This window comes from Corylus avellana, chromosome 8, assembly GCF_965113065.1.
Source record: "Corylus avellana chromosome 8, dhCorAvel1.hap1.2, whole genome shotgun sequence".
Classification (NCBI taxonomy): domain Eukaryota; kingdom Viridiplantae; phylum Streptophyta; class Magnoliopsida; order Fagales; family Betulaceae; genus Corylus; species Corylus avellana.
Window position 1 is genome coordinate 17046094 of NC_142497.1, and position 65396 is coordinate 17111489.

General features: G+C 35.0%; 4 protein-coding genes across 5 annotated transcripts in view; 3 read left to right on the forward strand and 1 right to left on the reverse strand.

Annotated features, from left to right (window-relative positions):
• The first annotated feature begins 1193 nt into the window (after positions 1–1193).
• On the forward strand, positions 1194–10180 carry MLO3 (Seven transmembrane MLO family protein). The gene is made up of 15 exons (XM_059574462.2): positions 1194–1501; positions 1646–1703; positions 1835–2022; positions 2112–2228; positions 3110–3170; positions 6487–6575; positions 6699–6773; positions 7365–7453; positions 8226–8275; positions 8392–8432; positions 8522–8698; positions 8903–8938; positions 9025–9092; positions 9474–9534; positions 9718–10180. Exons 1-15 carry the CDS (start codon positions 1367–1369, stop codon positions 10036–10038), a joined length of 1566 nt encoding a protein of 521 aa, XP_059430445.2. The 5' UTR covers positions 1194–1366; the 3' UTR covers positions 10039–10180.
• Positions 10181–33441: 23261 nt separating this feature from the next.
• Positions 33442–44130, forward strand: LOC148584204 (uncharacterized). The gene is made up of 2 exons (XM_088518794.1): positions 33442–33463; positions 43595–44130. The coding sequence occupies exons 1-2, from the start codon at positions 33442–33444 to the stop codon at positions 44128–44130; spliced, it is 558 nt and encodes a 185-aa protein (XP_088374920.1).
• Positions 44131–51159: 7029 nt separating this feature from the next.
• On the forward strand, positions 51160–60641 carry ARF4 (auxin response factor 4). 2 transcript variants are annotated; one of them, XM_059573857.2, is made up of 12 exons: positions 51164–52086; positions 52203–52259; positions 52474–52659; positions 52755–52839; positions 55554–55644; positions 55878–56042; positions 57573–57692; positions 57792–57867; positions 58394–58559; positions 58652–59388; positions 59469–59659; positions 60156–60641. In XM_059573857.2, the coding sequence occupies exons 1-12, from the start codon at positions 51745–51747 to the stop codon at positions 60337–60339; spliced, it is 2400 nt and encodes a 799-aa protein (XP_059429840.2). In that variant the 5' UTR covers positions 51164–51744; the 3' UTR covers positions 60340–60641. The 2 variants fall into 2 exon arrangements, with proteins under 2 accessions (XP_059429841.2, XP_059429840.2); XM_059573858.2 differs by lacking the exon at positions 60156–60641 and having other exon boundaries at positions 51160–52086; positions 58652–59368; positions 59469–59604.
• Positions 60642–62301: 1660 nt separating this feature from the next.
• Positions 62302–65396, reverse strand: part of IVD (isovaleryl-CoA-dehydrogenase) — a 7691-nt gene continuing 4596 nt past the window's right edge. The window contains exons 8-15 of the mRNA XM_059574629.2: positions 65193–65269; positions 64611–64661; positions 64448–64512; positions 64186–64340; positions 64044–64084; positions 63905–63959; positions 62928–62984; positions 62302–62771 (exon numbers count right to left, since the gene is read on the reverse strand). Of these exons, the coding sequence (XP_059430612.2) occupies positions 62625–62771; positions 62928–62984; positions 63905–63959; positions 64044–64084; positions 64186–64340; positions 64448–64512; positions 64611–64661; positions 65193–65269 (648 nt within the window). The 3' untranslated portion in view covers positions 62302–62624. The remainder of the gene's footprint in view (positions 62772–62927; positions 62985–63904; positions 63960–64043; positions 64085–64185; positions 64341–64447; positions 64513–64610; positions 64662–65192; positions 65270–65396) is intronic.

Here is a 65396-nt window from a genome sequence, read left to right on the forward strand (position 1 = left end):
CTCAAAATTATCGGCCAGAATTACTAGGAATTCGGACAGAAAATTATTAAGAATTTGAATCGCATTTCTTAACATGCAATTTGAACAAACAATTACTAGGAATTTGAATATGTTTGTGTCTAACAATGGCGACCAAAAAAATTAGCAAACATTATTGTGTTTACTGTCATCGAAAGGGACATCAGAAAAGTGCCCTTCTTCTATATATGTACGTAATAACAAATCACAAAGGTAAATTCACGATCAAAGCTTATAAATGTTACATAGCGTGATGACGGAAATGGACATATATATAAATACACGACTAATTAACCTAAATGCACCTTGAATCCTCAAGGATGAGATTGCCTACTAGATGTGAGAGAGAAATAAATATCGTGAAATTTTGGACAGCCAAATAAGCCTAATTAAAGATTACATATATATTTATAGAAGTTAAAAATAAATAAATAAAGATGTTTTAGTTGGAAAATGACTGACTTTGAGTTTGAAAACAAGAAATCCCACAGTATCCCAACCCCTACCGCCTGTGTTATTGACATTCTATTACAATTACTAGAAAATAACATAAGCACAAGTTAAGGGAATGTGAACTGTTAAAGTAATAGTTAAGTAATTACATCTTCCTATTAGCTTAAGCTTTTAGAATAACTGGTAATTTAACATGGTATCAGAGTCAAAATTCTGAGATCGAACCTTGACTCCGTCAATTCACCTTAATTTAAATTAAATATTTCACGTGTTGAGTATCTCTTATTAAAAGAGAGTTTGAACTTCCATTTAGGCTTATCGTTGCCAAAAAAACACTCTTTTCTTTCTCCATCACTAACTTAGGTATTGAAGTGACTCTTGTCTCTCTTAATCTGTTCTTTATCTTATAGGCACGGTAGATTCAAAGCTCGGTGTGCAATCAACTGACATTTTCGCAAACCGACCCGTGACCCATTGGAAAATCTCATAGGACACCTTAAAAGTTTGATACTGGTAACTAGGTCACAAGATCTGTAGCGTATATATGTTGACTCAAAGTTATGGTCATTAAGATTTTGTCAAAGCAAATTGATTCCTGGAATGAAATTTGCTTCAAGGATGCAATAAAGCGGCCGGGTCCCCCACTCCCCGTATATATATATATATATATATATATAATCCCTTCCCCGGCCAGTGAATTACTCACGTACACCTCGAAGAAAGTAGCCAATTAAAGTCAAAGGCTCAAACAGCATTGAAGAGCTAAACGCTTCTTTTCAACTCTTTCTTTCTTCTTCTTCTTCTTCATTTGTTGTTGGGTTAATTTATTCACAACCCACATACCCCTTTCCTCCCGATGCTGATCCAGCTGATCACGAAGAAATTGCTCTAGAAAATGGCTGCTGAGGGAGGAGGAAGCACTTTTGCTCACTCTCTCCAAGACACACCGGTCTGGGCTCTCGCCACCGTTTGCTTTTTCTTCATCTTTGTCTCTCTCTTGCTGGAGCACTTGATCCATCTCCTTTCCAACGTAAGTAAATTAATCTATAAAAGGACACAAAAACAAACACAAACTTTTCTTGCTTTTTACAACATCATTGGAACTAAGAAAAAAAAACACTACCCCACGAATGCTAATTGCAAATGATGAATTTCTAATTGGTGCTGTATTCAGTGGCTCAAAAGACACCGAAAAACTGCCTTGTTTGAGGCAGTGGAGAGGCTTAAATCAGGTAATTTAACAATTGAATTTGTCTATATATTTGCTATAGTATTTGCTTATTTTGATTGGGTGATCTGTTTGCTATTAAAGTAATAATTAATTGATTAAATTTATCTCTTTCCGGTAATTTAACATTTGCAGTATTGATACTGTTGGGGTTCATCTCGCTGATGTTAGCAGTAACTCAAAGACCCATTTCCAAAATCTGCATATCCACAAAAGTTGCATACACCATGCTTCCTTGCCACAAAAGTGCAGCAACGTTAACATCTGAAAGAAGATTGGCAGCAGCTGAGACAACTAACGCTTCTGATCATTGTGCTTCCCAGGTATTTAATTATAGTATTAATCTTAATTATCATATACTAGAAAACGAGGAAGTTTTTTTTATTGGTCTTTAATTGTGATGGATTTGCAGGGAAAGACCTCTTTTATATCACAAGATGGGATCCTGCAGCTCAACAACTTTATATTTGTGTTAGCTGTTATGCAGATTATTTATAGTGTTCTCACCATGGCTTTAGGAAGGGCCAAGGTATGCCTTGTTTTAATTTGCAGCTTGATTGTGAGCCAAATTACACCTTTGCTAGCTTTTTCAACCTTTTGTGAGTTTTGTAAATGTGATATATATGATAGGCTAGCTCATTAAAGTCTAGCCAAACCAAGAGGATGGGGGTGGCCGGAGTGGTCACCCCATTGGCTGCAGGCCACCCCTAGCCAATGGCAATGGGGGTGGCTGTTTCCAGCCCATGAGGCTAGGGTGGCCGGGTATTTTATTATTTTGGTCTAGGCTAAGTCTTGTTCATGATATTGATTATTTTTACCCTTTTTTTTTTTTTTTTTTAACAAAATAAAATAGAGAATCGATCGGTTACTTGTTCAATTTTTGCCAAAGAAAAATTCTAACATCTAAGTGAGTTATTTTTTTCGCTCAACTTGTGCATGCACATATTTCTATCAACTTACAAGAAGAATAAGTTATATCAGTTGTATTTAATATGAAAAAAATAATATTATTTTAGCCATTGTTAACTACCAAACCAAAATCAGGGGTTAAAATGAAAAAATAACTTTCATTTTTTTATTGTCTTCAAAGGTTAGCTCAATCGACTGTAGACCACGCCTAATGAAGCGGAGGTTACTAGTTCAAATCTCCTATCCCTCTTCCATTATGTGGACATGTAAAAAAAAAAAAAATCATTTCTTTATTGATCATTAATATCTCATTTAATTATTAGAAAAAAAAAAAAAAATCTCATTAAATTATCTCATTATAAGAACCTTCCTCTCTTCTTGCTTCTGATAACTAATTAAGAACTTTTTAATTAGTAAGAACCTAGCTAGCTAGGTGTTGATAGTTTTCTTTTTTCTTTTTTTAATTTTTTTTTTCATCTCCAATCGGATGCATGTCAACAGATGAGAAGGTGGGAAGCTTGGGAAAAAGAAACTCAGACAGTTGAATACCAAGTGGCTAATGGTGAGAAGTATTTCCTTTTTCCCACTTTTTTATTTATTGCCCTTCAATTTAAGCATCATGGAAATTACTTTTTGGTCATGCATGATGCAACTAGCTATTACTTCTTAGCTTTCGCATTAACTTATTAATACTTTTGGTCGCCAGTTCACACTTGTAGTCTTTGCTTTTATTTCTTTTATTTCTTTTTTTTTTCATTAAAATATCAAGTTTACACTTTCAAATAATGCATATTTTCTAATGTGACAGGAACAATGATTACCATTAGATTCAAAATTAATGATAATTCATTCAAAATTTAATAGTGCTAGAACAATTTGTAGTATGGCGTGAACAAGTTCTTCAAGGTAATTTAATCTAGAATTCCTGCAAAATAATAAGAAAACTCACCGGGGGGGTGTTTCAGTGAATCTCCCCTCCAATGTCTAAGTCAATTCCCTTGTGTATAGTGTATGCCCAATATCAATAATTGACTAGAGTTTGTACATGGTGTAAAGGCCTATTTATAGGCTAAACGGTTGAGCCCGATATGGTGAAGTTTCCATTTGACCCAGGATCTAGGATTTGATATGTGTGCATGATTTGCACAAGATCCGAGCATTTAATGCCATCCTATTTAGGAAGATACTATAATCCCAATCTTCCACCATTTTTGCACATCCTGCAATTCGGGGGATCGTAACTCAAAGATATTTGTCCATAAATATATTTCTTGGAGAGAACGCATGCACCTTTCCCAGGACACCATTGTCTCGGGCCTTTAATCTCTGAAACCACCCAGAAATCTTTTTATCCGCTAGCTAGCCGTTTTGTTTCAAGACATATGATCCGCAAATACTCACGACCCTTCGGTTCTGCGGAATGAGCCCATGGGCCTGCATTAGCGGTTTTATTCTTTTTACTCTTAGGTAGTCTTCTTTCTTTTTTTCTTTTTTCTTTTTTTCTGTGCTAGAAATACAACTTTTACGATAAAGCTATTGATAAATTGTTGGGGCAGTTCATATATAATTAATAAAAAAATTGACATATTAATTTCTTTTAATTAATTATTTCGTTAATTCTCTCGCATGCAGCAGGAATTTATTGATAACTTTGTAATAAAAATTGTAATGAGTTGCCTCCTTAATTTCTTTGAGTGGACGGTGGGGTAGATCACTACTAGATTGTATAATTAATAATGAATCTTTCAAACAAAATATTTTTTTTTATTATTTATTTTCAAACAAAAGATCCTAATTACAAACTGCTCCGGTTGTCTTATGCTAAACGTTGGTGTTGTTTTATTCTTCAATATATCTCCCATCGGAGGGGCTGGAAAGTTGGTAACTGCTATTTTTCCAACATTCATCAATTAGGTCAACTCTTCGCATTCATCAAAAGTCATCCATAACAGGATTTTTGGGATAGACTCCTCTCTAATCCTGTTGGACTGGAGAGGTCTCCAGTTATGGGTCAAGATGGTCCCAAGAAATATCCTAGGGCCATCATGTTACCACGTGTCTCACTTCAAAAATATTATTATTTTATTATTTAATGTTTTAAAAATAAATATAAAATAATAATAAAATAATGTAAGGTTTTTCTTCTTTTTTTTTTTTTTTTTTTGATTTTTGATATGGCCCTTGGGGTGGCCGGACCACCCCAAGGGCTGTATATCTCCCATTGGAAGGGCTGGAAAGTTAGTAACTACTCTTTTTCCGACATTCATTAATTAGGTCATGCAACTCATCACATTCATCAAAGTCATCTGTAACGATGATGCATGACTTTTGGTCATAAACATAAATGCTTCAAATTAAATATGCCTGTTCAAAAACGGAACCAGTATTTTTTATTTAGAAGGATAAAAGTATAAATAAAGAGTTAAACCTAATTTTAATGGGGTCGAGTTTAGTTTTTAAGCCTATATATATATATAACTTAATAAAAAAAAATCAAGATAAAAAAAAAAAAAAAAAATCAAGAGAAAGAGATTAGAACTATATCTTCTGATCATCTAATTTATTGGTGCATTTTATTTTATTTTCTAAAACCTCCTTTGGAACATTTTCATCAACCACACCCACCCATGGTGCACAAATTTATCATTGGTTCTCATTATAAACATTTTGTATAGGCACCTTAAAGTCAAATTCCTAAATGATAAAAAAGGCCTAGCTAGCTAAAACTATGAATTGCATAAATTAAGCAAAAATAAATAAATTGAAAAATCCAGATTTGTATGCTCCTGTGAACAATAACCATGTTAAAGCTAAATAACTTAGAAATTATAAAACCAAGAAGAAACTACCCAATTACATCTGGTCGTATGATGGTAATCTCCCTCCCAATTACTATGATCTCTTACTAATAAATAAAATGTTGGATCATTTACTAAGTTAAGAAAATATCTAATGTTTTTGTAATCACCTCCTCTATTATCTCCTCACATTCAAAACTAATTATTTTCAACTCTCTCACCATTCAATTACATTTTTTTTCACCAAATTTGTTAATTTAATATATAGTAATATTGTTACATACCACACGAACATCTCACAAATATCATATAAAGCTGACATGGTAAGGTTTAATAACTCGTGGATTAGCTTATATATATATATATATATATCCAATAATTACTAGACCTGATCACCACATCAGTTTTGTAAGATATTTGGGAATGTATATGAAGTATATAGCATTACTCTTTAATATATTCGTAGTAAATAATAATATGGAAGGTGCATCATAGCTAACAACATAAGAAGAATAACGAGGGGCGAGTCTACGGTCTAGGGCTTTGTTTTTATTATTATTATTATTATTTATTTTCTAATCCAAAAAAAAAAAAAAAAAAAATAGATGAACTCTCTAATAGCAAACCCAAAATGAAAATAACATTGCAAAAGTACAAACAAATTAATAATAGGAAATAAGCAAAACAAGTGATTCGGTCATTTCTGTAAGGCTGCATAAAACGGTTACTGAAGTAATAGAAACACAGATAGGGGCAAACCTATCTGAACCCCCTCTAGGACTTTGTTTGTTAGTGTGTTATTTGTTTGTTTTTAGTTTGAAAAAAAAAAAAAAAAAAAAAAAGTGTTTTAATGTGACTTAAAGAAAACAAAATACCAAAAACTTGTCTGTATTTTTCTTTTATGTCATGCCACTCCTCCCAGCATAAGACTAGCTATATATAAATCATTGTGTCCATTATTTTAGGGTTATTTGATCACTATGGGAAATAAAATTGGATTTAATGGGTCCAATATTGTTTATATAATTATATATTAGTAGAAGCTGATTAATTATACGCTATATATTGTCCTGTTTACAGATCCTAATCGATTTAGATATACAAGACAAACAACATTCGGGCGTCGGCATATGAATTCTTTTACAACAACAACTCTTCATCTTTGGATCGTGAGTTCATCTTCTTTCTTTCTTCTCATTATTATTGTGATGTATTAACATTTTTCTTCTTTAAATATTCCTCAAAGAATTAAGTCTATGTATTTTGCTTATAAATTTGAATTATTGGAGCAGAAATGCTTCTTCCGTCAATTCTTTCGGTCAGTGGCCAAGGTTGACTACCTCACTCTACGCCACGGTTTTATCTCGGTTAGTTTCTCTCATTTCTTTTTGGACGAAGTTTTTTTTTTAAACTGCGTTGAAATAATTTCCTTTAACCTAGTCTATAAAAGTGACATGTACCTATTTTTTTTAATAATAATGAGTTTTTAATAAAATTTATTTCAACTTTGTCGCTGTTATTGAAAAACATGTGCATCTCACATGTTTCAGGGACATATGTTACTTTTATAGATTAGGTTGAAGAAAATTCCTCCAATCCAGTTTGGAATAATTTCAATTTCTCATAATTATCATACCATATGATTCTTAAAATCCAGAGAATATATATAATTGGCAATATAGTGATGCATAATTGGAGAGAATAAAAATTTATATTTTCTTTTGGGCCATAGGCTCTCTTGAGGCCCACTTGGGCCTTGTTAGAAGTAGGCCTTATTCTATCTTGGGTCTTAGGCTCCTTTTCTATATAGTATTTTGTTTGGAGGGATGAGAGCAATTATCTATACACATGAATTTTTTGTAAAACGATAATAAATTAAAAAATGTTTGGAGATCTTAATTAAGCCATTAATCTTTTTTGGGATGAACAAGTGATGATCTCTTTCATTGATTGTGTAGGCCCATTTGTCAACAAATACCTCTTTCAATTTCCAGAAGTACATACAACGATCACTGGAGGATGATTTCAAAGCTGTTGTCGGCATCAGGTTCTGAATTTATTTGTACTCTCACTATAACTATATATATTCTGTGTTTATTTTGTTTGGTAATTTTGATTAAATATTTCACGTGTTGGGTTTTATTTAATTAAGCAAGAGTTTGAGTCGATACATGAAGGAGAAGAGTATTAGAATATTAATTAAATGAATAAATTTATTATTTCCGTTCAACTTAAGCTTTTGAAACAACTAATAATTTAATATGTTATCATAATAGAGATGCCGAGTTGCCAATTTCTATAATTCACCTCTCATTTCAGTTAACTATATCACGTGTTTGGTTTCACATATTAAAGGAGAATTTGAGTCAATTAAATTATTATATTCATAATTTTCTATCCGTTTAAACTTTTGAGACAATTAATAATTTAACATAATATCGATGCAAAAATCTTTAATTTGAATCTTGTTTCTATAATCACCTTTCGTTTCAGCAAAATCTTTTAATTATTGGGTCTCACATATTAATTATATCACTTTGCTTGGAACTAGCATATGTCCTTCACGAGCTATCTTTGCCAAAGTAATGCTAGTTACTATATATTTATCTTTCAATTGTCTAACAATGTTGACGTGGCACTTCAAATCTGCTATTAGATTTTCTTCTTTTTTAATTTACCAAGGATTAATCAAATAATTTGTTACAAATATTACGTGGCACTTAAAACACATCACCCAATGCAAATGAGTGTGGTAGCTTTCACAATATGATTTCCATCTTATCAAACTCAATCTATTTTTTTTCATCCTACGTGGACAGCCCTCTCATGTGGTTTCTCGTCGTCATTTTCTTGCTTGTCGATGTGCATGGTGAGCAAGAAGCCTTTATATCACTTCATGTTTCTTAATTATATTCAGTTCCTTCTAATTAAATTATCAACTTGTTAATAAAATAATATTAATTATGAACTTAATTAATTACACAGGTTGGCACGTGTACTTTTGGGTATCATTTCTCCCGCTAATGGTATGTATTCAAAATCTATAAAAGAGTTTAATTACATTCTACTACTTTGATTTTCTTTAATTTCCAATTTTGACATGCCTGCCTTGTAGATAGTTCTAGCTCTTGGAACCAAATTGGAAGTGATAGTAGCAACAATGGCCCTTCAAGTTCAAGATCAGAATAGTACTGTAATCAAAGGAGCACCTGTGGTGCAACCCAATGATGATCTCTTCTGGTTCAATCACCCCAAATTTGTCTTGACCTTATTACATTATACTTTGTTCATGGTACGTAAATCATAAAATTGTTGTCACTTTGGGCATGGAGTTGGTAGATAAGGATTCACTGCAATTATTTTTTCAAATCGCTAGTAATTTGAACAAGTAACGTGAGATACTTCATATAAAACCCGTATGTTCAAATAAATGCAATCTCTCACATTACTTATCAAAATTATGTTAACTGACTATTTAATTTATGATTTGTCCCAGAATGCTTTTGAGCTCTCTTTCTTTGTTTGGGTCACGGTATGACTTCTTTTCAATTTTCTCCTGTTCATACTATATTAAATTGTTTACTTATTTAACAAGTTTTTCTTTCTTTTACTTTTCAGTGGCAATATGGGATAAAGTCTTGCTACCATCAAAGTGTTGGATTTATCATTATCCGGGTGGTATTAGCGTATGTGAATACTCTTTCTTTCTCTTCTTACTTGGAACATGTTTGGGATTGTATTTGAAAAATAAAATTTTTAAGTAAAAAAAAAAAAAAAACTTTTTGGCAAATTCCAAAAGTGCGTTTTGGTCATTTTTAGGCTTTTTTGACCCTTAAAAATGCTTTTAATTGTTTTCATCAAACGGGTACTTTTTTTTTCAAACAGATTTTTTCTGAGTGTTAAACGCACTTTTAGGCCCCTCAAACGCACACTCAAAGAGGCTCCTACTCTTCCAATTTTCCCACCCCTTCCTTCTAAATTTATTTTCAAAATACCATGTCCTTTCAAGATTTTGAATTAATTTAGTTCACTTAATTCTAAATATTTTGAATAATTAATGTCTCCAGGGTGACAGTTCAAGTCTTATGCAGTTACATTACTCTTCCCCTCTATGCTCTTGTGACCCAGGTATATACGCATCTCCGTGTCTACATCAAGAAACGCTATACATATTCCTCTTATATGTACTTTTAATATTTGTTATTTCATAAAATAGTAATTTTTCCTGCCACGTCGAGGATTATGTTTAACACTTCTCGTGTTCGCGAACTTTTGGCGTAAAATATAAAATGGGATATTGTTTGTTCACAGATGGGATCACAATTCAAAAGCGCAGCACTAGAAGAGCAAACGGTGCATGTTGTAAAGCAATGGTATGCTGAAACGAGGGACAAGAGGAAAAAGAAGCAAGACCAATCGTCTACTGTCTCAAGCAGTAACAGGACCATGGGCTCGTCGGATTTTTCTTCTCATCACCGGATACTAACATTTTCTCAAGAGATGACTCATCCTTCCAGCGAAATCGGAAATGTCGAAGAAGGTGATCAAGAAATTCACCAAGATGAACTTGAGTTGGGCATGGTTTCATCTAATATTGCACACATAGAACTCTCAGAAGTCACTAAAATTTGAAGATAGTTTTGGAGAAGGAAGCCAGCTTGATCAAGAGGATTGGAGCTGGCTGCTCATTCAATATTCTTGTATACTTATAATTTCAAAGTTTTTATCTTATGTACATATTTTCTGTTAATCTTTCAAATTATAAAAACCAAAAACGGACAACAAGATTTACGTAAAACCAAGAAATAATTTCATGGCTATTCTAAAACAATATGCATGTCAAAAGCTCCAAAGCTGATAGAACGTAGAAAGTTACTGATGCAACATGGTGTTGTGAGAAGTAGAATCAGCAATCACAATAACTTAATTACAACTCTTTTATAAATTCTAAAAATATATATATAATAAATAAACTCTAAAAATTATAGGGAATGAGGGCAAAATTCTCTCAAGAGTGTTTCTTATTTATAAGACCAGGGAAAAACCCCAATTGACCGACCAAGCCGATCTTATTGTGCTTAAATAGAAGTTAGGAACGCAGCCCTCAAAAGAAAATTACAAAAATAGCTTTTATTACAAAGTCACTTGAGTGAACCTCTTATCACAAATTTGCTTGAACGAACCATTAAGCGAACTCTCAGTTTCTCTCCCAAAGAATCTTGCCCGAGCAACCATCGAGTGAGACACAACCAAAAACTTTATCGCAGTTTCAATCAAACGACCTTCATGCACGAGTCGAGTGAACTTTCAAGGTACTTGCCAAACCGCAAGTACCCTTTCCACATTCTTCCTCCATTCAAACATATCCATGAAGTTGTTGGCGATTTGGTCTACATCATTCTCCCGGATCAGTTGGAGTTGGAGAGAAATCGCCCTCGAAATTGCATTGTCATCTAAAAAATCACCATTGAAAACTCCAAGTAAGTTTTTTTCTTGTTGTCACAATCTGAGACATTCATTTTAGACAAATAACTCTAGCAACCAGTACAATACCTACTTAGATCTCAATCCGAAATGACCTCATTAACAATTCTGTAAATTCCAATCACATAACAATTCCTATAAGTGGAACTCATCAACATAAACCACAACAAAAGTTATTGTTTATTTTGATATATGTAAAGCCCTTTTGAATTAACTGAAAGAATTTAGAATGTGAAAATATAAAGCGAAATAATAAATAAAGAGACACAAGATTAAGGTGGTTCGGCAATATGCCTACATCCACACACTAAAGCCCTATAGGCTACATCTTGCTTTTATTGAGTGATTTTATTGTACGTAAGAGCTTCATTATATAGAAGCTAAAGGGGAGAGGGACTCTCATACTTAACCAACGTGGGACAAGCCTAAGGTGACACTTATTTATATGAGCCCATGACAAGGCATTGTTGAAAATTGGAAACAATACTCACTAAGAGATAACACAAAATACGAAGATGAATATTCAACTTGATAAAATAACTTGCTTACATGGGTATTTATAGGATACACATAATCCTTCTAACTTCTTTACAATAACTTCATTAATTTACATCTCATATAACTCCCATCTAACTCTTATGAAAAATAACTCATGAAAAAACTAAAAAACACAACCTCTGCAAGTTACTTAGCAACATATGAGAATATGAAATGAAAAGTCACTTAGTAACATATGAGAATATGAAATGAAAAGACTCAACTAAATGTTATTAAAATTAAGTTCATTATTCAACACCCCTTTTAAAATTAATTTCTTTTAGCCTCCTTGAAATGAGTTATGGTAGGTGACTCCATATAGCGACTAATAAGCCCACCTCCATAGAGAATATCCATTCTTATACATGTCAAGTATCTCAAACTTCCAACTAAACTCTTGAAGATTGTTGGATCTGTTAACCAAGATATTGAAGATCATGCCTTGATGCAAAATCATCAAGGCATTCAATAGCTTGCACGTGATTTGTGTGGACAGCAAGAATTTTATATTTAAGGAATTCTATATTAAGGAACCTTTATATTTGCTTTATAATTATTGACAGCAAAATCATCAAGCAAGATTGGAAAGCTTCCATCGTGCACAACAAGTCTGGTTGAATAGCTGTAGATTTTTACCTTGTACTCTCATAGCTTTTCTTTCTTTTCTTTATATTCAATAGCTGTAAATCGTAGGATATAATTTACCATTTATGTTACTCTGTACAGCACTATAAAAGTGAATAAACTCTCTGTTTTGGAATCAAGCCTTCCAAAACAATTCTCAACTCTTGTACTTTTTCTTGGTATCAGAGCCACCAAAGGCTGACCCCATTTCACGATCCTTTCTACAATGGCCGCCTCAAATACTGCACCGTTTCTTTTTGTCAAACTAGATGAGACAAATTATCTTGGCTAGACTTCTACACCCAAGCCTATCCTTCGTACTCGTGATTTGCTAAGCATTGTTGATGGCTTAGAGAGCTGTCCTTCTCAATTTGTTCCTGATGCAGAAGGTAACCCCACTTCCACATTGAATCCAGAGTATCATATCTGGCAAAAGAAAGACCAATTCACTTTAGCTTGGTTAAATACCACATTAACTGATAAGGTGCTGTCCACTGTTTATGGACTGCACACCTCACGTTAGGTTTGGTCTCATTTGGCAAATCGTTTTGCTCCTCAATCTAAATCTCATATCTCTCATTTGAAGAGACAGTTGCAAACATTGCATCAAAGTTCTAAGAGTTGTTCTGATTATTTATTGACTACCAAGAATTGGGCAGATCAATTGGTTGTTGTTGGCAAGCCAGTTGATGATGAAGATCTGATTTCATATGTAGTAGGAGGTCTTAATTCCTCTTACCAATCGTTTATCACCTCACTGAGTTTTGCTACCCGTGATGCGGCAATTTCTTTTCATGATTTTCAATCTGAACTGCTCAATTTTGAGCACCTACTTGATACCCATCAGAAGACGGTGCCACTTGAAGCAACCCAAGTTGCCTTCTTCACTCAAAAATCACGGGCCCCGCAGCACTATAAGAAGAACAAATTTATGCGTAAGAATCGTGTCTATACCAGACCATTTGTGCCCAACAACAAAGCTACTACATCAAACATGAATCAGCATGCACAAGTTAAGTCCAATTCAAATAATTCTTAGTTTTTTACCACTAATAGATCTCTCTGTCAGATATGTGGTAAATCAAGTCATCAAGCGTTGGATTGCTACCATCGCATGGACTTTGCTTATCAAGGAAGGCATCCACCTTCTCAATTGGCTGCAATGGCAACCCATACTCATGTTGCAGATGAAGAAGAACAACCTTGGTACCTTGACAATGCTGCTAATCGTCATGTAACTGCTAACCTTGAGAACCTAACTGAGAAACAACCATATCAAGGCAATGAGAGTGTCACTGTCGGCAATGGTAATGGTTTGCAGATCTCTAATACTGGATCCTCTCTTCTTATTGCTCCTCATTCTAAATTATCACTCAAAGATATTTTACATTGTCCTAATGCATCTTCTAACCTTCTTTCCATTCAAAAATTTTGCAAGGACAATAACTGTTATTTTATTCTTACATCATCTTCTTTTATGATCAAGGACATGCTAACCAAGGAGGTACTCCTGCAAGGGCCGAGTAGAGCTGGGCTATATCCTATTTTTCAGCAACAATTTTGTTCCAATAAAACTTCTTGCAAAGCTACTTCATCATTTACTGCTTTCATAGGTGTCACTGCACCAATAAATGTCTAGCATTTATAGTTAGGTCATCCCTCAACACCTGTTCTTCAACAACTCCTACAGAAATCATTTCTCACTGTCACGGGTCCTACAAAAATTCAAACTCTATGTGAACCATGTAATCTCTCAAAAAGCCAAAAATTGCCTTTCCTTGCTTCTAGTCATGTCTCACATAGTCCCCTTGAATTAATCCATTCAGATGTATGGACCTCTTCGGTTATGTCTATTGGAGGTTGTAAATTCTATGTCGTGTTTATTGATGATCATTCTCGTTTTGCCTGGATGTATCCATTAAAACAGAAATCTGATGTATTACTGTGTTTTATGAAATTTAAAGTTTTGGTTGAGAATTTATTTTCTTGCAAAATTAAACGATTTCAAACTGATAATGGTGGTGAATATGTTTCACGTGCATTTCAAAATTTTCTTGAAACACATTGTATATTACACCGATTAACCTGTCCATATACATATGAGCCAAGTGGAATTGCAGAACGTAAACATAGACATATAGCTAAAATTGGTCTATCTCTCCTTGCCCAATCAAATCTTTCAAATAAATATTGGGTTGATGCTTTCTTGACATCAGTTTATTTAATCAACCGTATGCCTACTTCAATTTTAAATCACAATTCTTCATATTTTACTCTATTTCACAAACAACCAGATTATTCTTTCCTTCGTTCTTTTGGGTGTACATGCTTCCCTTTACTTAGGCCTTATGCTTCACATAAATTGTCTTTTCGTAGCAAGAAATGCATCTTTTTGGGTTATAGTTCTAATCGAAAAGGATATAGGTGTCTTGATCCTCTTACCAACCGTGTCTACATTTCGCGCCATGTGGTTTTTGACGAAACTCAATTTCCAGGAATGGATATAGTTCCTGCTTCTACTCCCCAAGTCAATACCTCACCTGGCAGCAGTTCTCGACACTCAGGTAACTCACTCCCTTTTATCCTCTTTTGATTTTACGTTACCTAATCCTGTATTAGATATGGATACATCACCTCCTCCCAATAATTCTGATTTGTCTTTATCTACTACGGATTTTGAGAACTCACCCACTATTTCTCCAAAAGCTACCACTAGTCCAACCAATGCCTCACCATGTGTAGGTAGTCCCATCAATGACCCACCAGCTCCTTTCTCACCCAATAGTGCTCAAGTCCCATCTAGGTCCCATACTTTGACTTCTACTTCTATACCCATACCTGCTATAGATCACGCCCATGTTGCTTCTAGTTCCCATGATTTGGTGTCTCCTTCTATGCCCATGCCCACTACAGACCACGCATCTGTTGGTCTTGCCAGTGAGCCATCTGAACCCAATTCTACCCACATGGTTACTAGGTCCCAAACTCACTCTCTAAAGCCGAAACAGTTCCCAAACTTTCAGCTTTATTATTCTACCAAACACCCATTGGTTGCTCTATCCTCTATATCCCTTCCACCTGACCCTCACACATATAAGCAAGCAGTAGGTAATCCGCATTGGAAATCTGCCATGCAAGCCGAATTTGATGCTCTTATTGCTAATGATACATGGACTCTCTGTCCACGACCTGCTCATAATCGGATTATTAGAAACAAATGGGTCTTCAAACTCAAGCAGAAATTCGATGGCTCCATTGACAGGTATAAAGCACGACTGGTAGCAAAGGGTTTTGATCAAGTTGATGGGCTTGATTTTATTGAGACATTCAGTCCCGTTATAAAACCTGCCACAGTTCGCCTCCTTCTTGCTATGGTTGTTCACTACAACTGGCCAATTCGTCAATTAGATGTGTCCAATGCATTCTTGCATGGGTACTTGGAAGAAGAGGTATTTATGGAACAACCTAAGGGTTTCGAAGATTGTGCTCATCCTGACTATGTTTGTAAGCTTTATAAGTCTTTGTATGATTTAAAGCAAGCTCCTCGGGCTTGGTTTCTTCGTCTCTCTCAAGCCTTGTTGGAGTAGGGATTTTTGGGATCTAGTATGGATACTTCTCTATTTTTCTTTCACAGAGACTCAATTAGTCTTTTTGTATTGGTATACGTCGATGATATCATTATTACCAGTAATAATTTTGCTGCCATCTCAGGATTGATCACTCGTTTGCAAGCTGAATTTGCTTTGAAGGATGTAGGTGATCTCTCATTTTTCTTGGGCATTCATGCTCAACTAGATTCCCAGGGACTACATCTTCACTAAGGTAAATATGTGACAGACCTTCTTCATAGGGTTAAGATGGTTGGAGTCAAGCCATCTTCCACTCCTTGTGTCTCTGGTGGGAAGTTATCTAAGTTTGATGGTGAGCCTCTTTCAGATCCTACTGAATACTGTCATATTGTTGGAGCCCTTCAATATTGCACGTTGACACGTCCTGATATTTCTTATAGTGTTAATCAACTATGCCAATTTCTTCACTCCCCTACCTCTGTTCATATGACGGCTGCAAAAAGGGTTCTTCGATATTTGAAAGGCACTTTATCCTTTGGGCTCTACTAGACTTCAGGCTCTTTGAAATTAAATGGTTATTGTGATTTTGATTGGGCTGGTAGTCCTGATGACAGGAAATCTACCACAGGTTATGCCATTTATTTAGGACCTTGTCTCATTTCTTGGGCTGCCAAGAAGCAACCTACAGTTGCTAGGTCGAGTACTGAAGCGGAGTATCGTTCCATGGCTCTCACTGTGGCTGCGTTGTGTTGGATTCACATGTTATTAAAAGAGATTCGCATCACTATTTTCACAACCCCTTGTCTATGGGTTGATAATATTGGGGCTCTTTCTCTCTCATCTAATCCGGTGTTTCATGCTCGTACCAAGCACATTGAGATCGATTGCCATTTTATTCGCGAGAAAGTGTTTAACAAGGATTTGGTTGCCCATTACATTTCTACTTCTAATCAACCATCTGATATCTTCACAAAAGGCCTCACATCTGCTAGATTTCTACTATTACGGGACAAGCTTATGGTTTGTTCCCTCCCCATTCGCTTGAGGGGGGATGTTAACCAAGATATTGAAGATCATGCCTTGATGCAAAATCATCAAGGCATTCAATAGCTTGCACGTGATTTGTATGGACAGCAAGAATTCTATATTTAAGGAATTCTATATTAAGGAAGCTTTATATTTGCTTTATAATTATTGATAGCAAAATCATCAAGCAAGATTGGAAAGCTTCCATCGTGCACAGCAAGTCTGGTTTAATAGCTTTAGATTTTTACCTTATACTCTCATAGCTTTTCTTTCTTTTCTTTATATTCAATAGCTGTAAATCGTAGGATATAATTTACCATTTATGTTACTCTGTACAGCACTATAAAAGTGAATAAACTCTCTGTTTTGGAATCAAGCCTTCAAAAACAATTCTCAACTCTTGTACTTTTTATGGATCCACTCTTTCTCCTTCTTCATTCTTCTTTGTCTTAACCACCCATTTCACTCCAACGGGTTTTTGTTCTTTTGGAATAGTCACCAACTCCCACGTGTTCTTTTCAATTGCTTTCATTTCCTCTTATGGTTGAGTATCAAAATAAAAATAAGAGAGTTTTTGGAACCGAGCTAAATTTGTGTAATGTGAATTATCAGCTACTTCGATTGACTCATAATCTCGATCCCAATAGTTGTGTGCATGCATTTTTGTCTTGCAATAAAAGGCATATGAACATACACTTGTATTTCAGTAACATTCTGTAGCTAATGAGAAATTGTGACCATCATTACTCCGACCAAAATAAGGTATTAATTTGTCTATGAATTTTTAGATTTAGATAATTAAATTCATATATATATTTATAATATTTTGATTATTCATTTATTTACAGGCAATATCTCACGAAAAGATATAGCGAGATCTTAAGGATCAGCTGTTGCACACGCTGATGCAACACAAGATCTATACGATTTTTTTCCAAGATCTATACGGTTTTACACACGAGATCTTAATTTTGATTATTCATTTATATTCGCCTTACAACTTCAATCCAAGCTTGTTGCAGAAATTTATTGTAGCCATGATTATCATTGCAGAATTAAATGCAACTACCATTTTACCTGTCGATGTTATGCTCTTTTTTTCCAATATGTTTCGCTTGAATTTGGGAATATAGATCAAGTCCTGGAGTATTGTATGTTTCAACTCTTCCACCCTGTGTTTTATGACACCACGGATAGAACTAATTTTGTTCGTCTTATGGTTGAGTATTGAAACAAAAATAAGGGAGTTTTTGAAAATGACCTAAATCTGTGTAATGTTTCTATGGGCTACTTCGATGGACTGATAATCTCGATCCCAATAGCTGTGTGTATGTATTTTTGTCTTGCAATAAAAGAAATATGAATACAAACTTGTATTTCAACAATATTCTGTGGCTAATGAAAAGATTGTCTCCATCATTACTCTGATCATAATAAGGTATTAACTTGTCTTTGAATTTTTAAATTTAGATAATTAAATTCATATATATAATATTTTGATTATTCATTTATTTACAGGCAATATCTCATGAAGAGATTGAGGGAGATCTTAACGATCAGCTAGTTTCACACACACTGATAAAACACAAGATCTATACGATTTTTTTCCAAGATCTATACAATTTTACACACGAGATCGTAATTTTGATTATTCATTTATGTTACCCTTACAGCTTGAATCCAAGCTTGCTGCAGAAGTTTATTGTAGTAATGACAATTATTACAGAATTAAATGCGAATACCACTTTATCTGTCGATGTTATGCTGTTTTTTTTTTTCCAATATCTATACGGTTTCACTTGAGTTTGGGAATATAGATCAAGTCCTAGAGTATATCATGTTTCAACTCTTCCACCCTGTGTTTTATAACTCCACAGATAGAACTAATTTTGTTCATCCTAAGTATCAAAACAAAAATAAGGGAGTTTTTGAAACCAACCCAAATCTTTGTAATGTGAATTATGGGCTACTTCGATGGACTGATAATCTCAATCAGAATGGTTGTGTGTATGCAGTTTTGTCTCATTTGAGCACAAACTTGTATTCAGCAACATTCTGTAGCTAATGAGAAATTGTCACCATCATTACTCCAACCAAAACAAGGTATTAACTTGTCTTTGAATTTTTTAATTTATATATATATATATATAATATTTTGATTATTCATTTATTTACAGACAATATCTCATGAAGAGATGGAGCGAGATCTTAACGATCAACTAGTTTGACACACGCTAATGCAACACAAGATCTATACGGTTTCACACACAAGATCTTAATTTTGATTATTCATTTATGTTAGCCTTACGACTTCAATCCAAGCTTGTTGTATAAGTTTATTGTAGCCATGACTATTATTACTGAATTAAATGCGAATACCATTTTATTTGTCAATGTTATGCTGTTTTTTTTCAATATCTATACGGTTTCGCTTGAGTTTGGTAATATAGATTGAGTCCTAGAGTATAGAATGTTTCAACCCTTCCACCCTGTGTTTTATAACTCCACGGATAGTAACAAAAATAAGGGAGTTTTTGGAAACGACCTAAATCTGTGTAATGTAAATTATAGGCTACTTCGATGGACTGATAATCTCGATCCCAATAGTTGTGTGTATGCATTTTTGTCTTGCAAAAGAAGGCATATGAACACAAACTTGTATTTCAGCAACATTTCGTGGCTAATGAGAAATTGTCACCATCATTACTTTAATCAAAATAAGGTATTAATTTGTATATATATATATATATATATATATATATAGATTATTCATTTATTTATAGGCAATATCTCACGAAGAGATGGAGCGAGATCTTAACGATCAGCTTGTTTCATATGCTGATGGAACACAAGATCTATACAGATTTTTTCCAAGATCTATACGGTTTAACCCACGAGATCTTAATTTTGATTATTTATTTATGTTAGGCTTACAACTTCAATCCAGGCTTGTTGGAGAAGTTTATTGTAGTCATGACTATCATTACAGAATTAAATGTGACATTCACATTTTATGTAACAGGCTGTGCAAGAGGTGAGGTGGCAGTTGCTTATTCATCCACGTGTAGTTACAAGAATTTATAACAATTTAGTGATTGCATTGTAGAAAGCAGCCGCATGTGGCTTAGCTTTCCAGTTAGGAGTTCTGTTATTTCTATTATGCAGTTGTAATGTAGTTGATTTAGTTGAAAGGTTGTTAGTTTAGGAAGGAGCTATAAGTAGACTCTTTTCATTTGTAATCAGTAGCTTGTTGATTGTAGTTCACTGATGAACTTGGAGTTTGGCATGCTCGAAATGCTTGGAGGTTGAGTAACCCTTGAAGTTAGTTGCTTGTTCAATAAGAAAGTCTCATTTCTTCTCTTTCTTTCACTTTCCTCTCTTCCTTTCTTTCATTCTTTTCTTACTTAGTCTCAATTACAGTGTTAATCCACATTAGCACTGTAACAAGTGGTATCAATGCCCTTGATACATTTAGTTCTTGTTTTTTCTTTAGTCTACATAAGAACTAGATCCACAATGGCAGAAAAAGCACAATCTGAGCAAGCTAGAGAGTTAAAAGAAGTCCAACAAGATATTTTGGAGTTAAGAAGGAATATGAAGGATATCCATGAATCTAATGTTGGAATGCAATCAAAAATGGATCAGTTGGTGGGGATGGTTACAGCTTTGGCCAAGCAAAAGCAGAAAGAAACTATCCATCAAAATGTAAAGGAAGATGTTGCAGTTCCTGGTTTTACTACTGATCATCAATGGGTAAGACACCTAGGAGGGGAATCAACAAGTGTAGAAGGGATTTACACCAAGGCTCTCATATTAGAATTTCCAACTTTCAATGGTGAGGATCCAAACTCATGGTGTTATAGAGCAGAGCAGTTTTTTAATTTCTATGATAGTCAAGAAGGACAAAAATTGAGGATCACTGTATTCCATATGGAGGTAAAGCTTTATCTTGGTTCCAAGCTTTGCGTAGTAATCAAAATTTGTCTAGTTGGAATGAATTTTTGGTAGCTATTCAAGTTAGATTTGGTAAGGGTTCATATGATGACCCTATGAAGACACTATGTAAACTTAAACAAATTGGTTCTTTAGAGGATTATAAAACTCAATTTGAAGTGTTAGCAAATAGAGTTTTGAGGTTGATAGATTCTCATAAATTGAGTATGTTTTTGGGGGATTGAGAGATGATATTAGGCTGCCAATGAGGATGTTTAATCCAAAAACATTAAATGATGCTTATGCCTTAGCAAGAATTCAGGAGGAATGTCTTATGAATAACATCAAGTTAGGGAAATTTGTTTGGAGGAATCAAGGAGGGGGAAATGAAAACAGTTATGGATTCAATAAGGGTGGAAATTTGTATGGAAACAGAGTGCAATTTTATAAATTACCTAGGCAGAATCAAGGGGTGTTGGAGGTAATAATCAGCCAAAAGGATCTACTATTGAGAATCCTAAGGCATTTGTGCCAATTTAGAAAATTTCCCCTGCTCAGATGGATGAGAGGAGGAAAAAGGGTTTGTGTTATTCATGTGATGCCAAATAGAGTAGGGGTCATGTCTGTGTTGTTCCTAAACTATTCCTTATTGAGGAAGTAGTGGAGGAATCAATCATGGTTGAGGAGGTAGTGGATAGAGAGGAGGAGGATCCAGGGCAGTTCTTTATGGACAGGAACCAGAAAGTTCACTCAATTCCATCACAGGAACTCCTAATCCAAAAACTATGAGATTGGTGGGAATTCTAAAAGGTCGACAAGTGATAATTCTCATTGATTCGGGTAGTACTCATAATTTTGTGGATGAACATGTGGCTAGGATGCTTGGCATGACAAGTACTAACAAGGATGCTATTAAGGTGAGAATAGCAAATGGCCAACAAATCAGTAGCCCAGGAAAATGTGTAGACCTTTCTCTAAAAATGCAGGGAATTGTTTTTAAGGTAGATTTGTATGTTCAACCCTTAGCTATTTGTGATGTAGTTCTTGGTATTAAATGGTTGAGGATATTAGGTCCAATTATATGGAATTTTGATGACCTTACTATGGAGTTTCAATGGGGTACTAGGAGGTGTAGCTTAAAAGGGTTGCAGCAAGGTCCTGAATTAAGTTTAGAAGATGTAAGCTCATTTAGGTGGTTTAAAAAAGGAAGCAAGGGTGTGTTATTACAATTGATTGAGACAGAAAATCAAGACCATCAGCTGAACAGTATTGATGAGCAAAGAGGAGGTCAGATTTTAGGAGTGTTGGATGATATTCTTGAGGAATTTAAGGATGTTTTTAAAGTACCTACTGAGCTACCACCACACAGATTATATGATCATGCTATTAACCTACAAGAAGGTGTGCAGCCTGTTTCAGTTAGGCCTTACAGATATCCATTTTATCAAAAAGAAGAAATTGAAAAGATAATCAAAGGGTTGCTGCAATCTGGTGTGATTGGACCCAGCACTAGCCCATTTTCTGCTCCACTGATCCTAGTAAGGAAGGCTGATGCAACATGGAGAATATACATGGATTACAAACCTCTCAACAAGGTAACTATTAAGGATAGTTTTCCAATTCCTGTTGTAGATGAACTGTTGGATGAGTTTTGGGGATCTACAATTTTTTTGAAATTGGATTTAATATCTGGTTATCACCAAATTAGAGTGGTTGAGAAGGATATTCCTAAGACTGCCTTTAGGACACATGAAGGGCATTATGAATTCTTGGTGATGCCATTTGATTTAACTAATGCACCTTCTACTTTCCAAAGCTTAATGAACCATAGTTTCCAGCATTATCTTAGGAAGTTCATTTTGGTATTCTTTGATGACATTCTTAAATTTAGTAAGGATGTAAACAACTACAAACAACATTTACACATGACCGTAGACATCTTGAGGAGACACAAGTTATTTGCCAAGAAGTCAAAGTGTAGATTTGGATGTAAGGAGGTGGATTATTTAGGCCATATTGTTTCAGAACATGGGGTGAAGATTGATCCAGGATAAATTTAAAAAATGGTTGAATGGCCATTTCCAACCAACATCAAAGCTTTGAGGGGTTATTTGGGTTTGACAGGTTATTATAGAAGGTTTATAAAGGGTATGGATCAATTGCTGCTCATTTAACTGCTATGTTGAAGAAGAATGCATTCACTTGGGATGAAGTGGCCAAGAAAGCTTTTCAGAACCTCAAAACTGCAATGACTGAAGCTCCTATTCTAGCTTTGCCAAACTTTTCCCAGTCCTTTGTCATTGAATGTGAATTTAGAGCTAGCAAAACGGGTAGACACGATTACGACCCGTAATGATCCATGACACTATTAACCTATACACAAACACGACCCATTTAGCTAAACGGGTTGGCGGGTCTGACACGATTATAACACAAAAAATAGCTGAGTAACCCAACACAACCCGTTTAACCCATTTAAAATAACCGGATCATATTGGGTAGACACAACCCGACACGACTCTTGTTCTTAGAAGGTAACACGACCCGTTTAAAAAACCCAAAAACAGAAAAATAATAATAATAATAATAATAATAATTTTTTAAAAAAAATATATAATAATAATATCAATGTCATTGTTAATTGTTAACAAATTGCCATTCAATAAAAACATTCACAATGATTACCAATTTTCAACTCTATACATATTAAGTAGTCCATTTCCATCATAACAATAAAGAAAAAAATCATGAAAAAAAAAAAAACTTCATCATCGTTAGATTCATTACAAATTAAGTTCCCATGGGCCATTATGGCCGGTGTTGTCCACTTGGAGAATCCATGATCCATCCCATGCAATTAAAGATATGAATTATAAAACACTATAAATATGTTCATTTTAAGAAATATTAATAGATTGTGCTCCAAATGAATTTGGAATGTCATTTGGCAATGGTCCAGATTGTGCTCCAGATTTTCAAGGCAATGGCCTGCAAGTAATGGAGCCTCGAGCAATATCAAATTCTTTCTTAATCTCTTCCTGAGCTTTTGTCACAATTGCAAGATTTTGGAGTAACTCTGCCATTGCCCATTTAAGTATCATCAAAGTAGTATAAATTTTTGTAGCAAATAGGAACATTGACAAATTTTCAAGGCAAGTTGGAAGTTACAGTTGTTACAAAATCAATGAATTCACCATTCTGCAATAATGTGTATATATCAAAACATAGCATTTTCTTGTTCCACGAAGATTTCGTTCAATGAGATTTGATGGTGTGGGTGTGCTCCAAGAGTGCTTCAGTAGAAAGACACAAAAGAATCATTATTATGAAAATAAAAATTAACAACAAAGAAAGATAAATACAACAATTAAGGTTAAGAATCTCAACCCACTTTAGAATAACAACTAGATGAAAATTAACAACAAAGAAAGATAAATACAACAATTGAAGCCCTAAAATTCTTACCCATTTTCGAAATCAAACACAACCACCACCAATTGAAGTCCTAAACAATCAAATCAACCACAAATTGTGATATATGCCTTGATGTGGTATTTTTGTGTCCAAAAATATCAACAATAAAAATAACCACTCGCAATAGGATGAATCTTTGTAGGATACAGCTATATTGAGGGTGTCGAACCTCAAGGACTGCAGGGGTTTAATTATCAAAATTTAAAAGATTAAAGTTAACTTAATTAAAAGGAGATTTGATTTGATTTGCTTAAAAACTAAAATGCATGAAAATAAAGAAAGTAAATATATGAGAGAGAGAGTGTGTAGAGTATTGACTTCACCTCTATCCACACAACAATGGCTAATCATAATTAATCCCAGAAATTCATTCTATGCATATTATAAATAAACAAGAAACTACCTTATTAAAGAATAAGCATAATCTATCTTTGGTTGGCACGAATCGTCCACCTAACCACTAAGATGCGGTACGACCCATCTTTCCTAGGTATAAATTATCAAATTCTTTAACAGGATACATACAATCAATGAATAAGTGTAACCCATCTTCGGTTGGCACAGATTGTCTACCTAAATTACACTAAACTAGGGTGTAATACAATTCGTCTTCCCTAGGTATGGCCTATCAAATCCTATTGATCATATGTCAATTAAACCCATTGTATAACCATCATCCTCATAATCACAGAAAACAAGAATGATTTGAGATCAATAAAAGTAAAATACTTTCTAAGACAAGAGAAGAATTTCACAAATATTGATATTATAATTTAAGGACAATTGCATTTAATATGAAGAACAGAAATCAATTGTAGCAATCCTCATAGTTATACAATCAACATGCATAAATTGAAAATCTAGAAATTAAATACAATCAAACCATTGTGCTTGGATAGGGTTACATCAACACCCCACGAAGGGGTTTAGCTGCTCATGATCTTCTAAGCTCCAAAGACAAATTTCTGATTTCTAGCTCTAGGAAGCGGTGTCCCCGTTTACAATGTTTAGAGCCCTATTTATAGGGCTTAGGAGAGTCCTAGAAGCCCTAGTAATCTTAGAAATTTCGGAGATTTAAGTCTAAGTCCAATTAGGATAAAGAAAACCTAAGTCCAAATCGGAATAGGATTCACCCAGAATTACGTTCCTATCTTACGGGGCGATTTTGGCATTGCGGTGCTCCGAATTAAGAAAATGTTATTTCACAATGATTTGTATAAATTTGAGTTATCTTTCCAATGTCACTTGAATCACCTCAATCGGAAAAGTTATGGCCAAAATACCGAGACATATGCAGAATCCAAATTTGAATTCAATCCGATTTTGACTCTAATTTGAGAAATTCCGAATTAATCATTTTCTTTATTTGATTAAACTTAACCATGATTGGTTAAATTTAGCATATCTTCTATGTCTTCCCAATTTGCCCTTTTAAGCCCAATTTTCAATGGTTTGTCAAATAAGACCTGAAACACAAAAATCAAACAAAATCAAACAAATAATAATGCTAAGGAATTAACATATGTAAATTAAGGGGCTTGAATGTGCAACATTCGGCGCTTATCATGCCTCATTTAGAAAATTAAATCAGAAATAAAGAAAAACATAATCTTCATATGTGTATATATACCTCTATTGTGTGGGAATCGCTGGCGGTGTGATGTGGGTGGCGTTCGGTGGATGTGGCGGACGAAAATGGCCAGTGGTGATGTCGTTCGATGGGCGTCGTCGAAAGAGAGGAGAGTAGGAAAATTTTAGGAAAAATTGGGGATGTGAAATGGGTGGAGGTGGCAGCCGGATCTGGTGTCGTGCTGTGGTGGGTGGGCGTCTCCAATGCGTTCGGTGCGGTGGTCGGCGAAGGGCATCCTGGTGGTGGCCGTGGCTGGCCAAGAGGGGGGGAGCCAGCGTTTGGGGAGAGAGAAAGAGAAAGAGGGAAAGTGAAATAAAAAATGAAGATGTTAGGTTTAAACTTTGGGGGGGGGGGGGTGTTGGCTGAATCGCTGATGTAATGATGCCTGGGTTAGGAACTTAGGGTTAGGAATTAGGGCTATTTTCAAAGCAAAATAATATCAATAATAATTTACCACTCGTAATAGGAGGAATCCTTGTAGGATAAGGCTATAAAGAGGATGTCAAACCTCAAGGACTGTAAGGGTGTTGTTATCAAGTTTATGAAGATTAACAGTAACTTCAGAAAAGATGATTGATTGGTTTTGTAACTAAAATGCATAAAAGTAAAAGAGATTTGAAATATAAGAGAGAGAGAAAGACAGTAGGGTATTGACATCACCGCTATCCGCACATCAATGGTTAATCATATTTAATCACAGAAATTCATTCTATGTATGTTATAAATAAATAAGAAAATACCTTATTAAGGAATAAGTATAATCCATCTTCGGTTGGCTCGAATCATGCACCTAATCCCACTAAGGGTTTTAGCCGCTCATGACTCTGCTAAACTCCAATGATTATTTGCTGAATTTTTTGCCTTAGGTAGCATGTTAAGTTCCAAAATATTCATATTTTAGCCCTTAAACTTATATGTGTTAATTCCTTAAGTATGTTAATTTGCGTTATTTTAGTTCTTTTTTTGTGTTTTCCATGCTTTTGTAGGCTTTTGGAAGAAAATGAAGTAAATCTGGAAGATTTGGGCTCAAAGAGAGAAATTGGAAAAAGTTGGAGCTCCTGACAGTGCAATCGATCGTAGGTTCCCTACGATCGAATGTACTACCAGCGAAGACAAAGCATGAAGCGGCCATGTTGCGATCGATCGCACCCATGCGCAGGTGACACATCAAGAGTGCGGCCAAACTGTTAGTATTTCCATATTAGGGTTTTCCAACTCCTACTTGTAACAGGAGTAAAACCCTACGAATTTCCAAGGTTTACTTGTGTAACAAAGACTTTTAAAGCCTATAAATAGACTTCTTAGCCTCTAGGAATAGTGTGGAGAAAATAGACACAAGCTCTGGAAATGAACTGAAAGCTAAATCAAGAGGAGTTTGGGTTTTTCTTTTCTTCTACATTTTATCTTTATTATGTAGTTTATATTTTATTTAAGGCTAGATTGAAGCCTTAGTCATGTCTTTTTAAGATTGCAATATTGGCGCCTTGGCTACAATTATATTTTAGTATATTTAACTTGATTAATACATGTTATCTTGTATTCCTTATATGTGTTTGTCTGGCCAATATATGCATGTGGTATGGACTAGTTAGTTAAATCAATTTGGATGACCGAGTCATGGGTTTAATAAAAGTAACAAAAGATATCCACATCGAATTCTTGGGTTAATCAACATGGGGAACCAAGAGTAGACACCCATGCCCTAGGCCTCGTGTATTTGTCAATTTTCACAGATTTATGCTTTCTTAAAGAACAACTTAGTAAACACTCATGCTAAATCCTTTAAGAAAAAAAAAGAATTAGAGTAGACACACATACCTAATTCGTTGCTTAGGAAAATCAATAGCTTAAGGAGTAGACACTCATACCCTTAGGTTGGCAAACATTAGATATACCGGTATAATTGGCGCATTGACATATTGTTATCTTAATTAGTCTGATTAGTGGTGGATATCAAAACCCTAATCCTTTTTTGTTTTAGTTTATCTTTTATTTTATTTAATTATATTAAACTCAATTGTGACAATTGAATTTTATTTGTTTAATTAAATAGGAAATTACTTATAAACATAATTTACCAATCCTCGTGGGAATGATCTTATATTTGTCTGTTATACTATCGTTTGATCTTGTGCACTTGCGAGTTAAAACGTACTAAATATTATCTATTAATTTAGGTAGTATTTGGCACAACATAGTAGTGTGTCTTTCTACAATGTTTAAAGGCTTATTTATAGGGATTAGGAAAACCCTAAAAGCTCTAGAAACCTTAGGAAAATTGTAGGAGTATGAGACTGAAAACCAAATCCAAGGTGGAAAGGACTGCTACCGTGTTCTATACGCCCAAGTGATTCCAAGGGATTGTGCTCGAGTGCAGGTGCGCTCGAGCCTAGATGGTGGGGCACTCGAGCGCAGGTACACTCGAGCCCTTGGCTGGTGTGCTCGATCCCAAGTATCCAGAAAGCATTCAAATGGTCTTTTAAAGACCAATTTCCACTGTAACTCTTGCATCTATCAAATAAAACCCTAAAACATAAAACCAAAACAAAATCAAACAAATAACAATGCTAAGAAATTAACAAATGCAAATTAAGGGGCTTGAATGTGCAACATTCAGCGCTTATGAGCATCTTTGGCCTCTTTTGTTTTTTTTTTTTTTTTTTGGTACCTATGTGATAGCTCATATTCACATGGGCAACAAAACAGAGACGAGAGGACAAAGTCTCCCCTTTTTTTGCATACGTGACAAGGGCAGGGACAAAGGCTCCCCTCTTTTCTTTTCTTTGCATTTTTTTTTTTCTTTTTTTAGCTCTAATACAAGAAGTGCATAGGACATTCATCGTGCAGTACAATGAAAAATTGTCAAAACAGAACAATTGAAAAGAAATTGCAAAGAATAAGTACCAAAAGATAACCCAGAATCTAATAATTGGCATTAGCTTATTAGCTCTGATACCTTGAAAGAAATCATAATGTGGAATAATAAACAATGAGAGACAAAATTAAGGTGGTTCAACAATATGCCTACATACACACACTAAAGCCTTATTGGCTATATCTTGCATTTATTGAGTGAATATGATTATACATAAGAGTTTCATTATAAAAAAGCTAAAGAGAGAGGAGCTCTTATATTTTAGCAAAGTGGGACAAACCAACTTCTTTGTTGTGAGGAAAGCAAAGGGAGTAACAAAACTAAATATATCTCTGATGATAATTTTCTCACCGTAATTGGTTGAGATATCTTCATTCATATTTATAGAATCAAAGGAAGTTGAGTTATATACAAACTCATGTACAAAATTAGAGAGATTTAAACTATTCTCTACAGATGAGTTATCTACAAGATAAATACAATCTTATCACAATAACTAAGTCTTTGATTCTAACTCTATCTTCTCTTGAGAGGTTGACTTCAATATGACTTGTGCTTTAACACCCTCCTTCAAGTTCAACGGGGGACAACGCACGTTGAGCTTGTAGCAAAAGTCTTGAAAACGAGTTGCGACAATTAGTTTCGTCAATACATCTGCAAGTTGATCTTTACTTGGAATAAACAGAACTTGGAGAGATTTATCCGCTACACGATCCCGGACGAAATGAAAGTCAATTTCGACATGCTTTGTTCGTGCATGGAAAACAGGGTTGACCGAAAGATATGTAGCACCAATATTATCACACCATAGTTTTGGCGGAGGGATTTTAGAAATTCCAAGATCACGAAGTAAAGCTTGAATCCATAGAAGTTCAGCAGATGTGCTGGCAACAGACTTGTATTCTGCTTCAGTGCTTGATCTAGAGACCGTAGGTTGTTTCCTAGAGCTCAATGAGACGAGATTTGCTCCAAGAAATACACAATAAGCTCCGGTCGATTTTCGATCATCCGGACAACCTGCCCAATCTGCATCCGAAAAGGCTTGAAGTTGGTGAGAGCTTGTGCGTGTCAGAAGAAAACCATGAGTGATTGTGTGCTTTAAGTACCGAAGAATTCTTTTAATAGCTTGCCAATGAGTCTTGGTTGGACGATGCATGAACTGACAAACCCAGTTGACGGAGAATGCTAAATCTGGTCTTGTGAGTGAGAGATATTGAAAAGAGCCCACTGTGCTTCGAAATAGAGTTGTATCTTCTATAGGATCCCCCACAGTTGTGGATAGAGAACTCGACGACGACATAGGTGAAGAAATTGGTTTTGCCTCCAACATATTCATTTTCTTTAAAAGATCAAGAATATATCGTTGTTGACATAGCAAGAGTCCAGAATTCAGGCGTATTACTTCAACTCCAAGAAAATAGTTTATGTCCCCAAGCTCTTTGACAGCAAAAGTAACCTTGAGATTTCGTAGTAGATCATCAATGGCAGAGTCATGAGAGGCTGTAATTATAATGTCATCTACATATATTAAAATAAACATGGTAACTGAATCTGATATAAACGTAAATAAGAAGGAATCAGCTTTTGAACCAACAAATCCAAGTTCAATAAGCTGGGTGCTGAGACGTGAAAACCAAGCTCTAGGTGCTTGCTTTAGTCCGTACAATGCCTTGTGCAATTTGCATAGATGATGTGGTTTAGAAGGATGCGCAAACCTGGGTGGTTGAATCATGTATACTTCTTCAGAGAGAAAACCATGGAGGAAGGCATTTTGAATGTCAATTTGCTTCATGGACCAGCCAGCAGAATATGCTATAGAGAGGACAATTCGGATGGTCGTCGGTTTCACTACCGGGCTAAAAGTTTCTCCATAGTCAAGACCCGGTTGTTGGTGGTAGCCCTTGGCGACAAGACGTGCTTTGTGTCTTTCTATTGTTCCATCAGCTTTACGTTTAAGTTTGAAAACCCATTTGCACCCTACTATATTCCGAGCAGTAGTAGGTGGAACCAATGACCATGTTTGATTGTGAAGAAGTGCATTAAACTCTACCAGCATAGCAGTACGCCATTCTGGAATTTGCATAGCAGTGGAAAAACATGTGGGCTTAACCATGGCAGCCTCCGTGATGGATAAAAGAGCTCTTCCAATGGGGTATCGTACAGTACCATCATGAAATTGTCGAGGTTTGTGAATCTGGTTTTGTGCTCTTGTGACCATTTGGTGTGTCCTTGTTGGTGCCGAAGGTGTGGAGAAGTTTGTACCTGTACTATTTTCGTCAAGAGTATTAGATGAAACAAAATCAATGTTAGACAAAATAGGACCAGAATTGGCCATATTCTCACTAGATGCCACGGAGGGGGACCTACATGGAGAGGGACTAGTCGAAGTCTGCATGGTTATTGAGGGCTGGCCATTTTCGGGTATGGGGGGCTGTGTAGTCACGGGTGTTGCAAGATGGGGAGTCACGGGTATTGAGATGAGGTTTTGGGTTTGATAATGTGGCTGAGTCAGAGGGATATTAACCATAGGTAAGATTGGGGAATTGGTGCAGGGAGTGGCCGTGTTTGGAAGGGCTGTGGACTTAAAAGGGAGAACTGTCTCATGAAAAACAACATCACGTGAAATGTAGAACCGGCCAGATTCTTTGTGATAGCACCTATACCCCTTATAGTGAGGACTGTAACCCATAAAGATGCATGCTTTTGATCGAAACTCGAATTTGTGGGTATTGTATGGTCTTAGATTTGGAAAGCATTGACAGCCAAAAATTTTGAGAAAAGAGTAGTCTGGAGGTTGGCCAAATAATTTTTGGAATGGTGACAAATTTTTCAAGGTTGCTGTTGGGAGAAGATTTATAAGAAAAGATGCGGTTTGACATGCTTCATCCCAGAAGCTTTTGGGAACACCACTATCAGCAAGGAGTGCAAGGGTAGTATCGACAATGTGACGATGTTTTCTCTCGACACAACCTTATTGTTGATGTGTATGAGGACAAGATAAACGATGTAGAATTCCCTTGGATTGAAAAAATTTATTAAGGGAACGGAATTCACCCCCCCAATCGGTTTGGACATGTTTAATCTTGGAATTGAATAAACGCTCAACCATGATTTGGAATTTTTGAAAAACATTCATGACATCAGATTTTTGTTGGATGGGAAACAACCAAGTAAATTTGCTAAAAGCATCAATAAAGGAAACATAATATTTATTGCCATGAATAGAAATAACAGGTGAAGGAACCCAAACATCTGAATAGACTAATTCTAATGGATTACATATTTTTGAATTTGAAGTAGAAAAAGGTAACTGATGGCCTTTTGCAAGCTGACATGCGGTGAAGGGGAGGCGATCTTTATTTGCTGAAACTGGAAGACTGAATTTAGAAAGAACATGTTGAACAGTGCGAAGGGCAGGATGTCCTAGATGCTTGTGCCAATGATCCGCCGAGGTTCGCACACCGACGAGGGTATGATTTATTTGAGGAGGCTTCGACGATTGACACAGTTGATAGAGTCCATCTTTAAGAGGACCTTGGTGGAGCAGGATTCGAGTTTGACAGTCCTTAATCACAAAATAATTGGCATGAAATTCAAAGAAAACATTATTATCGCGAGCAAATTTATTTACCGAAAGTAAATTTTTGCAAATATGGGGAACAAGAAGTATTTGTTCTAATAAGAATTTTCTACGGGAAGCTGAGATTGTAGCAGATCCAGTATGAGATATAGACAAACTTGACCCATTACCAACATGGATTTGATCTGCACCATGATACTCCTCAGATGATAGGTTGAGGTTGGTCATCTCATTGGTGAGATGATGGGTGGCTCCTGTATCTGGATACCAATTGTCATCCATGGTCATAGTTGGAGAGGAGTAGAGAGCCTGGGAGTTGGGTGTAGACTCCCCCTGATAGGTTTGATCAAAACGGCGATAGCAACGCAGAGCCGTGTGACCTTGTTTTCCACATACCTGACAGTTGGGACTGAATTGAGAAGAGGAGCCATGATATGCATTTGAATTCCGGCCACAGTTGTTTGGAGAATAGCCCCTTCCTCGGTTTGTGGGTCCACGCCCACCATAGAAATTTCCTCGACCACGAGGTCCACGGCTGCGGAGATCTTGAGATCGAGCAGAGTAATTTGCGGTTGAGGGAGAGATATCCGGAGTAGGGAAACGCTGCTCATAGGCGAGGAGGTGGCCAAAAATTTCCTCGAGAGAGAGAGGGTCCAAGCAAGTGGTCACAGATGTGACAAAAGGATCATACTCCGATCCCAGACCAGCCAATAAATAAGAGATCGTTTCGAAGTCATTGAGAGGCTGGCCTATAGCCGCCATGGTATCGCTCATGAGTTTTATTCGCTAAAAATAATCAGTGACAGATTGGTTACCTTTCTTAGAAGTGGCAAGTTGATAATGAATTTGCATCATCTGAGCACGAGATGTCGAGGTGAACATCTTCTCCAAGGACGACCAGAGATCACGGGCCGTTGCACACCCCACAGCAAGTGTGACTAAAGATTCTGAAAGAGTGGAAATTAAAACACTCAAAATAAGTTGATCACGTTGGTACCAAGTGATGTACGCAGGGTTCATGATTTGGGCAGGAGCATCCACGGCAGGGGCTAGATTTGGGACAGTTTTTGGTGGAGCACGGCTTGTGCCGTCAATGAAACCGTGAGCATCCTGGCCATGCAAGTATGCGTCTATTTGTGTTTTCCAGGAGATGAAATTGCTTTTGGTGAGCTTGACATTGAGAGTTGGATTCATATTGGGGACTTGAAATACAATATTTGGTGCAGCAGGTTGAATGGGTGCTGGTGCAGTGGGATTCGGTGCAGCAATATGTGGAATCGGAATCTCACCTTCAGGAACGGCCATGAGTGCAATAGCAGTAGCAGGTATTGTGAGAAAAAAAAAAAATTCTGACGGGAGCAGCAGATATTTGAAGCAGGAAAAAAAAATGAAAGAAAAAACAAAGAAACCAGGAATCAAAACAAAAACGACGTTAGTCAATATTTTGCTCTGATACCATAACAAAACTAAATAATATCTCTGATGATAATTTTCTCACCGTAATTGGTTGAGATATCTTCATTCATATTTATAGAATCAAAGGAAGTTGAGTTATATACAAACTCATGTACAAAATTAGAGAGATTTAAACTATTCTCTACAGATGAGTTATCTACAAGATAAATACAATCTTATCACAATAACTAAGTCTTTGATTCTAACTCTATCTTCTCTTGAGAGGTTGACTTCAATATGACTTGTGCTTTAACAGGGAGAGACCCCTTATATAGAGAGCAAAGGGAGAGGAGCTCCCAAATTCTAGCAATGTGGGACAAGCCCACATTACTATTCTAACATTTTATGACTCCACGGATAGAACTAATTTTGTTTATCTTGTGGTTGAGTATCGTTGTAACCGACCTAAATCGTTGTAATGTAAATTATGGGATACTTCGATGGACTAATAATCTTGATCCCAATAATTGTGTTTATGCATTTCTGTCTCGCAATAGAATGCATATGAACACAAATTTGTATTTTAGAAACATTTTGTGGCTAATGAGAAATTGTCACCATCATTACTCCAACCAAAACAAGGTATTAATTTGTCTTTGAATTTTTACACAAATTTGTATTTTAGAAACATTTTGTGGCTAATGAGAAATTGTCACCATCATTACTCCAACCAAAACAAGGTATTAATTTGTCTTTGAATTTTTCAATATATATATATATATATAATATTTCTATTATTCATTTATTTACAGGCAATATCTCACGAATAGATGGAGCGAGATCTTAACGATCAGCTGGTTTCACACACGCTGATGCAACACAAGATCAATATTGTTTCACACACGAGATCTTAATTTTGATTATTCATTTATGTTAGCCTTACAGCTTCAATCCAAGCTTGTTGCAAAAGTTTATTGTAGCCATGATTATTATTATAGAATTAAATGTGAATAATATATATATATATATATATATATATATATATATATATATATATATATATATATATATATAATATTTCTATTATTCATTTATTTACAGGCAATATCTCACGAATAGATGGAGCGAGATCTTAACGATCAGCTGGTTTCACACACGCTGATGCAACACAAGATCAATATTGTTTCACACACGAGATCTTAATTTTGATTATTCATTTATGTTAGCCTTACAGCTTCAATCCAAGCTTGTTGCAAAAGTTTATTGTAGCCATGATTATTATTATAGAATTAAATGTGAATAACATTTTACCTGTCGATGTTATGCTATTTTTTCCCAATATTTATACGGTTTCGCTTGAGTTTGAGAATATAGATCGAGTACTAGAGTATAGCATGTTTCAACTCTTCCACCATGTGTTTTATGACTCTATGGATAGAACTAATTTTGCTCATCTTGTGGTTGTATCGAAACAAAAATAAGGGAGTTTTTGGAACTGACCTAAATCTGTAGAATGTGAATTATGAGCTACTTCGATGGACTGATAATCTCAATCACAATAGTTGTATGTATGCATTTCTGTCTCACAATGAAAGGCATATGAACACAAACTTGTATTTCAGCAACATTCTGTGGCTAATGAGAAATTGTCTCCATCATTACTCCGACCAAAACAAGGTATTAATCTGTCTTGAAGAACAACACCATTTTGTTGTGGTGATCTCGAAACCGTTAAAGGACGATGAATTCCATTTGCTTCACAAAATTCTTTAAATTCATTTGATGTGAATTCACCTCCTCTATTGGATCTCAATGATTTAATGCAATAGCCACTTCATTTTACTACAAAGGGTTTGAATTTTTTGAAAACTTCAAATAATTGAGTTTTTTCCTTTAAAAAATAGACTCAAGTCTTTTGATTAAAATCATCAATGAATAGAAGGAAGTAATGATTTTTACCGAACGAAGATGGCTTAATTGGACCACAAACATCCGCATGAACAAGTTAAAGCGGCTCATTTGCTCTTATAGTAGATTATTTTGGAAAGCTTTTTCTGGAATTCTTTGCCGACAAGACATCCTTCATAAAGTTGATCCAATTGGTTGATAGAAGGCAAGCCATTCACCATCCTCTTTTGTGCCAACAATTTTAATATGCCGAAATTTACATGCTCAAATCTCAAATGCCAAAGCCAAGATGAATCTTTCAAGCAAGTCTTGAGACATTTAGCTACATCCGCTTGAATATTTAATAAAAACATTCTATTGTTGTTCATGAAAACTTTGGCTATCAAATTCTTCTTGTCATCTCTTAGTAAAAGACTACAACTTTTCATATGAACTTCATAGTCTTTTTCCAAGAGTTGTCCCAATCTCAAAATATTACTTTTCATATTTGGAATAAAATAAACATTTGTTAGAAATTGATGTCCTCCATTTTTCAAGCGAATTGAGATTATAAATTTCCCTTTTATTGGAACTTTTGCTAAGTCTCCAAAAGTAACATTCCCGCTCACCGATTCATCTAGCTCGACAAACTTGTTTTTGTCTCCATATATATGGTTGCTTGCCGCATTGTCAAGATACCACGAGTTCTTCTCTCATCTTTCTTCTCCATTATAACCTAGCAACAAAGTGGGCTCCGCTTCCTCATTTTCAACATAATTGGCTTCCTCTTCAACATCGTTAATATCACTTTTACATTCCCAAGCATAATGACCATGTTTTTGGCAATTATAACATTTAACTTAAGATTTATCATACCTTCTTCCATATTGCTTCCAATTATTTATTTTTCCTCGTTCTCTTGATGTTTGACCTCTTTCTTCGTAATTATTTCAATTACGTGGGCCTCTTCCTCTTCCTCTACCACGGCCATGACCGCATCCTCGTCCTTGTCCTCTTTGACTCCTTTCTTGCTCTTCTTCATTCCCTTTGAAAAAAAAGTTATGTAACTAGAACTTACTTCAATGGCTCTGCCTTCTTCTTGTTGAGTCTTTCTTCATGGGCTTCAACAGATCCCATGAGTTGATCAATACTCATGGTTTCTAAATCTTTTGACTCTTTAATTGCTACAACGATATAGTCAAATTTTTATTGCAAGGAGCGGAGGATCTTCTCAATTACTCGAACATCTTCCAATTTTTTTCCATATCTCTTCATTTGATTTACTATTGCCAACACCCTTGAAAAATAATCCATAATCGACTCGGATTCTTTCATTTGTAAAACTTCAAATTCGCCTAAGATGTTTGAAGGCGAATTTTCTTCACTTTATCAACTCCCTGATAGGAGTTTAGGAGAATCTCACATGCTTGCTTGGAGTTGGTTGCATTCGCCACCTTCTCGAACATAGCTTCATCCAAACATTGATGAATAAAAGTGAGAGCTTGTTGACCCTTCTTTCAAAGTCTTTGAAAAGCCTCTCTATGATTAGGACCCAAAGAAGCTTCATCACTAGGCTCATCGTAGCCTTTATCTCCCAAGCAATGCCTTCATGCGAATGCACCAATTATCAAAATTGTCTTTGGAAATGTTGGGGTTGTCCCACATTGGTTGTGGAATGAGCTGGTGGTCAGTTTATAAGTGTGAAGGAAAGCCTCACCTCTTGAGCTAGCTTTTGGGGTTGAGAGGCCCAAGACCACCCGATACTGGTATCAGAGCCCAGGTTCAACTAACAAGTCTCAGCCCAATAGTCCACGGGAGAACGGGTTATCGCTGCTCTAACCCAGGACCCGATGTGTGAGGGGGAGATTGTTGGAGTTATCCTACATCGGTTGTAGAAGGGGCTGGTCACTTTATAAGTGTGAGGGAAAGTCTCACCTCTTAAGCTAGCTTTTGGAGTTGAAAAAGGCCCAAGACTACCCAACACTTTGTTGAGTATATGTATGAGTGGTTAATATAGCATTGTGGGGCCCAAACCCATGAGCTTAAGCTTTTGGGTTATGTGGTGTCTCAACATGCTATATTATAAGCTTGCAAAAGGACTCCCCAAATGTATTAATCTCCCAACAACTGGTATCAAAGCCAACTTTAGTTTCCTGAGATGGGTGTTTGGAACGCGTATGGTTTGGAGTTGTGCCGAGTCCCGCAACTCTTGTACGCATGACGCTCTTGCAAATGTAAAAATACTCATAAGACATTGGTCCAATGTGGTGATGAACTCACAGATAAGGGGGAGATTGTTGAGTATATGTGTGAGTTTAAAAAGAATAGAATCTCACATTGGAAATATACATGACGTGTGAGTGGTTAATATAGCATTGTTGGGCCCAAACCCATGAGCTTAAGCTTTTGGGTTGTGTGGTGTCTCAACATATTATATTATGAGTTTGCAAAAGGAATCCCCAAAGGTATTAATCTCCCAACAAGGTGAGGGAATTGAAATTGGAAGGTTGAATTGGCATTTCTCTAGAATCAATAAACCTGTCTCTGATACCACTTTGTTGAAAGTTGGAAACAACAACACTCACTAAGAGAGAACACAAAATAGAAAAAAAAATATTTAACTTTATTCAACTTGATAAAAATACTTGCTTACATGGGTATTTATAGGATACAAATGATCCTTCTAACTTCTTCATAATAACTTCATTCATTTATATATCATATAACTCTCATGTAACTCTAATGAAAAATATCTCTTGAAAAACTAAAAGACACAACCTCTTCAAGTTCTTTAGCAACATATGAGAATATGAAATGAAAAGTCACTTAGTAACAACATATGAGAATATGAAATGAAAAGACTCAACTAAATGTTATTAAAATTAAGTTTATTATTCAACATGCATTCTCTACACTTGAGCAATGTGGGACAAACCCACATTACTATTCTCTAACATTAACCAAAGCAAGTTGCATTAAGACAATGTGGGGAACTCTCCCCCACAATGTGCTCCCTACCTCTCGCACTACATGTAAATCAACATATACAGTAAAATTGCCAAACAACAAGCCACTGATGAATGGCAATAATCCCAGATTGATGAAAAATGGTGTGGCTTAGCAGTTGAAAGAAACATATATATCTCAGGAAGTTTAAACCAAGAAGCAAGACAAAGACAAAGACAACTCCATTCCATGCATTTAAAGAGAAGGGCCACATTGTTTAGACCAGGCCCAGGGCAGATCAAATTCGAATAATTCTTGAATGGAGCTATATCATGTTCGACAAAACAAAATTAAAGCTATCAAAGACATGTCGGCCCAGTAATGCAAGAGCAAACATGTCTCCAAATTTGACAAATATATGTCCAAAAATCATGGAGATGGACACATATAGAGAATTACTTTATATATAGAGAGAGAGAGAGAGAGAGAGAGAGAGAGAGCTTTTCACCCCAAAAATAAATAAATAACTCAAAAGGAAGGAAAAGAAAGACAAAAGGCCTGGCAACAAATAATAAATATTTGTTATCATTATTGTTAACATTATTCTTCAGTAATATCCTGATTGATTTTTTTTTTTTTTTTTTTCCCTTTGCATAAAACAAAAAATAATTTCGAGAAGGTACCAATTATTGTCATAGAAGGTGATAATGACCCCATTGGCAGACCACGATGATTTTTAGTGTTTGTCAGGTAGCCTAAAGATGAGATAAAAAAAAGTCTACATGTTTGATGTTGATGATGTTGATGATGATGTTATAACTACCCTGTATTGGCTAGATATGAGACCAGATCATATGTTTTAAGGATTTATTCTTTTCAAAAATATTCCAAAGAAACATAGTCACATGAAAGGTGTCACGGCTTGCTATGTGTCAGGAAGCCATGCATTTTCTTGGATTTGTAAGGGGGCAGACACACAAGCAAAGGAAACAAAAAGAAAGGGCTTGGCCTAAAAGCTTGATGGGGAACTCTCACACCATTTCCTCACTTGTGACCATTGTTGCCCCTTCAAATCCAACACCCCCTCCCCACGCAACAATGAGAGAAAACCACCCACAAGTTCAAATTTTAATGAAATTATTAGTTTTATTTACCATTTTTAATAAGTTTGAGTTTTTTTTTTTTTTTTTTTTTTCTTTTTTTGATAAAGTGATCATTTATTATGGCATCAAGATTTGTGGTTATGAGTTCAAACCCTATAAAAATATCAAGATTACACGTACAAGAGTATACTCTAATAATATCATACCAATTGTTGAATAAATTAAATGAAAATGATCCAAGTAAATAAAAAGAAATTAACAAATTAAAACACAAAATTTATTATATGTTCGGCGCCTTGATAGTCTCCAATAAATCTCCCTCAAACAATAAAGAACAAATAACTTTTATCATTTTCCACACAGATACGGCCAGGGCTGGCCCAACCCTTAGGCAAGCAGCCCCCGAGGGCCCTCAATTTGATAAGGCCCCCAAATTAATATATTTGTTAATAAAAAAATTTCATAAAAAAATTTAAAGTCATTATTATCATTCATATTCTTTAATTAAGGCCCCCTAATCATGGTAATGATAATTTAAAAAAGGCCCCCAATTAATGAATTCTAACAAAAACAAAACAAAATTAAAGACCTAATTGCCGTCAATATATACGCTTCAATTAAGGCCCACTACTAAATTTAAATAAAAAAGGCATTAATATCATTTGATTCTCTAACATTCGGAAATAAATAAGGCTTAAAAAATCGATGGGAAAATAATAAAATAATAAATATAATAATAAAATATTCAACCCTAATTATATTACATATGTCTAACCGTAAACAAAATCTAGAAGATTGTGTTAAACGTTTAAAATCAAATGGGAAAATAAATAAATAAATGCTAAAAGTTGAAAAGTTTCTAAAATATTTTATTCAATAATGATTTTGCATCCCAAAAGGCGAGAATAATGATTTTTAAATAAAAATATATTATTATTATTATTTATTTAATATTTAAATATAAAAAATAAAAATAAAAAATAAGTCCCACTTAAAACTTTCACCTTAGGCATCAAAATATATTGAGCCGGCCCTGGATACAGCTTCAACAATTTACCGACTAACTTGGGTTACGATAAGTGGTTAAGATTTACAATGTCAATCACTTAAAAAAATATATATATGATTAAGCATTTTGATCCATTCATTTCTCGGCATTGTCACTCAAAATACATCACGTTAACCAATACGAAGATAGCCTTAGTAAACATGATGGGATTTTGTGAAAGGTAAAACAAAGCTCCGAGTTGATGGGATTGGTATTAGGCAGTGTCACATACACCCCATCAACATGTGCTTGGGATGTTTCTTGGCGAATGAAAATCCAATGGACAAAAAGGAGACATGCTGGTGGGCCTGTCAGCGGTTGAAGAGGGCTTTAAATGAGAGAATTACAAAGCAGGCCTCAGAAACGGTTAAATCTGTCACGTGAGTCAAGAGGGGCCTCCAGGCACGGGAGCCTTAATTAAATTGGGCCCAAGTTGGGCATTTTGATTGTGTCTTCACACTTCTCTATCACCTCCTCAACCATCATTTCAAAACCAATAAAATTAAGAAAATAAGATTATTTTGTAAATTAATTGGGTTTTTTTTTTTTTTTTAACACAAATGCTTATCTTGTTATCCAATAGCTAATTCTCAGTGTTATATCGTCAAATTATATTTGTATGATATTTGTAAAACCGTTAACACCGAAACAGAGAGAAGACAACGGCTCAATTTGTTAAAATTTTTGTTTGATTTTTTTTTTTTTTTTCGCTCTTGGCTTTTATGTTACATCATAACACTTTTTTAAATTAAAAATAAAAAATACTCTCCTAAAAAACACTAACAAACCGAGCCAAATTTCGCTTGCCCTCGATCCTTTGCTTATTATAATTTAGGGATAATGAAGGCTTTAAAAGCATATCTCAACCCCCAAACCACAAGATCTTTTGCCTATAATAATGTTTCTGAGTTTAGTATTATCCTTAAAAATTAATGATGAATGTCTGGCCCTTACCTTTTTCTTTTTTTCTTTTTTTTTTTTCCTTTAACCTTGTGATGCTCCAATTGCAAGTTTGTAATCATGGGATACCATTTGTTCCCTGACCCGGACCCACCGGGTACAGTACCGGGTCTATTTTGGGAATTAGACAGTCTTCTTTTTGAGGCAAGTAGATTAGCTTTTAGACTGAGTCTATGCATTTTGCATGCAGTTTCTTTTAGGGTTAGTTTTTTACTGGGCCAACTAATTTTCTGCATATTTAATTTTTTGGAATAATTTTACTTAATATCATGAACTATTATACGTTTTGAAAAGCCTCTTATAAATTTTAAAAAATCTCAATTTTACATTTGAAGTTTTAATTTGATGCAATTGACCATATTCGTCAATTTTTGTAGTTAAATCCTAACAAAAACTTCTAAAAAGACCAAATTGCCCTTCTTATTTAATTTAAAATTAAGGATAGATTTAAAATTTTATAAAAATGTTAGGAATATAAATATCATTTTATCACTTTTATCATCCAAAAATTGACGGAGTGGAATACATTTTATCAATTTGAAAGTTCAAGAGTTTTTGAAATTTATAAATAATCTTTCAGAAATTTTAATTGTGGTACTTTAATTTTTTTAAAAAAATAATAATAATAATAATATATTATAAAAGGTAGGAAGATATTATATATTTATATAAATAGATCCACCAACATTGGACAAGTGTATGGGGAGCGGCAGTGATGCATGCATGCATAGGTAGTAGAGTAGGGTCATGATAAAAAAGCCTTGGGTTTAGGGAGACATGGACATATGAGAAAGCGTACGATGAATGCGGGCGATTAGAAATTAAAGAGGAAAGCTAAACCAAACAAAACAAAACAAAACAATCCGGCAGACATACGCAAATTGATTAAAGTTAGAAACACACAACCACAGAGAATAGTGTTTGTCAAACACTGATTGGGAGCAGCACAAAAGTAACCGGCATGTGTCTCGAGAGATTCCCTTTTTTCTAGTCTTTTTATCTTATATGCAACCACACATTGACGTCATTTTTAAAATTATTACTAAATTTTAGATTTAATAGAGATTTTTAATGTTAGATTAATAATATATAATTAAAAGTATGAAAGCGAAAGTGTGTGTAATATTTTTCTTTATATTTTTGCTTGTTGATTTTGTTGGAGCAGTGTGGTTATGAAAAAAGAGTAATGTTATTGAATTTTGTATTGTGATCTCATAAATTAAGGGTCCGTTTAGGTTTGTGATTTAAAAATAACAATTTGAAAACATAATTTTTAAAAACGCAGTTAAGTATTTGGCAAAATCGCAGTTTAGCGTTTGAAATTGTGGGTTTTTCATAAATCGCTCTCATACTTTAAAAAAAATTACAAAAAAAAATGTATTGATTGAATGTGTATTTTAAAAACAAGAAACTGAGATTTGAAAACGTAATTGCATACGAGCAATGGAGTGTGTTTTTAAAAACGAGCGATTTTAAAAGTTAAACTGCGATTTTACCAATGGCTTAATTGTATTTTTTAAAATTGCGTTTCAAATCCTACGTTTTGAGATTGCTGTATTTTTCAAATCACACTTTTGACATCGCAAATCCAAACATACCTTTTAACATGCACTTAAAAATAATATGACTGTCATACAATTTAATAATATAACATAAAAAAATTAATTTTTACTCATATGTCATCTTAATTACATGAGAGTTTTATATAATATTATTTTTTAAAAAAAATAAATAAAAAGGAGGAAAAAAAACACACCCACACACACTCTCTTTTTAGGAGACACTTGTATAGGCCTTTAATAAAGTGGCTCTTATCATATTCAGTGACAGATGTTGGTGTGACATCTCAGTAGCTTTCCTTTGGGGAAAAAAAGAAGAATTCAACTCCACGTGGCCACGTATTTCCTTTTAATATCCTTAAAAAATTACAACTCCTTTTTGAAAAGGGCGATTAAAAGCTACGTGACAACCCGTATGTTAACCGGTACACCTCTACGTACTCAAAACTATATATTATATATATCTATATATATATATATATATGTAATGTTACCAAACTTTATTTATTTATTTTCATCAAAAGTCAATGTGACTCATAAATGATTCCTCAACCATAGGGTGGCAATGGTCCGCTGTAAATTTTCGGAGCAATATTCAGTGGAAGGCACCCCCCCATGGATGGTTTTCTGTCAATTGGGATGCAGCGGTTCTGAAGAAGGACGGTCGGCTGGGTCTAGGGGCAGTGGTTCGGGATCATTTTGGCAAAATGCGTGCCGCCAAGAGTGTATCACGACCAGGTTTTTTGAATCCTACGGTAGCAGAGGCATTAGCAGCACATATGGCCATTTGTTTGTGTCAGGAACTGGGGATCTCTCATGTACAAGTAGAGGGCGATGCGAAGGAAGTGGTCGAAGCGGTAACGATGGAGGATGCAGCTGAGAGTGGATGGGGCCACTTGGTGACTGACATCCGATCAACTCTGCAGAATTTTTCTTCATGGAGAATGCAATTTATCCCTAGAGAAGCAAATCGGGTGGCCCATGTTTTGGCCCGTTTAGCAGTGAATGTAAACATGAATATGGTGTGGTCTTCGGAACCGCCAGAATGTATTGGTGCTATTTTGGCAGCAGAGCAATCTGCTCTGGCTGTCTGATTTTTTGAGTTAATGAGAATTAAGATTTGATCAAAAAAAAAAAAAGATAGGGACAACGTCTCTCTATCTTATCCATTAAATGTTTCATAGCATTTAAAGTTTGTGTATACATGAAGTTAACGATGGCACAATTTATTAAAATAATTAAATAATATTAGATTATGTATATCATTAAATGTATCAATTTTCCTTTTTAGTTTGGTGCCTTCTCATTTTCTTCTACGGGTTTATTAGTTTTTTTCAAGTTAAAAACATAAGGCTAACCCTAAAATTGTTCACAGTGTATATATACATCAGAGCAAAGGTCATCTTGTTAAAGTAATGGTTAAATGATTAAATTTATCTATTCCTATCAGTTTAAGCTTTTGTGATAACTGGTAATTTAATATGATATCAGAGCCAAAGGTCATGGTATTAAATTACCCCTCATTTAAATTAAATATTCCACGTGTTAGGTCTCACCTATTAAAAGAAAGTTTAAGCCCACACGTAAGGGAAAGTTTAAGCTTTTGGGATAACTAGTAATTTAACACATCCTTGCACAGTTTTGTGTGTTTGAGGGGCTTAAAGGTGTCTTTAACATTTAAAAAGTCTATTTGAAAAAAAAAAAAAAAAAAAAAAAAAAAAAAAAAGTTTGATAAAAAAATTGAAAGCACTTTTAAGAGTTCAAAAAGCCCAAAAATAACCAAAACACACTTTTGGCACAAGCTTTAAAATGAATGAAACTCGCTCAAAAGCGCTTTTTAACTTAAAAGTTATATTTCTCAAACACAGTCAAAATGTAAAATAGAAGAAAAAGTGAAAGCAAAAAAAAATAAATGGGGATGGCGGGGCGTTAAACGCTTATGTTCATCACTAGTGATTGCCCTAAGGACTACATTGTGTTCTTATTTATTACTTACATTGTTTACAAAATAAAATAAGTCTCTATGTAGAGGAGAACTGTAGTAATCAACTCTTACACAATTATAGATTTATCTTTCATCTTAATTAAATATTGTATTCGTTGAGCCTTACTTATTGCAATGAAATTTGAGCCTATACGTAAAGGAAAGTGTTACAATATTAAGAGAAATGCTATAGTTTCTCCTAATCCTACGTGGATATTGTTTTCTAACAAAAATATGATGAACGAGTGGGGTACTTTTTTCTGTTTTTTTAGAAAACAATATCCACGTAAGATTAAGAGAACACAAAGAAAACCGTAGCATTCGTCTAATATTAATTACATGATTTAATAAATTATTTTCTCTCAATTTAAACTTTTGGAATAAGTGATATAATTCAACGATCCCAACTATATTTATTCATTTTTTATTTAATGTAAGAAGAAACAAAAGAATTTTAAAGATTTTATGTGATTGGATAAACAGTAGATTGTGATTTGGACAGTGCAGTGTCAGCTTCTTCTGAAACTTTGATAAACTTAGCTCAAATGGAGAGACAAGCTTTTACGCAGTGTCCATTTCAGAATTGTCTTATATATATACGTACACATGTGAATGCATGTGTATTTCTTTTTTCTTTTTCGCAAAGCCACCTTTTTTCTTCTTCTTCTTCTTTGTTTTTAGGGCTTAGAGAAGCCAAGAGAACGTCTAAAAGTTAAAGAAACAATAAGACAAAAAATTCTTACTTTTTTTTTTTTTTTTAATCATGAATTATAATCTCCATTATATAAGCAAGTTGGGTATATGAGAAGTAGAGATCCTGTTTGAATGAATGTGTTATTAGAAATTAGTTTTTAGTGATAAATTTTAAAGAATAATGCAAAATTTAGAACACATGATATGCTTTTATGGGTTTCCTTTCCACTATGGGAATTGGAGATTAAAAACAAAAAATGGAGTAAACATTAATTAATTGAGACTTAGGTTGTTTTATGAATAAGTTGGTAAGAAGTTGTTCTCAAAACAATGGATTATGAAAGGTATATATCTTCTTCTTTCTTTCTTTCTTTCTCTCAATCTCTATTTGGAAATGAAAAAAATAAACAACTTATTATAATATAAATTAAACGATTAAATTCATTATTTCTTATTAGTTTAAACAGTGATTTAATCTGATAATACAGCAAATGTCTTAAGTTCAAACCATGTTTGTGTCAATTCATTCCATTTAAATTAAATATTTCACATGTTATACCTCATTTATTAAGGAAGAATTTGAGCTTACAAGTGAGAATATTAGAATATAAATTAATCGGTTCAAAGTTCAATTGGCAAAACCTTATAGATGATACTTTTTTGATTTTTGGTTATGATGTGACATAAATATAAACGTAATTTATATTATTTTGTGTTTTGAATTGTTTCTCAATGTTTTAATTCTTTCTATCTCTCGGTCTTTCTTTGGAAATGAAAAAACAAACAACTTGTTATAATATAAATTAAACGATAATTTATTTATTTTTTTCTATTTGTTTATACTTTTGAAATAATTAGTGATTTAACATGATATCATAGTAGATGTCTTGAGTTTGAATCATATCTCCACCAATTTACCCATAATTTCAATTAAATGTAAACTTTTGTGATAAATGGTGATGTAAATACAACTTGACCCGGACGGTTTGAGAGTTCGTTAAAACATTTTAAACGGTACTTTTTGTGTTTTGGTTATGATGTGACATAATGATAAGAGTAATTTTGAGTGTTTTCTATTTTGAATTGTTTATTAATACTTTAGCCTTTTTTTGTTTAAAAAAAATAAAAAATAAAGGAAAACATTAATTACCACCCCCAATCTTTTCATTACGTTTGCAATTATACCCTTAAACTTTAAAAAATGTCAATTTTGAGTTACCATATTTCAAAAGTTTGCAATGTCAACAATCTCATCCAAATTCAGCGTTAAATTCTAACGAAAGAAGTGAAATTTCCAAAATACCCACGCCAAATTCACGGTATTTTTATAATTTTATAAAATAAAAAAATTAGGATAATTTTTCGAGTTTCACTCATCAAAACGTTGAATTTTGACGACACAGTTGACGTTATAAACTCCTGAAGTATGGTAACCATAAATTAACACTTTTTAAAGTTTAAGGGTATGATTAAAAAAGTGATGAACGGCCAGGACAATAAGTTAAGTTTTCTAAATTTAAAAAAAATAAAAAAAAAAACCTAAAGAGGGTTGCTAAAACAAGCTCTCAATTTTGTGAATTAGATATATGTAAGAATAAGAAAATTTTCAACGTCATCTTCATTCAACTTACTTTCAAATACAATAAAGAGGAAGAGGAGGTTGACAAATGACAATGGTGTACCCATTTTTGTGAATACGATTGCAGTTGCTAAAGAAAGTGAGATAAGAGGGAAAGAAGAATCAACAACAATTTTTTTTCTTTCTCCTTTTGACTTGGAATCCTTTTAACTTTTTGCGTCCTACTATTGGCCATGATGGGTCGTTTTAGTTTAGCATTATTTCTTACATAATTTAATAAAAAATAAAAAATATATTAAAATTTCCCATGACATGTCCATTCTTCATCATCTTCATCATCAGCATTCAATGTCATGGTTTCCACTGTTTTTGGCAACAAAAATAATAATAAAAAAAATACAAACATGAAACACCTCCTCAAAAAAGTAAAAGAAGCAAGGCTGTGGGTGGCTTTTAATTTTTTTGTCTCTTGCTTTTGTCAAAGAATTAAGGTTGTCATGTTGCCATCAAACGTATTGCCTTTCATGGCCTAAAATGCTTCCCTCTCTATTGGGCACTTACGCAATTGTTGTACAATAACAGCATACCATCATGCCATCATGGGACATGGATGGTCCACTTTACCAGAATTTCTAATTAACCCACATTATTTTCAACAATATCTAATACCTACAAGTGCCTCGTTTCACACAGATCAGGTTAGATTCAGCTTTGTCTTAACCATGACCGCAATAAATTATATGCACTCAAAAAAATTTGAACCTCAGATCTTGATGGGATACCGCCACCAAATCCAAGACTTTCACCATCTGGATTAACCCATCAAGGTTAAGGGTACGTAGCACTTTCATGCAAGGAATTTGGTTGTTCTTTTTCTTTATTGTTTTTGAACTTTAATGATGATTACTTTCCCAATCGATGAGACGAGTGAGGAGGGCATCATCAGTTTCATTAGCCCCTTTAATCGGCTTTTTGGTAGCACCAGTCACATAAGACCAAAGCTTGCAGCTTTTGAGAAAACTACGTATAGATTGAAACTAACCACAAATATGGTATCAGAGCATAGATTCTGAATCACCTTTTATACCTTTTTTTTTTTTTTTTCTCTGCTTCCTGTCTTTTTTTCCCAACGCATTTAGTGTTTTCTGGCGAATCCATTGCTTTGTCCGTATCGGTCAGTCTTCTCCTCATAGTTTCCAGCAAGTGACAACACCGCTCGAAACCTCAAAAAACCGGTCACAAACTATAATTCACACTTGATGAATCTCAAATCTTACTTTAAATTAAAAAATATATATATATATTGATTTTTTTTTTTAAAAAAAAATTATATATTAAAAAAAAAAAAAAAAACCCTCAACAAAAGGAAAAGCTTCCAATAAGAACTTCTTATATTTTCGTATGTCTTCTCTTTACTAATTCTTTAGGTAAAGTCAAAAACTTTAATCGAGTGTAATTTGAACCTTATTTTGAAATTCCACCATCATCGGTTCGTTTCCTCCGTTCAAATCAACCATCAACTCTAATGAGAAATTTGCTGGTTTTTTTTTTTTTTTTTTTTTTTTTTTTAGATTTGTTGTTGAGAATCTTACCATTTTTTCTATTTTTTTTTTTTTTATTCCTTGTACCCATTTCTTATTTGCTTATGAAATGACTAATTTTTCCCTAACCTAAGAAGATACTTTTCTTTTTAATAAACCGGATTTAATATTTTTTTGTAACTTTCCAACTGATTTTAATAATGAGCAAATTGACACTAAAATTTGAAGGAAATAACACAGAATTGAAGTTTATGAGATAAATGACACAGGAATGATAATTTGTGAAGGAGAAAGTAACAGAAGAATACCCTTTTTTTTTTTACATGAATGAGTAATTTTATGGGTTAAGTTTAGTTATTGTATATACTTTTCAAACTTAACAGCTTATTTTGATAAAGTGGGCAAATTAACACCAAAACCTTTAAAATATGAATTGAGTTACACTAAGGTCATGTTTGTTTTGGCGTAAAATATTTTTTGAAAAAGAGCTTTTATATTTTTAAGTGTTTGTCGCGGTGAAAAATATTGGTAAAAACCCAAAAATATTTTCAATTGATGAAGAAAAACAATATTCATGAGGAGTAAAATAGTTATGCTTTTCATTTGCGTCGTACCGTGTTTTGCCACTTTCACGCACCTTCGGATGGATTATTGTGAGAGTTCACTTTATAGAGCCTACTAACTCGACCATGTCCCGGGTTGTTCGAATACCTTTTCACAATAATCCTCTCACAATTGCTTCTCCAAATTGTAAGTAATATGAGCATACAATTGTACTAGATTTTAATCTCACACTCGAATGTCTTCTATTCTCATATTATTTTCCTCTGCACTTTGTAGCTTCTTTTTGTTTTTTTTTTTTTCTCACAGCTCCTCATATTATATGAAAATAAAATAAAAAATATTTGTTAATTTTTTGTACGATCCAAAATCAAAAAATGCATTTCAAAATTAAGCATGAATTAAAGTTTATGAATTAAGTGATATTTATTCTACTAATAATTAGCCCTTAAATAAAAGATAGTTTCTTAAAGAGTCGATTTCCAACCATCGATGGAAGGGAGGGGAACCGGTTCTCTTTCACCAGGGGTAGAATTATCAAAAAAAAAAAAAAAAAATAAATAAATTTAAACAATTTTACTCTTGATTTAATAAGAACTGATTCCTCTCCTGTTGATTTGGACCGGAAGAGGGGGGGGATGAGGGTGCACGGTGCATGATAGACCTTAGTAACACCAAACAGGCAGATACACGTATTGTCCCTGCCCCCGTCGATACAGTAGATTGGGAAAACAGCTTTGCAAATGCTCGTGCGCTGCTAGTGTCAGTACGAAACGTATTCCAGATAAAGAAAGGATAGGTTTGTAAATTAAAGAAACCACGAGGGTAAATCGGGTTGGGAATTCCGAGGCGTAGGAGAGAGGAATGTGTTGGTGGGGCAATGGAGCAGCGCCAAAGGCGCAGGCCTCCCGATTGTATCCATCACACTCTCAGTCTTTCACTCCCCATTTCCACTTTCACTCCCCCTCCCTCGCGCGTAATCTCGCACGCCCAACGTGAAAATTGCAAATAATTTATCAAATATTCGACAAGAAGATGAGGAAAGCGGTTGAAATGCAGACGCGTATAGGTGGAGTGGAAAGAGAGTGTACAGAAAAATAAAAAAGAACAAAGAGTGATGAGACTTGAGATACAGAAAGACTGGGACTGCTGAGAGCTCTCTGATTCACTACTGAGTCCTAACAGCTAACAACACGCCCACGATAGTTGCTGCCAAAACTCCCATGGCCCCAAACTTTTACATTGACAACTCTCTCTCTCTTTTTTCCTTTGTCTTAATGAATCACTGTGCCACTGTCTGGTCTGGTCTCTCCAGTCTCAAGTGAATGCAACATTATGAAAAAAGATAACCCATTTATTGGACCATTTAGAGCTTTCTCTCTCTTTTTTTTTTTTTTTTCATCATATGAATCTCATGTCATATATATATATATATACACATTTTTGGGGTTTTTTTTTTTATTTTCAAGGGTGTAAAAAGATAACCCATTTATTGGACCATTTAGAGCTTTCTCCTTTTTTCCTTTTTTTTTTTTTTTCATCATATGAATCTCATGTCATATATATATATATTTTTTTCATCATATGAATCTCATGTCATATATATATATATACATTTTTGGGGTTTTTTTTTTTTTTTTTTTTTTTTTTTTGAAGAGGGCTCTTTTAGAGTTTGTGGAGGGCCTTAGAGGGAGTGAAAGAAAATATTTATAAAGATATAGAAAAAGATAAAGCTTAGACAAAGCAAAGGAGAGGGGGGGGTGGGGGAGTGTGGGTTCTGTACTGTCTTAGCCTGTCCCCCCCACCCAACACAGTTCTCTCTCTTTCTCTCTCTATCTCTAAGAGTCCAAGTCCAAAAGCCACTACCGCATTGGCTTTTATCGTCTTTTGTTCTGTGCTTCCTATGCAATTGTCTATGTCTGCTGCTTCTGCTCCCTCTTCTCAGTACCTGCAAATGGGGGAGGAATCATACTTTGAATTTCTTGTTATTATTTGATACCCATCTCTTTTTCTTCTCATCTTTTAGCCCTCTGGCTGGGTATCCCTCCAAACATGACTTTCTTGTTGTTTTCTATAATTCTATTCATCCGCTTCCATTCCTCTCCTGTTTCTGCTTTGTGGGTACCCCTCAAAAATATGAATTCCTTACCATGATTTGACCCCATTTCCAATTTTATATAGTTTTTCCTTTGTGGTACTCTTCTTATGACCACTTGATTACTCTAATCCCCTCCTTTTTTTTTTTTCTTTTTTGTTTTTTGTTTTTTTCTTTTCAATATTTTGTTGGTGGGTGGGTTGGTTATTTGGTTGTACTTCTATTCATCCACACAAGAACCGCACTGGGGTGTTCATGGAAATTGATCTGAACCATGCAGTGACTGAGGTGGAGAAGAATGCATATTGCAATGGGGACTGTGGAAAGGGTGCATGTGTTTGTTGTTTGTCCTCTTCGACTTCTTCATGTTCTTCAAATTCATCGGGAGCTCCTGTGTCTTCCTCCATTTATCTGGAGCTTTGGCATGCTTGTGCTGGCCCTCTCACCTCTCTGCCCAAGAAAGGAAATGTGGTTGTCTACTTCCCTCAAGGTCACTTAGAACAGGCGGCTTCATCCTCTCCTTTCTCCCCCTCGGAGATGCCAAGCTTTGATCTCCATCCTCAGATCTTCTGCAGGGTTGTCAATGTCCAACTACTTGTGAGTTCTGTGTTTCTTTTTCAAGACTCAATTTTGTGTGCTTTCTTCCTCTCCCACAATTTCACTTTCTTTGTTTCTTTTAATTTGTTTATGGTTTCTTTTCTCTCTTGAAACAGGCTAATAAGGAGAATGATGAGGTTTATACACAGGTTACCTTGCTTCCTCAGCCAGAGGTATGATTCTTAATTGATACTATAACAACAGCTTGGTTTTTAGAAACTGATATTATAGAAGTGAAGAAAAATTTTATCTTTTCTATTAAGCGGTTTGTATTCTAGTGACTTCTTAGGTTCTTATTGCTTTGAAATCAAAATTTCTGTTGGGATACGCTTTTGCTCAAACAAATATGTAATTGTATTGATGATGTCAATTCTGGGGTTTCTGCAGTTGGCGGGTAAGAATTTAGATGGCAAAGAGCTTGAAGAGTTGGGGGTGGATGAGGAGGGGGGTGGAGGATCACCTACAAAGTCTACCCCTCACATGTTCTGCAAAACGCTTACCGCTTCTGATACCAGCACCCATGGAGGATTCTCTGTTCCTCGAAGAGCTGCTGAAGACTGTTTCCCTCCTTTGGTGTGACTCTTAAGATATTGTTTTAAATAGATATCTTAGCTGATTTGCTCTGATAAATTTGACTTCTTAACATGAGTGAATTTCCTTTATTGCAGGATTATAAGCAGCAGAGGCCCTCTCAAGAGCTTGTCGCCAAAGACCTCCATGGGGTGGAATGGAGGTTTCGACATATTTATAGAGGTACTTCTGATAGAACTCTGTAGTGATGTCTAATTGATGGAAATATTGTTGTGACAAAATAAATTTTAGAATCCAAAAAAATGCAGAAAAAAACAGAATAAGAATAACCATTACACAAGATACCAAGAAACCTATAGTTCGGCTTAACAAGCCTCCATCCATAGGTGGAGAAAACTAGGAGAAAATTCTTAATGAAATGACGGAGGACAATTAGTAGTAGGAAGAAAACTCTCAGAACCCCAAGCCTCAATAAATCTGAATCTCAATTTCGCACAAAAGAGATTCGGCCCCAACAAAAACACAAAAGAGAACTATGACAATATAGAACTATTTCTCTAATTCTCTAAACCTTTGGTGTGGCTCACCACTAATATACAAAACTGCAGTTGAAGCAGTCGATTGTGCGGCTCTCGTTTACCATTTTTTTTTTTTTTTCCCACCAAATCGTTGAAGCTAATGTCCTTTGTATAGAAGAACTCAAAGTTGGTCGCCAAGAGGAGTCCAAATTCAGTCAAAACAAGGACTACTAGGCAGTATTGTAGAAAGATACAAATAATCACCCAACTGAGATTTTAACCTCTTAGTCTCTAACATGTTTTTAGCAGCATTAAATATATCATCCACATAGAGCAACAAATAGACAAATGAACACTAACAATCTTTTGTAATACACACAACTGTCATATTTACTTCTAGAGTAACCATGACCAACTATAAAGCTGTCAAAGCACTTGTATCACCGCCTCATAGACTGTTTCAAACCATCTAATGATCTTCTCAATTTACAAACATGATCTTCTCTTACTTCAACAATAAACCCCTCTAGCTTATGTATATAGATAATTTCTTTGAGCTCACCATATAGAAAAGTCGTTTTCACATCAAGTTGCTCAAGCTCCAAATCAAATAAATAAATCATGGCAAGCAGCATGGGAATTAAGCTATATTTCAAAACAGGAGAGAAAACTGCATTAAAGTCTAGCCCCTCTCTTTGACTATAGCCTTTGCTACCAAGCGTGCCTTGAACCTCACATCCTCAACCTTTGGGATTCCTTCATTTTTCTTGAAGATCCATTTGCACCCAATAGTCTTGGTGCTCTTAGGCAATTTCACCAATTCTCATGTCTGGTTCTTGTGAAAAGACTTAATCTCCTTATTCATTGCGGCAACCCATTGTGCATACTCACTACTTGTAATAGCTTCTGAATAAGTGGAAGGCTTCTGAACCCTAGTTTCCTCTGCCACAGTAAGTGCATACGCAACCAAATTTGCATAGCATATTTCTAAGGTGGCCCAATCTGTCTCTCTGTCTACCAGTCGCAATACTGGATTTTTTGCTTTTTTTTTTTGTTTTTGTGGATTATCATAATTAAAACTAAAACCTTGTACATCTGTAACAAGCATGAAGTTTAACAATTAATAGCTGTCAATGGAGTACAATTGAACCAAAAATCTTTAGATAACCCAACATTCAAAAGCATGCAATGCGCTCTCTTCAAAGAGTCCTATTCGTCCGATTAGCAGCCTCATTCTACTGTGGAGTTTGACTAACTTTACGGTGTCTAGCGATGCTTTCATCATCATAGAATTTATTAAAGTCAGCACCACAAAATTCCATGTCTTTGTCTGTTCTGAGTCACTTAATTTTCTTCCTAGTCTGATTTTCAATTAATGTCTTCCATTGCTTCAAAGTGACGAACACAACACTTTTCTTATTCAGAAAATAAACCCAAACTTTTCTTGAATAATTATCAATAAATGTCACAAAATACCAAGCATCATCCTTTGATGGAACCTAGGAGGGACCTCAAAGATTTGAATAGATATAATTCATTGTATCACTCGTTTTGTGGATACTTGTGCTAAACTTGACTCTTCATTACTTCCCGAAGACATAATGCTCACAAAAGTTAAGCGATCATGTTTTCTAGGCACAAAGAAACCCTTGTTTGCTTAGGATTGTCATGCCCTTCTCACTCTTATGACCCAACTACATATTCCATAATCGGGTAGTGTCTGAATCTAGATCATCTAAAGAAGACACAGCTGTTGAACCTGCCACTGTATTGCACTGAAGATAACAGAGGCCATCAACTTGGTTACCTTTCATCATAACCAATGAGCCTTCACTGGAATACTTATATCTAAGGATGTCCAAAGTGCTTGAAGAAATAATATTTTTCTTCAAATCTGGTATATGTCGAACATTTGTCAAAGTCCTACAATTTTGTCATGCATCCTTATTCTTATTGTACCAATACCAACAATCTTGCAGGCTATATTGTTTTCCATCAAGACTGAATCACTATTGATTGGCTCATAGGTAGTAAACCAATTCCTTTTAGGGGATATATTGAATGTCAAGTGGTATCAAGAACCCACTTGTTAAAAAGACCATCAGAATCGGTAATTGCAAGGATAAGTTCTAAACCCTCAAGTTTTTCTTTGACAACACCAGCAACAAAAGAGAAACTTAACTTATCATCTACTCTTTTATTTTTCAGCTTCGGACATTCGGCTTTGTAATGCCCATACTCTTTGCAATAGTAACACTTAACTTTTTTCTTAGACTTGAACTGTGATTGGCTTCTCGATTTTTCCTTTAACTTTACCTGAGTTTGACCTATAGAATTAGAGGACTTTTCCAAATGACTTCATTGATTTCAAGTCATCGCCCAAATATTGATGTAGTGCAATGTTGTATTACTTGTCAGGTCAGCCAAGGCGGCATCTGCTCACTACAGGATGGAGTATTTTTGTAAGCCAAAAGAATCTGGTTGCAGGGGATGCAGTGCTCTTTTTGAGGTATATATAAACTTCAATCAAATTTATAGTGGCATTTGGACACCACATGGTATTGAGTCCATTTCGTTTTTCATTGGGAGTGAAGGTAAATTTTATGTTACATTTTTTTTTTTTCAGTTCTATGCCAACAAAATTAGAAAACCTCGTTTTCCATGTTGTGTCCAAATGTCCCTCATTGTGTCCACCATCAAGTATTCTTAATATCTTCAATAATTCCTGGTGGTCTTTTGTAGAGGTGAAAATGGAGAGCTGAGGTTGGGAATTAGAAGAGCTGTTCGACCTAGAAACGGTCTTCCAGATTCAATTCTTGGCAATGAGAATTCTTATCCAAAAGCGTTTTCTCTAGTAGCCAATGCAATATCCGCAAAGAGCATGTTTCATGTTTTCTACAGTCCAAGGTACTATCCATTGGCAATTATCTGCTTACTTAACCTAAGAAAATGAACATAAAATTATTGTTAAACTTGTGATTTTCTATACTATTCCTCTGGCTAAGAATTTAATATGTTACTTTAGCTCATGCATTTATACTTCATTGCAGCTTTTGGGTTAAGGCTTGTGTGGTTACTAAGTTCTTGAATTAGCTAGTGTCTTCAATATTAACCTCATGATTTAAGGGAGAAGGCTTGATAAGGGCAGTGAAACCTATATGTGGATTATAGGTCGAGTTGCAACTTATGTGCTGGAAAGAAATAAAGAAAGTTAGAAAGCAAAGGGAAAATGAATCATATTGTTTGTTCTTTGGTAAAGGCAATATAGTGCTGCCAAGAAGACATTACTTATCTACTGGATCTAGAGAACCATAAACATCTGAATGGAATTAATTTAATTGAGACTGTAGAACATAGCTACAACTCACAACCCTGTTGCCTCAATGAATTTGCAGGCAGTTGGTTTATTTATTGGTATTTCGCAGATGTTTCAAGGTGTATGACTAGATATATGAGTGTACTGGAATGGTGGGTGGAAACTTTTAGCAGCTTTACAAATGTGATTTTTATAGTAAGATTTTCATTGGGAAGTCTCTGCAGATGGGTTTGGGACCTCCATTTCCATACAATGGACCCAACCATGTTCAAAGGTGGCTGCATCAGTTATTTGGGAATCCTCCAATAGTACAAATTAGGATCTTTTCCAGTTTAAATGAACTGGAGAATATCCAGTTAGTTATAGTGGAGGGGTATTTTTGTCCTCTCAAAAAGTGAAAAGACAAAAATACCTCTCCACTATAACTACTTGGATATTCTCCAGTTCATTTGAACTAGAGAGGATCCTGTTCCCAATAATACATGCCTCAGGGGCTATATATATATACAGTTTCTTAAATAGGTTTAAAAGGGTTTTTTTTTTTTTTTTTTGGTTATTGGGTAAGTAGTTTAAAAGGTTTCAAGCATGAGGAAACTAGAAAGATATATGTCAAGACACATCCAGTAGTTATATTAAACATTTTAGTAGATGATGAAAATTACAGAAAAAATAAATCTAGGGTGTGTTAATATATATATATATATATATAGAGAGAGAGAGAGAGAGAGAGAGAGAGAGATTATTTAACCTTATTATCTCTTTTACAAGAATAGAGATTGATTGAGAAATTAGGCATTGAGTAGGAATTCTAAAACTGCCTCTCCACGATACCCCCTTGTTCAAGATAATCTTTTGTTCCCTCTTTTCCCCCCATTTGAACACTTTTTTTTTCTTTTTCTTTTATCATTGTTTTAGTTTCTTTTCTTTTTGTGCCTTTTGGAGTCTTCCCAAATTGAGAAGCACTAATCGTGTGATGTAAAGTAATAGCAGTTACATGCATGTGAATAGGAAAAAGGTTTTTGTTGTTGATGCATTCTTGGAAACTTGTAAGCATGCTTTGTCAGGCATATACTTGGCGAGAAAGAACTCTTTTTAACATATTCAAAAATGCTGAACTGCAGGGCAAGTCACGCAGAATTTGTCATATCCTACCAAAAATATGTCAAAAGTATCACAAATCCAGTGACAATTGGGACAAGATTCAAAATGAGATTTGAAATGGATGATTCGCCAGAAAGAAGGTATTCTGTGTTTTGATTTGATTAAATAGCTTGACCAACATGTTTTCCCCATGATGGTTCTCTTCTCAGAATATAATGTCTGATTCTGCTTTCTCACAGGTGTAGTGGCGTAGTCACTGGAATAAGTGACCTGGATCCCTACAGATGGCCTAACTCCAAGTGGAGATGTTTGATGGTGAGCTTTGTTATCTTTCTTTAAAAATCATCAACTATAGTGAATGTTCGTAAATTTGAGGGACCTTTTTATCAACTACAGTGAATTTTACTTGGATATTTTTTAGGCTATTCTCTTATTGAATGAATATGCACCATTTTATCAACTTGTTTTGGTGTACCTTCTCTTATTCTTCTATCAACTTAGTACTAAGTCCCCCCCCTCCCAAAGCTAAAAATTTCTCATGATGATCCATCCCAATTTTCTTATCTTGCAATCAAGTAATTGTCCCGGCAACCACTCTTTATATGAAGATTTTTATGTCCATCCAATTGAACTTTCGGTCTGAAATGAAGTAGATATGACTACTAATGGACCCATCAATGGACACGGCTCTCATGCCATTAAAGTGTATCTTATGAATACGCTACATAATCTTTTTTATTTTTTTGTGTGCTTTATGAACTTTACTTTGAAAAACTACAGTTCTCTAATGACCGTGTTGTGACCATTTGGGTAATAATATCCATTTTACAATATCCAACAGGTCAGATGGGATGATGAAGATATTGCAAGTGATCCTCAAGATCGAGTTTCCCCTTGGGAGATTGATCCTTCTGTTTCTCTTCCACCCTTGAGCATTCAGTCTTCGCCACGGCTTAAAAAGCTGAGGACAAGTCTGCAGGCAACCCCGCCTGACAACCCTGTCACTGGTACGAACCTTTTCATTCAGATGGTAAAATTAGTATTTAATTCTTTTGTATTTTCTAATTCATGTGCCTTTGAAATCTGATTTTTCTTGCAGCGGGAGGGGGTGGATATTTGGACTTTGAGGAGTCTGTAAGATCCCCTAAGGTCTTGCAAGGTCAAGAAAATGTAGGTTTCATATCACCATTCTATGGATGTGATACTGTGAACCGCCTGCTGGATTTTGAGATGCGATCCGTTGCACATCAAAATCGAGCATCAACTGGAGTAGGAAAGTCTAATAATAATGAGTTTTTGAAGACTCATCCCACCACTTACACAGGCTTTGCGGAATCTGATAGATTTCCGAAGGTCTTGCAAGGTCAAGAAATATGCCCATTGAGATCTCTGACAAGAAAATCCGAATTCAATGCTTGGGGAAAGCTGAATCCTGGTTGCAATTCTTTCAACGTGTATCAAGAACCCAAACCCAATTTCTACCCCCTGCAATCAGAGGGCCTTAAAAGCTTATATTTTCCTTATAATGACATGCATCAAGCTGGCAAAAATCCCAGAATGCTCTCTTATGCAAGTAACTTACCAAGAGAGAATGTCTCATTCAACTCATCTTCTGTTCAGACAGGGGTTATAACGAATGAATTTGGAATGCGAAGTCTACCAAATGAGCATACGCCAGCAGAAAATGTGTCTGCTTCCCCAAATTTAGGGGCCAATATGAGAAACACAAAAGATGAAAAATTTAATGGGAATGTGACTGGCTGTAAACTTTTTGGGTTTTCCTTGACTGGGGAAACACCTAACTCACATGTTTCTGGTAAGAGGAGTTGTACTAAGGTAAGCTACAATAGCAGCAACTTTGGATAGTTACGTTCCTTTCTTTACTCGCCCACTTATGTTACGTAATATGAGTGAAGGTTCACAAGCAAGGAAGCTTAGTAGGAAGAGCCATTGATCTCTCAAGACTGAATGGATATGGTGACCTGCTGACTGAACTAGAGCGGCTCTTTAGCATGGAAGGTCTTCTACAAGATCCTGATAAAGGATGGCGGATCTTGTACACCGACAGCGAGAATGACGTAATGGTTGTTGGGGATGACCCATGGCAGTAAGTATCTCTGCTATGGAATAACCTTCTGTTTTTTTTTGTTTTTCCAGCTCATTGCATGATAGTAACCAAATCAAATGCATTTATCACCTTGCTCTCTCCCTCTCTAAAATTATTGTTTACTGTTATTATTATTGATAATGACAATATGGTTAGACTGCCATTTCCTGAACCCGTAGTTTTCACACCATAATAGAGCACATTATGGAGATGTGCATATTGCGAAATTCAATATTGACATGCATATTCATGTGGTGAATCTATTTTTTCTTTCAGCCGATTCATAAAGTGGAATACTTATTATATATTTAAATATATGTTAAGACAGAAATTATATGAAATTGAAGCTGTGGGAAGGAGTAGGTAGAGAACTTACAACTATCTATATCACTCTGTGAAACAGAACCTGATGTCACTATGAACCTTGTTTATTGTGGCTCTTTTGGACAACCTTTAACGATTTTCAAATATGTTGATTCTTTTTTTCTGGTGGCAGCGAGTTCTGTAATGTGGTGTCCAAGATCCATATATATACCCGAGAAGAAGTAGAGAAGATGACGATCGGAATGATCAGTGATGATACTCAGAGCTGTTTGGAACAAGCACAGGTGGTCATGGAAGCGTCAAAGTCTTCGTCAGTGGGCCAGCCAGATTCTTCTCCAACCGTAATCCGGGTTTAAGGATTTGTGTTGTCTTAAGTAATATTATTATTACGTTTGCTCTGTTTGTATGTGCAACTTGGTGGGTTCTGAGTTCAGTAGTTGCCATTGTCACTAGCACATACTCTGAAGAACATTGAAGTTACATGCGCCGCAGGAATCTGAAGGGTTCATTGAAACTCTTACAAAACCTGTGGTTTATTATGATGGGTGTGTAGTAGTGTTACTAGTTAATGCCTTAATGGGTATAGATTGCTCTATGTGTGGTGTGTATTCCAGGGTTTCCGACACTGGAGAAAATAAAAGCAGTTCTCTTGGACCAATCACTAGTAAAACCGGTTCCATCACAGCCAGGAGACCTAATCTGCTGAGGTAAAGGGGTGTGCTGTTCTTGATGGATTCTAAATGGAATTTGTGGTAAGCAGAAAAATATGGATTGTGTTTTCAGATATAAACAAAACGGTCTGCTTGGTAGCAGAAATGAAAATTGTTTTTGGTTTTTTTAAAATAAAGAAAGGTATTAACAAACACTTCAAAACTACTTTCATCATCATCGTATTACATTAGAACAATTTTTCAAACAAGAAATGAAAAATACTCTAAAAAGCATTAACAAACATTTCTCTATGTGCATTATCTCTTCAAAAGGATTTTTCCTTTGGAAAGTTTTCATATGGTGTTCCCCAATAACGTAAGCTTCACACATTGCCACAATTTATGCAATCTATGAAAGAAAGAGGTATCTTGGGCCCCCAAATTGCCACCATTGGTTACTTGCCTTTTGTTTGAAAAGTGCCTCATCTGCCTTAGAAATGGAAACATTAAGCATGTAAATATTCCCCCTGTTGAGCAAGAGGCCCCCTCAAAGTCAATAGCTTCCTTCTGAGCCAACTCCAACTCCAACCTCAACCTGGCCTGCTCAAATTTTTGCCTAATATCACCATTAACAAGCATCATTCTTCACGTCCAATCCCAGCCCCCGTTTTGCCGACAACAAAGATTGTTGATTTGATTATATATATATATATATATTTGATTCTTGAGAACCCAAGGAGATGGTATTCAAATATGGTGTTCTCTATTTTCTCATAAGCTAGAGCGGACTCCATTCTAAGAATTAATCTTCCCCCAACCCCCAGAGGATGATAGATTACTATGGGTTCCTGAAAACTCTAGAAACCTTTTAAGTTAGATCATTCTAACATCCTCTTAGGACCCCTCTTAGTAGGGGTGGGTATGGTTCGGTTCAGAAAAATCTTATTGGTCGGTTATATATAAGAAGGTATTTTGGAAAATTTCGGTAATTTTCAGTAATCGGTTAACTGTAGGCCTTTTTAATTGGGACAATGATATTTTTAAATGGGCCAAAAATTAGTTGTTTTGAGGGCCCAACATATTTTTTGGACTAACAAGTCTAAAATAACTTATTTAACATGTTTTTTTTGGGCTAAAATCAATCTTTGGGGCCCAAATAACAACTTTTTTGTATAAGCCTGAAACTTTAACGAAAATAAAGAGCTTTAATGAGTAACATTTTTCTAACATATATTTTCAATGAAAAGTTCTTTTTGTTCTTAGGGTTTTAAATGTTCACAAATTGGTTACAAGCTTTAACGAATGCCCACTATGGATTTTTGATATCGACATTGGTTTGGTTCGGTTAACTGGTAAAAATGATTTTATACCGATTAGCCAAACCGAACCTACGTTAGTATAAAAAATCCATACCGATTTTCAAACCAAAAAAGTCGGTTGACAATTAATTTCAGTTCGGTCGACAGTCGGTAATTGGTAGACGGTTAATTTGGCCACGCCTACCTCTTAGAATCTGAATGGAAAGTGCTTTGAAAACTCCTTGTGCATTAAAATAGTTTCCAATTCCTCAGCTTGATCTCTGGCTGTTGAGACCATACACATCCATGATAAACCTTTCAGAAATTCTACCATGTCACCACAATTGTCGTATAAATGTAGCCATTTGGGTAGAAAATCAAAATGCTCAAAAGCGAGCAGTGTGGTTTTAGTGAGAGACATCATAAGAAAAATGTTCTACAGGCAGAAGAAAGCTCAGCTTCTGTTAATTAAAGAAAGTTTCTTTCTTTACTTTTTTGCCAGTATTCAATCAATAAACCAGCAAATATTCATCTTTATCAGAAATTTTCTTTTCTTGGGAAAAAATTCCAAGTTTTACCGTAAAGAAAACTCCTACAGCAGGGGGCTGCTTATGTGACTGTCATGGAAGGCAGAAACCGATTACTGGGGGATGCTGCAGTCCAGCAAGTCAAAGAAAATGCACAGCTTCTCATCTACTGCTCCTTGAAGAGCTCGCGACCTATAATCATTCTTCGGATCTCACTAGTCCCTGCCCCAATTTCATATAGTTTGGCATCTCGAAGCAGACGACCTGTTGTATACTCGTTCACATATCCATTACCGCCTAAACATTGTATAGCCTGCAAATATTGAAAATAAAGAAATTAGTTTTCAGCAATTATACTTGAACGGGTATAGTCTATTGTTTTTAGATATGAATCAACTGACCAAATTCAACCATTATATAAGCATAACAAGAAATGGATACAAGTAGAAGCACTGCAGTGAGCTTTCACCTGCAAAGCAACTTGGGTGGCTCTTTCAGCTGCACAAAGTATAACTCCAGCACAATCCTGAAAATTTGTATATAAATTAGCTTATATTTCAGTATAAGGATCCTATGCCACTATATGAGAACCTTATAATTTTGCTCTTCAACTTTGCAGCATTTCTTGACATTTGATTAACACTATGGAACCATGTCAATATATAGAAACTGATCCTCCGCATGGAGCTTTATGGCCTGGAAATTCTATCATCAATCCACCTAGATTTTGCCATGTGTTTTATAGCTGCTATCATGATGGCAATTATAACAATATTCGATGATATCTTTTTGTCAATATGTTAATTTATATATATATAATCTCATTGAAAAAGCACAGATAGCCCCAACAAGAAGTATACAAGAGAATCCGTTAATCAGTAGAAAAAGAAGAATAAAGGTTCAAAAAGTTAGAAAAGCTAGACAAAATGTTGGAGAACCAAGTATCCCAAGTGAGCCAACGATTTATATGGAACGTACGTAGAAATACCCGCAGACCCACCCAATGACCTTGAAATGAATGCAGGCTTTGTGGATACAAAAGGAACATATGCGATTATCCAAACAAGGTTTGAACTCAAAGAAAAACAGGTGCTGATACGATTTTGGAAAGCAGATTATACTAAGAATAATCTATAAAAAAGGCCAATAATGTATGTCACGCTCACACACTTCCGCATTCACATAGATAAAAGGATGAATAATAGTAATCATACAGTAAAACAAAGAAAACAAAGAGTGGCCAGTATTTGCATTCAAAACTGGTCTGTCTACCTTATGTCACACCATATGAATTGAAAATGACAGGACAGGAAAATATTGAATAGAATTCAAATATTAATAAACACACTAAAATCTGAAGAATAATACTCAGAACAAGAATAAATAAAGAAAAAATAAAGGTAACCCAAAAAAAGAAAAGAAAAGAAAATTAAGATTCAAGGGCACCTTAGGGTTAACTTTTCCATTGTCACAGTCCCTTGCAACAGAATACACGTAGGACCTGAAAAAAAAGTTATAAACTTCTACCATGTGAAAAAATTAATGACTATAAAGAACAGCGCATCATTAAATCAGAATCCCATACCTTGAGGACTGTAGAGAAGTATACATGTCGGCAATTTTACCCTGTAATTGCAGGTCAATAATCAGCACAAGGGCTAAAGACACGCACATATATCAACTATACAACATCTAACTGAAAAGTAGTGTCAATAATAATCACAGACCTGTATAAACTGAAATTCTCCAATTGGACGGCCAAACTGCTCTCGTTGTCGAACATAAGGAAGAACAACATCAAGACATGCCTGCATGAGACCAAGAGGCCCAGATGCCAATACAAGCCGCTCCAAATCTAACCCAGACATCATGACATAGACTCCTGAAATCAAAGACAACCATCACATTAGAATATCATGGCATACCCAACACCATTGAAGTGGTTTACTTCCAATAACACAATTATGAGATTACAGAATGCAAGAAGACCTTTTCCTTCCTGTCCAAGAACATTTTCCTCTGGAACAAAGCAATTTTCAAAGACAAGCTCACATCTGCTCAGATCATTGCCATTATTAGTAGAAGAAAGGGTAAGAGGAGCCAGCATAGGACTTTAACATGGATAATTTCACTTAAAACAAAGGAGACGTACGTATCACTTCCTCGCATCCCAAGTTTGTCTAATTTCTGGGCAGTACTGAATCTGCAGTCACCAATAAAAAAAATAAAACAACATTCATAAAAGAAACAAGGATTCAAGATGTTTCTGTTTCATACTCCAACACTTAAAAAAAATACAGATTGTTACTGTATTTGCTTTTAATCATTTCAAGTCATCTTCATTTTATCCTTTTCGGAAAACATGGTAGTATCATTTTGACATAAATGAAAGGAAATCATCCCAGCTTGTTTTCAGCAGTAATTTTTTACTTATATATTTGACATACACTTTCTACAGTTGACATGGCAGTCACAATCATGTTTTAAATAACTTCGATCATGTATATGGTGGTCCAACAGTTTAAGCACCATCAAAAGCACTAGTTCTGGCTCATACTAATGCTATTCGAAAACAGTATACATGTCATCTATCAGGCCCAATTTGCAAAGCCCACTCTTGGACTGACTATAGCTTAAAATGAGATAATTGCTCTAGTATATTTCCAAATGAAATTCAATAAAAAGTTGGACTTGCACATTTGAAAAGAGAACCACTAAGCTTCAGTGCAAGTACCCAGAAATTCCCTTTTCAATGATGAATGCTGTGATTCCTTTCGACCCTGCTGTGATGTCCGTTTTTGCATAAACAACCTGGCCAAATTCTACAAATCAGTTGCAACAAATTTGTATGTATAGGAAAACTAGTACAGCCAAGATAGCCAAATTGATTGTTATATAAGCTATTAAAAAAGAATTTTATATGACCTTGCAACAAGGC

Coding starts and splice junctions, on each gene's coding strand:
- MLO3 (XM_059574462.2), top strand. CDS start 1,367: ATGGCTGCTGAGGGAGGAGGAAGCACTTTTGCTCACTCTCTCCAAGAC. Junction 6,576..6,698: donor CAACTCTTCATCTTTGGATC/GTGAGTTCATCT, acceptor TTATTGGAGCAG/AAATGCTTCTTCCGTCAATT. Junction 7,454..8,225: donor AAAGCTGTTGTCGGCATCAG/GTTCTGAATTTA, acceptor CTACGTGGACAG/CCCTCTCATGTGGTTTCTCG.
- ARF4 (XM_059573857.2), top strand. CDS start 51,745: ATGGAAATTGATCTGAACCATGCAGTGACTGAGGTGGAGAAGAATGCA. Junction 52,087..52,202: donor TTGTCAATGTCCAACTACTT/GTGAGTTCTGTG, acceptor CTCTTGAAACAG/GCTAATAAGGAGAATGATGA. Junction 56,043..57,572: donor CATGTTTTCTACAGTCCAAG/GTACTATCCATT, acceptor GCTGAACTGCAG/GGCAAGTCACGCAGAATTTG.
- LOC148584204 (XM_088518794.1), top strand. CDS start 33,442: ATGAGTGCAATAGCAGTAGCAG. Junction 33,464..43,594: donor GAGTGCAATAGCAGTAGCAG/GTATTGTGAGAA, acceptor CCTCAACCATAG/GGTGGCAATGGTCCGCTGTA.